General features: G+C 37.8%; 1 protein-coding gene across 1 annotated transcript; it reads left to right on the top strand.

Annotated features, from left to right (window-relative positions):
• Positions 634-54,612, top strand: PPP4R2 (protein phosphatase 4 regulatory subunit 2). The gene is made up of 9 exons (XM_018038265.1): positions 634-912; positions 1,869-1,950; positions 38,416-38,586; positions 47,969-48,062; positions 49,527-49,564; positions 50,434-50,508; positions 50,748-50,885; positions 51,556-51,845; positions 52,101-54,612. The coding sequence occupies exons 1-9, from the start codon at positions 879-881 to the stop codon at positions 52,415-52,417; spliced, it is 1,239 nt and encodes a 412-aa protein (XP_017893754.1). The 5' UTR covers positions 634-878; the 3' UTR covers positions 52,418-54,612.

The following is a 60,948-nucleotide window of genomic DNA, read 5'->3' as shown; positions in this document are numbered from 1 at the left end:
ACATGCGCTCAATGCTTTATTGTCGCAGTTTCACGAACTTCCATTTTGTGGATGAGAAAACAGAAGCCATGTGAGTTTAAGCAACTAGGTCACACACGTAGTAGTAATAAATAGTTGCGTTGGACTTTAAATTCAGCTGGTTCCATTGCTTAAACTTCTGATGCTTTTGCTGCGCTCACTCCTTCTTTTCAAGCCTGGGCCATTGAGGTGCTTTGGGTTCAGGCAGGGAGTTAATTTTGTCAAGATTACTAGTGATACTGAGTTTTTTTTTTAAATGCGTGTTCTGTGTGTATACAGTCTCACTTAATTTTCACAGCAACCGTAAAGAGTGGTTCATACTACTCCCACTATTGTACAGATGGGGAAAGGGAGGCTCAGAGGGACTGATTAAATTGCTCAAGGTCACACAGCTAGCAAACAGCAGGGATCCACAGTCAAACTGTTTGCGCCCACCCCGCCGCCTAGACCGCTCCGCCTCGAGCTTGGTGCAGGGAGCTCCGGCCAACCCAAGGGATAGGCGGGGCGGCCCTGCCGGGTCTGGGGGCCGGCCGCGGCCGCACGCCTCCGCCGCGCACGCGCTCTCGGGCTCCAGGTCCGGACGCGCCGCGGGCGCGAGGACGGCGGCGAGGAGCGTGCGCGCGGTGACGTGCCGGGCGCCATGTTGGAGGGCTGGTGGTAGCGGCTCGGGGAGGTGCTCGCTCTCTCGGTCTCGCTCTCTCGCTCGCTTCCCCCAGCTCCCTTCGGTGCCCCCCCCGAATCGCCTGCGTGCCGGAGTGTGTGCGAGGGAGGGGGAGGGCGTCGGGGGGGTGGGGGGAGGCCTTCCGGTCCCCGGGAGACCCGCGGAAGGAGGCGGAGGCTGCGAGGGACTCCGGGAAGCCATGGACGTCGAGAGGCTGCAGGAGGCGCTGAAAGGTGGGGGTAGCTGCCCCCTCTCCCTTCCTCCTTACCCTCCGTGGCCGCCTCTCCGCTCCCTTCTGGGCGAGTGACTCCGCGGGGCCAGGCTGGGGGAGGGCGCGCTTTCCCGGCTCCCATCCCCCCTCCCGCTTTCCCGGGGGCGGGGAGCCCCGTGGGCAGCTCCCTCCCGCCCCGCTCTGGGCTTTGTGTCGGCCGCCGGCGTCTGGGCTGGGGGAGGGGAGTCGGGAAGCTCTCGAGGGGGCCCCGGCCCCTCTCCCACTCCCCGTGAACGTTTCGGGGGCCCGCAGCCCCCTCGCAGGCAGGCTTCGTTCTCTATCATCCCCCTGCACACCGGACATCGCGGGGAGAGGGAAAGTGAAAGGTTTCGGGGCGGGGGTAAGGGGGCGGCAGAGCAACTTTCAAGTGTCTCTGGAGGCCCTTTTTTCAGAGCTTCTGGAGTCAGGAGTCATCTTCCACGCGCCCCAATTCTGAAGTGGTCGCCTTCCCAGTTCCGAATTGCTCGCCATCCGAGCAACAGGCTTGAGAACTTAGAATACCGTGATTGCAGCGTTTTGAGAATTAGACTTTGATACCAAGGATCATTGGTTGATGACTGCAAGAGGGAGCTGGTGTTTCATATAACGCAGATTTATGAACCTCACGTAAACAGTTTGGGGGGAGTTGGGATCTGGGGTTTGTATTTTAACAGATCTTTGAGATGAATCCCCCGGACTGCATTAAGGGTGGTTGGTGGAGAAGTGCCCCCTTTAGGAACGGTCTCGTTATCTGTGAAGAGTGACATTTGAAGTTGGAGAGTCAGGTGGAATTTATTTGAGACGCTTTTTAAATTAAAAATAAAATTAGTTTCTTAATATGAGGAATGACTGGAGAGGAAAGTTTGTTTTTAAAGGGCATTGGAAATGGTTGGTGGACTTTGAAAAATACTAATAACTTTTGTTTCTTTCCTTATCTAGATTTTGAGAAGAGGGGGAAAAAGGAAGTTTGTCCGGTCCTGGATCAGTTTCTTTGTCATGTAGCCAAGACTGGAGAAACAATGTGAGTTGAAAACATAATCGTATTCATAAACCTGTGTGTCCTTAAGAATCGCTTAGGAAAGGGACAGAAGTGTATTTCAGAAGCATTGAATAATCCATCTGTCTAAATTGTACAAGCCCCATATTTAAAGCATTTACTCAGTGTATATGCTTCATTCACTTCACACCATGCTCTGTAATGAATTTTTAAATTGTATTAAAATTTTTCTTTATGCTTTTGCACATTTAGAATGTATTCCTCTAGAACAGCCAGAGAAAGGAAGAATGCATGTTCCATTGTGACTCTTTTTGGCCATTAACAAGCGGGCTTATTTCCAGAATTCTGTGGCTTTGATTCTATTTCAGCTTCTTTTTTCTTTTTTTAGTGGTGGTATTTTCTCATATTGTCCTGTATCCAGCCTTTTGTTGTCATTTATATATGTGGGTGCTGGAAGTATCACTTCTGCTTATTCTCTTGGGCACTCAGGGTGATTATCTGACAAATTCCAGATGCTAGTCTTGACTGTCCTGTAAACTTTCTAGGATAGCTAACTTGTTAGCGTATGCTCAGCATTTTATTAGGCTTGATTCCAAATGTTGTGAATCTGAAACTTACACTGTGACGTTAAGACTGTTTTCAAAGGAACATTTATGAATCTAAAACTTACACTGTGAAGTTAAGACTGTTTTCAAAGGAACATTGTTTCATAGTGTCCAGTGTGTTTTGCAGGAGTTGTTTTCATTCTTGTACTGTTCATTTGTAGAGAGCAGTGCAGATTTGGTGACTGATTTGTAGTGGTGTGTTTGTGTAGGGGTAGGGAGCAGGAAGGGGAGAGGTTTTGGAAGGTGTAGTGTTAAAAAGAGGGGTTTTTTAAAATTCTTTTTGAGGCCTAATAAAAAAAGTGTAAGCTTCAGCAATTATGTACATTACATAATTATGTATCCTTTGTTTGGCTTTATTAGCAAATGTTCATTTCTTACAAGATTTGCTTATGGTTGCAGCATAGTCTCCTGATAACTAGCCTGCTTTTAAAAGGGGCAGGGAGAACCTCTTTAGTGGTCATACCAACAAACTGAAACTCCTTGGTGCTTATTAAAATTACCAGTCACCTTAGGAATTTGACTGATGCATTCAATCTTAGTTTATACTTACTGCCTTAAAAAAGTGGAACCCTTCAGAATTAAAAAAAAGTAATTTTTGCTTCTGAGTTATAGTCTCTTAGAACATCTTGATTTTTAAAAAATTGATGCTGAATAACTAATTTGTATTAATTCTTAGTTGGTCCTAACTTATACCTCTACAATATCAGGAGGAGAAGCATTTTACTTCAGAGTTTTAATAAACAAGATTGTTTGGAGTTAAATACTTAAAACCTCTTTCTAGGTCTGTGCAGATTGCCTTCCCTTCTTGATATAGTGCATTGGCCGTAAATGTATAAATAGTTGAAAGTTTCTTCAAGGAAGCTTTTTAATATCCTGTTTGACTGGATCACCAAGTGGCTTGGAAAATTTAACCTGATTTTTCTGAACAATTATTTATCTAATAGAGGACTTCAGAAGATCATCAGTCTTCCCATCCTTGTCCACACTCCTCCTCCCTCCCTGCTAATCTCTAGGTCTTACTATTTTTGTATTAAAATGACTGATGGTGTTAGATTCTTTATGGATTTTGGAAGATATTTTTAAATTTATGATTCAGTGTTTTTACATTTAGTTTTATTTAGCCTTTGGTTTTTTAATCAATTTGAGCGTGCCTTAACTTTTGATATGGAAATTTGCAGTTTCTGTCATCATTTATGGTTAAACTGAGCTTTGTCCAACTTCTAAGATTGTAAATAGGAGAATGAAAATCTAAAGGATAGCAGTTCAGATCTTTCTGATGTTTTAGTATAGGTGGGTTTCTTAAGAATTCCTGGGTTTCTTCCCCTCATTTCTGATTTAAATAAGTTTATTCAGTAATGCCTTTTTTTTTTTTAAACCCTTCATTTATTGAACTATAATTTTGGTAAATTTTGACATCTGCACTCGTGAAACTATCACTGCACTCCAGATGGAGACTATATAAACATTACTCCCTCTTGCCCTTTGTTACTTGTCTTCCATGTGTGTGCTCTCATCCCATCAGGTAGATTAGTTAGCATGTTCTGAAATTGTATGTAAATAGAATCATACAGTGTATTCTTTGTCTTTTAACAATTTTTTTTTTAATTGGAGGATAATTGCTTTATATCTGCCTTTTTTTACTCAGGGTGACTTAAGATGACTCCATGTCCAGAAATCAATAATTCATTCCTTTTTATTTTTGAGTAGTATTCTTTACATGGATATCCTACAGATTTTGGTTCACTCACTTGTTGATGGACATTCGCATTATTTCCAGGTTTAAAAAAAAAACCAAACTATGAACATTTGGGTATGCGTCTTTGTATGCATTCTTTTCTCTTGGATAGCAATCCATCCAAGAGTGGAATGGTTGGGTCATATGGTATGTGGATGTTTAACTTTAGAAACTGCCAAACTGTTTCCTAGAGTGATTGTACCAGTTACTTTTCCACTGGTAGTATGGGAGTTCAGATCAGTTTCTCCACATCCTTTCCAACACTTACTATGATCAGTCTTTCTCATGTCAGGTATTCTGATAGGTGCCTATTGTATAGTGATTGTAATTTGTATTTGCTTAATTACTGATGATGTTGAGCATCTTTTCAAGTGTTTATTTGCTGTTTGTGTCTCTTTAGTAAGTTGATGCTTCACATGTTTGCCCATTTCAAAATGGAGTTCTTTGATTTCTTACTAGATTTTGAGAGTTCTTTATATATATGGATACAAATTCTTCATCTAATGTGGTTTGCAAATACTCAACTGTGTGGCTTGTCTTTATTCTCTTAACAGTGTATTTCAAAGTGAAATTTTAATTCCATTTTGATTTTTAAAAATTTCCTCTCTTGAAGGATTCTTACTGCATTATTTGTTGTGATCATTTGTTCTTCTCTGCTTTCTAGTTTAGTCATTGTTTCCTGAAGTGGTTTTTTTCTGTTCTTGGTCTCTGCTGTATTCTATTGCTTCATTTTCTGAGTTTCTCTGACTGACTTGCATCATTTTTCTCATGTTTTTAGCTCCTTTTGAAATAGTATAAGGTTTTGATCAAGTCTTTCTAGCTCTGCTTCACTGTCTTAAGGGATGTTATTCTGCTCCTTATTCTCCTTTTCTCTTAACCACAGTTTCATATCTGATTTGACCTTGATATTTTTCTGTCTTGCATTTTTATATAAAAGTAGTTTTCCTGACCTTTGAGTAGGAGTCATGGTTCAGAGTAGCTGTTGTAACTTCACAGAGCTCTCTCATTGTTTTTGTGAAGTGTTGGAGTGTGGAGCTTGCTTTCTGAAATTTCTAGGTTTTGTTTTGCTTTCATTTGAAGCTTCTGTTTGCTTTATCTTGTCTCTTTCTCTTGTGTGTGGGGTCTCCTCTGGATGGGAGCTCTGGTGGTTCACTTTCAAGAGCTCATGGGAACAAGACTTTGTTCTTTTCAGCTCTTGTTGGAGATTTTTCTCTTTACTGGAGTAATACGTATCTCAGTTTCAGCTGTTCTCAGATTGACGTGCCATGATTTCTTGTGAACAACTGTTGGCTGTTTTGTGTTTCTCCTATTTGTAGTCCTTTCAGATACACTGACTTCTGTTTCCTCTTGTACAGATTCTTATAATGTACAGGTCTTCTGACTATGAGTGTTTCCTCATTAACTTATTTTTGGGGGGTTGTGAGATAACCTTGTTCAGGTAGATTCGTTGTAAATGTTTTTGCTTATTGGTTTTGGGTTTTGCTGTCTACTTAACGTCTGACATAGGGGGTTTTGGAGAGATGAAAAATTCTAGCACCTCTGCCATCCTTTTAGAATTAGTGCTATTTAGGAGAACTTTGTAAGTCAGTCCCTGTTAAGTTAGTTTCTTCATCTGTAAGATGGGGATAATAATAGTACCGCATAGCATGAGTACATCATATATGGAAAACTTGGAAAACCAAACACTACATGGTAAAGTGTTAACATTATTTGTTTACTCAATAAATAGTAGTTGTTAATTGTGTTGATACTCCTTATATTGAGTCTGCTTTTTTCCCCTCCTTGCAGTTTCAAGCTCTTTATATTTATTAATTTTGACATATCACTAAGAAAATCACAGTTAAGTTACTTTAAAGTAGTAGTAATCAACAACTGAGATGTGCGTTATTATAAATAAAATCTCCTTAAGTCCATGAAGCTGCTAAATCCTTCTCTGGCTTTCTTTAGGAGGGAATTTTGTCTAGCATAGTGTTGGACACTTGGAATGTTATTTCTAAAATGTCACTTTCACATATACCTTTGGCATTTTTGCCACATCCTAGCATCTGTATAATTTATTTTTAGGTTAGGTTACTTTTTTCTTCAGATTTTTTAAAGATGGAAAAATGACAGATAGAGGTTAAGCCCTCATTTTGCCCCTCCCCAGAAGTATAATCAATATGTTAATTTCTTCCTATTAATCTAGTGAGAAATAAAGTCTGAAACTAGTGGTTTGTTGAATTAGTTACATCTTTCTGCATCTTTTTAAAATCTAAACAATAAAGTGTTGATTAGTCTTGATTACCCGTGTGCCATCTAAATGCCTGTCATGTATGTGCCATTATCACAGTGGTACACAGAGGAAGCGCAGTAGATTTTCAGTAAATAAAGTTAAGTGGATGCCCTTTTGCATTTAAATATTTTAGTAACTGCAGTGATTAAGATGGGAACATGAAGAAAATTATAGTTTTCCTTTGTTTCATCAGATCCAACCTGCAGACCCACTGCACAGTGGCTACTGCGCGAAACCCTGGAAGCTAGATGTGCCAGCTTTGTTTTCTGACTGGAATTAACTTCAACTCTTGAATCGTTTGGGTGTACAAATGAGTTCATATTTTCCATGTTTAGTCCAAATTTTTACTAGTGGTTGGCTAGTCCCCTAATTTCATGAGAGTTAGCATGTGGTAATGTCATTCTTGGAAGGAGGATGGCTTGATTCTGAATTGAGGTTAGCAGCGTGTCTGTGTGAATTAGGACTGATATTTGTGAACCTGTTTCCGCAGTTGAAAAATGGGGTTTATACCATGTAGTTGCCTCAGATATTGTGAGGATGTGAATAAATGAAAATATGTACCTATAGGTAGTGAAATTGGGAAAAGAATAAAAATTACAGTTGTCTATGTGTTGAGTTTAAATAAGAGAGCATTTGGTTCATGAAACAAGTCTGAGGTACTTAATCTTGTGGCAAGAGCTCTGGTTTTTGAGAATCAGGAGAGCAACAGAGAGGCCTGGGTTTGAATTCCCTGCTCTATCACTTAGTCTGTCACCAAGGCTGGCCGAATGACTACTCGATGCCTTATTTTCCTTACAGTAAATACAGGTAATGAAGTAAATCTACCTCAAGGGATGTTGTGGTGATTCACTGGGTGTATGCTTTATAGTGTTTAACATGGCCCCTAGTGCACCGTGACGACCCTCTCCTCCCTCCCACTACTGTTCAGTTCCCAACAAGTTAAATACAGTGAGCCACATTTCCTTCAGACATTGAACAAGGAGCTTAGAAGAGGTGATTTCCAAATTTCCTTCCATTTCAGAAGCCTTGTAGGAGTTTATATCATGGCAGTAATTACCGGAGTGGTATTGCAGTAACAGTGGTTAAGGGTGGGGCATAGTCTTAGTGGTTGCTGTTAAATGTCTGCCAGTGCTGAAGGTGTTAACTGTTGGGGGTATGTTGCATAGATCAGTAGTTTGGAGACAATTAAAAAAAAATGAGGATCACTTGTCTGTACTTGGATAAGAGACACCAGTCAGTGTTCTCACTAGCTCATGAGAGACACAGAGCGGTTCCCATAATGTCTTAGTGGCACTTACAAGTTGCCTTTTATCTGCATCCAGAGATCTTCTTTGTGCCTGCTAATGAACGTGAATTCATAATGCTTATGGATTGTTGGGAAGCCTGTCACCAACTTCACGTGGTTTCAAAACATCATCTTATTAAGGAGATAAGGAATTTATGGTCCAGTAAGAAGATAAGGAATTTATGATTCACAGCCTACAGTAATTTCCCTCTGTTTTGTGGACTATTGGTCTTTTACCTTTTTGATATGGGAGTTTATTGGGGTGAAAGAGTGAGTGAGTGTTCATGTTTGTGTCTGCCTCCCTAAATCAGTTTTCAGTATCAAGAGCAGAAAAATTTTTAAGTCACTTACCAAAACAGTATAGACAGTTGAAGAGGAGACTGTCAGCTGTTATTTAATTTAGTACTTACGCCTGTGAAAGCTTTATATTTTAAAATACTTGGTGAATGTGAGAATGTTAGATCTTCATTTTTGCTAGGCCTTCAGATGTGTTCAGTTGCTCATTTTTGTTTTCTTTGGTTTCACCCATTTTATAAACGCTATTTTTATAAAAAGCAGTCCTTTTTATATATCAGGCTGTCTGGGTTTGACAGTCCTTATAACTACCCTCCTAACTCTGTTCCTACCAAAATAGATTGAATATGATTGAGAATATACGTCATTGATTGTAAAGTGTATAAGAGCTAATTTGTCTCAATTAGTAACAAAAAATATATATATATAAATAATAGTAATATGTGCCATATAGTAAATAACATGTCATATATGTGGTAGTTCAGGTAGGGCTTTTTTTGTTACAGCGTACCAGTTTGACTTTGTGGCGAGGTGAGGGAGTGGATAGCTTTATTGAGACATCTACTGTAGAGTAAAAGACACACTTGGAGCTGTTTATGTCAAGGTATCTTTGTTGTCTCTGTGCTTAAATCTCCTTGACTCTAGGTTAGCAGGCTGTTCTGGTTTCGTTATAAGCTGTTTCAATGACTGTGATGAAGTAAATTAGTCACCTAAGCCCTCTTTTGCTCTGTTCCCCAGCTGAAAATATAATTAATTAAACACTTATGTCACAGTTTTTATGAAATACCAGGCATTCAGCAACCACCAGGTCCAGTACCAAAATAAGGAACAATTGGGGCTTCCCTTGTAACTCAGTTGGTAAAGAATCTACCTACAATGCAGGAGACCCAGGTTCGATTCCTGGGTTGGGACGATCCTCTGGAGAAAGAAATGGCAACCCACTCCAGGATTCTTGTCCGGAGAATCCCATGGACTGTGGCCTGCCAGGCTCCTCTGTCCATGGGGTCACAAGAGTTGGACACGACTTAGCGACTAAACCAGGCATTCTACAAATCATAGATTGTTTATATACTGTGATATAAAAAATAGAAATGAGTAGTAAAAATGACCCTTAATACCAATTTTGATACCTACAAGTTTTTGAAGCTTACTGAAATGAAATCCTAGGAATGAAAACATACTGACTAGTAATATGATCTCAGTTCTCTAATCTCATCAAGCTTCTTTATACTTGCGACTGAGCTAACTGTTTTGTTTGTCAGAATTTGGCTTCAGCTATTTCTTCCTTCCTATAGCCAAGTCTGACTTAGACTCTCTCAGATGTGCATACCTTTTCTTGTACTGTCTCCTTATTTGTCTGAGCTACCTGCAGGAGGTGAGGCCTTTTTAGTATTTTGACTCTTTTAAGTCTGATTCTGCTAATGTTATTTTTTTGTTGTATGTGGTGCTGGTTAGTACTCCTACCTAGTTACGAGTCTTTGATTGATTTTGAGGTGGTGAGTCAGAAATCTTGGGACTAGAAGTTTCACATAAGAACTTCTATTTCAGGTTTGGGTTTTTTGGTTTTTTGCTTCCTAAAAGGTATACCTTTAATGAACATTTATTTTGTGCCAGACACTATCAGATGTTTAAAGTGCTTGCCCTAATTTAATCTTCACTATTACTATCTGAAGTAGGTATCTCCTTTTTAAAATAAGGATACCAAGGGTCGCAGAAGTTAAATAGTTTTAGGATGGTGCAGCTGGTAAGTGACAGAATTGGGATTTAAACTCAGGCATTCTGATTTCAGACGGTCAAGAATTTGCCTGCAACACGTGAAAACTGGGTTTGATCCCTGGGTTGGGAAGATCCCCTGGAGGAGAGCATGGCAACCCACTCCAGTAGTCTTGCCTGGAGAATCCCCATGGACAGAGGAGCCTGGTGGCCTGCAGTCCATGGGGTCTCAAAGAGTCAGACACAACTGAGGGGCTAAGCACAGCACAGCAGATTCTGACTTCAGATTCTCCCGTAACCTGTACTTTATACCACTTGGCACTTGTTCAGCAGTCTTCTCACATCTGAGAATCCTTACAAAACTACTTGGAATTTGAAGCTGCACATTTGGGAGGAATCTATTATCACTGTTATTTTTGTAATTTCTGAGGCTTTTATGCTGTTTACCCAAGCCAGACCCCACAAACCCATCTAGCCGCCCTTCCTTGTGCTGTCTTGTGATATGATCACCTAAGGCGCTGACACTAAAGATAGTTTCCTGGGGAAGGGGGTTGTGGCATGTATGGGGAAGGTGGTGGTGGAGGTTTGCTCATAAGTTGTGTCCAACTCTTAGAACCTCAGGGACTAGAGACTCCTCTGTCCGTGGGATTTCTAAGGCAAGAATACTGGAGTGGGTTGCCATTTCCTTTTGCAAGAAAAACTATTAGGGGATATTGATTGAAAGAGTTGGTAAGGTAGGTGACTTGATGTACCCTAACATTGGTAATTTTGATCCTTTTCCAGTGACGTCAAATGCTGAAACTTTTCAGTAATTATAATTTTGCAGAGGTATAAATTTGAAGCATACAGGTAGTGAGACTGATGTACTTTTAGCTGGAATGTATATGCCTCTTTAATGTATGCATCTTGAATTTGTTATTCTCAATCACCCCAAAATCTTACCTTTGTAATATTGGGAGGTAGATGATACTATTTACAGGTGATAAAATGAGAAAATACTTACTATACAAGGATTTGAAGTTAGATTTAAGAGGTTTTATGCTTCCTTGGTAGCTCAGATGGTAAAGAATCCACCTGCAATGCAAGAGACCCTGGATTGATTCCTAGGTTGGGAAGATCCTCTGGAAAAGGGATAGGCTACCCACTCCAGTATTCTTGAGCTTCCCTGGTGGCTCAGCTGGTAAAGAATCTGCCTGGGAGACTTGAGTTTTACCCCTGGGTTGGGAAGATACCCTGGAGAAGGGACTGGCTACAGACTCCAGTATTCTGGCCTGGGAAATTCCATGGACTGTATAGTCCGTGGGGTCACAAAGTGTTTGATACAACGGAGCAATTTTCACTTTCACTTTTTTCAAGAGGTTTTACAAGTGTATCTGTAATTTTTGCATTATTGTGTATTGTTGGGAAGGAGGGTGAGATAGCTTTTTGTTAACAACAAAATATTTCACTCAGAATTGTTAGTATTAAAGTGAACTTAATATTTCTGGAGATGGTTTTATTCTGGTCTTATTTCAAGGGTACTGTCCATGAGGATTCCAAGGTAGCTTTTGAGATTTTGGTCTTTTTTCCTCCAAGTGGTTCTTTAACTAGAGACTGGTGCACCTTTTCTAGGGCCTTTGCACATTAGAATATTTCTGCGTAGAGTAATCTTGAAGTGGGTAGAGTATGGCCTGGCTTTCTGTTATCACCTGTGAAGACTGTTGGTGAACGCTGGGTTTTTCTGTTAATAGGCTGTTGTAAGACAGTTTTGTCCTAACTGTTCATTGTAGAGGGTTCACGAGTGTACCTTGTTAACCTTGTCATCCACTTTTCTGATAAATGTTGTCTCTGGCATCTGGTTTTGCTGTCTTAGTTGCTCTAGCATTTGGCAGAAGTGAATGCCACAACTAGAATTTGGCCACTTTATTAACCTTTTTTCTTGTTTGGATTGGGCCACTTTAAAAAAATTCCAAAATGTTAGGTGAGTATATGGGCCAGTGGTATATATTAATACTTGTAGAACTTTCATTGTTTCTAAAAGTATCTTAAATCTGAGGAATATAACATATATGCTTTTCAATTTTATATCTACATATTGGTTAACAAGTTTAGTTAGAATAACTGCATTCTGAGTTTAATGGGTCATTAATTATTGTATCTATAATAAGTTAGATTAAAAAATTCATGTGCCAAGATTATGGAAATTAATACTCCTTTGGAGAAGCCTGTCTAGTTTTAAAAGCTTTTTATTTTAAAAATGCTCACAGGAATAAAGAAAAATCAAACTATACTGTTAACGTATTTTGTCTATATTCTTAATAAATTTTTTTTAACGCATGTATGTATATATGTTCTTTAAAAATGTGATACCAAATTCTGCAGTTTGGTTTTTGTTACTTGCTGTATTTATATATCTTTTATCAAAACACATCACTGATTTTTTTTGGGTCGCATAGTAGTCCATTCTTTGAGTCGATTTAGGTCCTTTTTGATGGTCTTAAAGAATTGTTTACAGTTAAAACAATTCAAATGATGCTTAAGTGAGCATAATGATTGGCACATACGCAAGAATGGGGTTTATGGGTTGGAGTTCATGTGCATTATTGTCTTGATAGATAATGCCAGCTGGCCTTCAAAAAAATTTTTTTTTCATTCAAATCCCAAAGAAAGGCAGTGCCAAAGAATGCTCAAACTACCACATAATTGCACTCATTTCACATGCTAGTAAAGTAATGCTCAAAATTCTCCAAGCCAGGTTTCCATAGTACGTGAACTGTGAACTTCCAGATGTTCAAGCTGAATTTAGAAAAGGCAGAGTAACCAGAGATCAAATTGCCAACATCTGTTGGATCATAGAAAAAGCAAGAGAATACCAGAAAAACATCTATTTCTGCTTTATTGATTACACCAAAGTCTTTAGCAAACTATGGAAAATTCTTTAAAAGATGGGAATACCAAACCACCTGACCTGCCCCCTGAGAAATCTGTATGCAAGTCAAGAAGCAACAGTTAGAACTGGACATGGAACAACAGACTGGTTCCAAATCGGGAAAGGCTGTATATTGTCACCCTGCTTATGTAACTTACATGCAGAGTACATCATGAGAAATGCTGGGTTGGATGACGCACAAGCTGGATACAAGATTGCTGGAAGAAATGTCAGTAACTTCACATAGGCAGATGACACCAACCTTGTGGCAGAAAGCAAAGAAGAACTAAAGAGCCTCTTGATGAAAGGGAAAGAGAAGAGTGAAAAAGTTGGCTTAAAGCTCAACATTAACAAAGATCGTGGCATCCGGTCCCATCACTTCATGGCAAATAGATGGGAAAACAATGGAAACAGTGTCAGACTTTATTTTTGGGGGCTCCAAAATCACTGCAAATGGTGACTGCAGCCATGAAATTAAAAGATGCTTGTTGCTTGGAAGAAAAGCTGTGACCAACCTAGACAGCATTTTAAAAAGCAGAGACATTACTTTGCCAACAAAGTTCCATCTAGTCAAAGCTGTGGTTTTTCCAGTAGTCATGTATGGATGTGAGAGTTAGACTAAAGAAAGCTGAGTGCCGAAGAATTGATGCTTTTGAACTGTGGTGTTGGAGAAGACTATTGAGAGACCCTTGGACTGTAAGGAGATCCAGCCAGTCCAACCTAGAGGAAATCGGTCCTGACTGTCTATTGGAAGGACTGATGTTGAAGCTGAAACTCCAATACTTTGGCCACCTGATGCAAAGAAGTGACTCATTGGGAAAGACCCTGATGCTGGGAAAGATTGAAGGAAGGAGGAGAAGGTGACAACAGAGGATGAGGTTGGATGGCATCACCAGCTCTGTGGACATGAGTTTGGGTAAACTCCGGGAGTTGGTGACGGACAGGGAGGCCTGGCATACTGTAGTCTGTGGGGTCGCAAAGAGTCGGACACGACTGAGTGACTGCACTGTATACAAACAGTATATTAAAGTTACCTGTCCAGTGTCAGTACTGAGCATTATTAGACTTTCAAGTCTGAAAATCTGATAGATGAAAAATGTTTCCTCATTTTAATGTGCTTTCTTTTCTTTTATTCCAGGATCTTTCCCTTTGTTATTGCTTTTTGTTGTTTTCTGTTTTCCTCATTTATTAAACTATGATTTGTCCCTTTGTTTTCAGTTTTTTTGCTAGATTTTTATTTTTAAAATAATAGAGTAACTTGATAAAGTTGCTTTTAAATAAGGTATGCTTCTGTTAGGAATAATTTTAGTTTAAAACAGTCTCATGATGGTCTAACCTTTATAGGAAAAGGTGGTCTTTGTTTTAATGGGTAGATGGAATTGTTATTTCTGGCATGTATCTGTCTTTTTTTTCTCCCATTCCTGAGACAGGTAGTCATATTTATTTATCAGTAAAAGAAACCAGATACAAATGTATGAACAATGTCTTTGATTTTTATGACTGTATTTGAAATTTTGTTATGGTAAATCCAGCCTCTCCCCGCCTCTACCCACCATGTGGCCCTTGTTTACTTCTTTGTAAATAATTCTAAACAACCAGTTAGAAAAAGCTACATTCTGCCCTTAGGTTGACTGAATACTGACAGCATGCTGGGACCCTCAAAATGTCATGAAGTCCTAGTCAAGCAGAAGAAGTGAAAATACTCCCCACCCCAAAATGGGCATATCTTAAAGATTGTTTCCTACTATCTTAAAATTAGTTTTGAATAAATACATGCTTTTATTTAAATGTAAGTAAAATGCTTACAGTGTTTAAGTGAAAATAGTTGAAGATGTGTGAGATTTTTGAGATGTGGGATTTATCTCCAAGTTTGCATTTAATGATGTAATTTAGTTCACTTTTCTTTTCAGTACTTCATAACTGTTCTCTGCCAGGGGTAACAACATCTGGAGACATTGTTGGTTATTGTAAATGGAGGGTACAGCAGGCATCAGGATATAGTGAGTGCTGAGTGCTCCAGTGCACGGGATAACACCCACAGCAAAGCGTTATCAAACCCAAAATATCAGTGCTGAGGGTGAAAGATTTTGCTTCATTGGAAAAAGCATACATTAAGCTTTAAAAAGTCTCTGATAGTTTTGTTCTGTGACCTGTGAAATAAAAATACTGATGTGTATGATAAGACCATCAATGTCTTCAACCAAGCCTTCTTAGTTTTATCTTTTAGGATTCTTTTGATACTTGAGAAACTTAGAAAAGTCTAATTTTGAGAGAGAAATACACTTATCCAAGATTTGATAGTTTAATTATAAAGTGGTCTCTTTCCTGATTTTCAGTTAAGAAGGAAGTCCAAAATGCTTTGCCTTTTATCTAATCAAATATTGTCTAGAACTCTTTCTCCTTGCTGGTTATACTCAACAGTCTTGACATCAGATTTGTTAGGGAGGTTTTCCCACCAAGCAGTTCTGAGTCTCCTACAGTTCTCTTGTTACATGTTGTCCTCAGAGTTAGCGTCAGATCTCTCATGTTAAGGGCTTAGCCACACAGTCCACCCCCACCACCTGCAGACCAATCACAACTCCAGGTTGTTACGCCTGTGTTTCTGAACAACAGGCTAAAAATCAGAGGTTTCTATAACCCCTTCCTCAGATTCTGTTAATTAGCTAGAGTGGCTCACAGACCTCAGGAAAATGGTTTACTGTCTAGGTTACTGGTTTGTTAATATTACACAGGATATTAAAGGTTATGAATGAATAGCCAGATGAAGAGATACATGCAGTGAGGTCCAGAAAAGTTCTGAGCAGAAGATGAGATGCCTGTGGAGTTTGGGGTGCACCAACCTCCCAGCATGTGGATACATTCTTGTTCACCAGTCCAGAAAAGATTCACCAGTTCAGCTTTCTGAACCCCATAGATTATAGATGTTTATTGAGGTTTTATCAGCTGGGCATGATTGGTGATTAATTCCTCTTTTAGCTCCTCTCCAGAGAATGACAGTGGGGAGTGGGACTGAAAGCTTCAAGCTTCTAGTCATGACTCGGTGTTTCTGGTGACCAGTGCCCATCTCAGAACCTACCAAGAGTCAGAGTCACCTCATGAGAATAAAAGACTTTTTTATCACCCAGGAAATTCCAAGGAATTTAGTAGCTCTGTGTGAGGAACTGGGACCAGAGGCTAAAGAATAGAACAAAAGATTCTCCTTAGAACCTTTATTTTCAAGGGTTTTAGGAGCTCTTAGGACCTAGGAGCAGAGACCAGTATGCATATTTCTTATTACTTCACAAATACATCCATTAACTAGCTTCATTGGACCATTCTTATATGTGTAGAGAAGAGAAAGAGCCTTTATTTTCTCACTTTGTGGATGGAGTAACAGCTTGGTATCTTAATTAATTGCTCTGTATGTACCTAATCTGTATCAACCCATGAACTGCTGACTGGTAGTGTGGCTGTTGTGTGGCTCTCACAGAGTCACGGGCCACTACACAACCGGCTGGTACACCATTGGGGCATGAGTGATGACAGTGTTGACCACTTCTCTCCCTCCAAAGGAGTTAGCTGCCCTAGCCACCCTTGCTTACTGTCTTTGAAACGGAAGGATTAAATTGAACCTGAGACAGGTGAGAGAGAGAGATTGGCTGCTTCTGTCATTTTTCAGATTTAGCTGCATGTTTTAAGTGGAAGCATTCTTCATTACACATGGGTTTCACAAACAGTCTGACAAGGTCATAGAAATGGGAAGTACAAATTAGAGAGGTCTTGACTCAGACGGTAAAGTGTCTGTCTACAATGTGGAAGACTCGGTTTCGATCCCTGGGTCGGGAAGATCCCCTGGAGAAGGAAATGGCAATCCACTCCAGTACTATTGCCTGGAAAATCCCATGGACAGAGGAACCTGGTAGGCAACAGTTCATGGGATCGCAAAGAGTCGGACACGAATGAGCAACTTCACTTTCACTTTCACCAAAACTGTGCATGTTAATGTAATTATTAATAATAATACTTCATTAAATTTGATACACATGGTAAGCTGGGCAGAACACCAGGTGTACAGATGGAAGCCAGGACTGTTCTAACTAGGATATATGGTCACTCTCTTCTGTTGTGTTTGAAGCCTCCCTTGTATAGTATTACTAGTTTGTTTTATTCTTTCTTAAACTTTTATCCTGTTAGTTCGACCGATACTGTTTTTGTCTTTAAAATTGTTTTCTTGATCTGAGTTCTATTTACCTTCCCAATTTTGTCTCTTGCCACTGTATGTAACTTTGCCAAGTGATTTGCAGTTCACTGAGTATGCAGTGCTCTGATTGCTAGCATTACATTCTAACATCTTTCTGTCATCATCTTTGCCTCTGACATTTTCCTTCATGGGATAACTTCAACTTGTCCTTTAAGACTGTTCAGCCAGCTCCATTCAAGTGCATACGAATCTACTCTACTGAAAAGCTGTCTTGGATCTCCTTTTCTCCATAGGAACTACCATATTTCTGACATGCATTGATCATATTTTCTATTAGTTTGTTTCTGTTTGTGGTTCTGTAGGCTTTGCTGGGGCTGAAATTGCCTTGCTCAAAATGTGGTGCAGTGTAGGAGCTGGATTAAATATGTGAATAGAAAAATTAAAACTTGTTTTCATCTATTAAATAATTTTAAAATATTTAGAAAACATTACTGGTATCAGCATTTTGAGTGTTGTGTGTGTGAAAATTCTGAGACTGCTTGCTTGCTTTCTTCCCTTTCAGTTTTTCTGTGTCCAGATTCTGTTTATCCTTTGTCAGTTTTGTTTGTTTCTAAGCTCCCCTAGTTGTTTTGTTTTTGTTTTAGCTGGAGGATAATTGCTTTACAATGTTATGGTGATCTCTGCCATACATCAACGTGAATCAGTCATAATTTTATATATATATCCTCTATCTTGAGCCTCCCTCCCTTCCCCCATCCCGCGTCTCCCTAAATGTTAAACAAGATAGTAATCTTGCTTTTCTAAAGTCTCCATTGTACCATTTTCTACTCTGTATGGGAATTTTAATATATTATTTCTTCTACCAAGCTAGGCCCTTTGAGGCCATATTTGTTTTTTGATCATTACATCCTTCAGTATCATCTTCCCTTCGAAATAGTAGCTTTGCTGTTTTAGCTTGGGCTACTGTAAGAGTAGAGAGAGAGCTGGACTGTGAAGAAGGCTGAGCGCCAAAGAATTGATGCTTTTGAACTGTGGTGTTGGAGAAGACTCTTGAGAGTCCCTTGGACTGCAAGGAGATCCAACCAGTCCATTCCGAAGGAGATCAGCCCTGGGATTTCTTTGGAAGGAATGATGCTAAAGCTGAAGCACCAGTACTTTGGACACCTCATGCGAAGAATTGACTCATTTGAAAAGAGTCTGATGCTGGGAGAGATTGGGGGCAGGAGGAGAAGGGGACGACCGAGGATGAGATGGTTGGATGGCATCACAGACTCAATGCACGTGAGTCTGAGTGAACTCCGGGAGATGGTGATGGACAGGGAGGCCTGGCTGCGATGCATAGGGTCGCAGAGTCGGACACAACTGAGCAACTGAACTGAACTGAACTGTAAGAAAATACCATAGACTGGGTGACATTAAGAACAGAAATTGTTTTCTTACAGTTACGGAGACTGGAAGTTTGAGATCACAGTGCCAGCATGGTTGGGTTCTGGTGAGAACCTCTCTTCCTGTCTTGCCCAAGCCAGCTTCTTGCTGAGTCCTCACAGAGATGGGATGGGACCCTGGGGAGGGTGACTCTCCTGCCTGCTCTCCATAACCGCCCCCCCTCATTTCTTCTAATAAAAGCAGTAGTCTCATTAGGAAGGTCTGACTCTCAGGACCTCATTTATACTTAATTGTCTCCCAAAGGTCTCATCCTCAAATACCATCACATTGTGGGCTAGAGGCTTCAATATAAGAAATTTGGGTGGACACAAACACAGTCCATAAGATTTGTCAATGCTTTGCATGTCTGTCTTTTTATATTTACTGATTACATTCAGGTATGGATTGTTTTATGCAGTTGTATTCTTAAAATTTTGATGTTAATTGAGTTTTTTGAAGTAAATATTTTAGGTATGCACTGCTAACAAGGAAGTGGGAAGAAAAAGGGGCTGGGATTTATTGAATGCGTACTATGTGAGAGTAAATGCATGTTATGTGACATTTTATGTAAAAAATGCTGGTATGAAGTTTTCTGAATGCAGAGGTTGCCTTGCTATGTGCTTTTCTCCAAGTTAGGGTTTGTGTAATTTCTGTGTATCGGGTTTGCTTAAGTTCCTTCACATCTTTACTGAGATGTCAGCAAATAATTATTGAGCATATACCTGAGCTGGGTACCTTAGAATGCACTGGTGAGTACACAAACCATAGTCCCTTGTAATATTTATTATCTTGGTATTATATTCGTTTAATATTTTTTAAAAACATTTAGTTTGGTTGTGCTGGGTCTTAGTTGTGGCATGCGGGATCGAGTTCCCTGACTAGGGGACGAACCTGGGCCCTCTGCATTGGAAGCACAGAGTCCCCGCCACTGGACCACAGGGAAATCCCTCATGTAATGTTTTGCTCACTACGGTTATCTGTAGTCGCCAGTATCAACTACGTTAAGTTCATCTTTAAAGTTAGGACTAGGGGAAGCTTATAAATGTAGTTCCTTAAGAGAGTAATTTTTTTCAGTTGACCCTTAAGTCAGCATATGCTATAAGCATATGCTATAAGCTCAAGACAGAAGAGTTCGACCAAAAATAATTATTATGTTTGATACACATTTCTATTTTTAAATTTTGGAGAGGTGAAAACTTTGGGGTCAAATAATACTAGCTTCATAGTGTATGAAGTGCTGAAGAGCTTGATTAGATTAGGTGGGAATAAAATTGAAATTGCTTCAAGTTCTTGCTTTTTTAATTTTGTCTGCTATGTATCAACATATAAATTCCAGATAGTCCTCAAAATTTTGACATAATTATATAAATTTTAAAAAATAAAGGTTTAATCCTAGAATCTCTTTGCTACCTAGAAAGACATCTTAAAATTAAACTTCTGTAAATATTTCTCATCAACATGTTTTTTCCCACATTTTAAATATCTCAGAAATTGATTCTTTCAAACATCAGTAGTATCCTAGATTTCTTAAAATAATAGAGTCTTACAGTTGCTCCTGATTTATATCCGAATAATACAGTGTTGTTAGCTCTTCGAAGGTTTAGAAAAAGCATATATTTAAGTGTTTTGGACCAGTGGTACAGACAGTTTGGAAGAATTATTTTGAAAGAAAGGCTTCTAAGTTTACGTGTTAGTAGATTGATTTAAGTGTTGGCATTTTTCAAGTAAGAAAAGGTTCTAAACATTTTAAGAGTAAATTGCTATTTTATTTGGTTGGTAATCTTTAAAGTTCAGGTTGCTATGAGGATTTGTAGATAAAATTATTTGTAATTGTTTTTAAAACATTTATAATTGAACTGTATAAAACCCTTCAAATTATAGAAACACATAAATGGAATGAAGTTTTCCAAATGTGCTAATTTTTAAAATTATTTGGTGTTAGTGTGAGGCATGGTTTTGAGAAATGTGGCCGAATATTTAGAATATGGTGGTGTTTTTTTTTTAATTACAAAAGTAGGGAAGTGTACCTTATTTAAAACAATTTGAACATTGTAGTCTTTGATAAAAGAAGTGAAAAGTCACCCTCATTCTATGCCCCTAAAGATGCTTACTATGTATATGCTCTCAGTAAAACAAAAAAGAAAGAATTTAATAAGTAGTTTCCAAAAAAAGAAAAAGTCATCAGAAAAAACTAAAGTATACTTGAGCAGACCTTTGTATTCTGAGGAATTCAAATCAAAATTTTCAGGTATAACTTGAAAAAGAAATCCCAGTAGCCCTTTACAAATATAATTGGATCAACATTGCTTTTTAGTTTTCAGTTTGAATGTTTTTATTTCTAAATTCCCAGAATGAGTTTCACCATTTATCATTTAATTTTTCTTAATTTGAAAACGACTGTAAACGATTTACAGTCACTGACTGTAAACGATTATACTTTTTATATTTTTAAAAGGTGAAAAGTTCACATTGAAAAAAGGCTTTCTAGATACGTTTGGCTGACATGTATGATCTTTGATCTTTCAAATTCATACATTTATAAATTCAGATCTGATTTCTTACGTAGGAGAATCAAGCTTCAGAGCATTTATGTATTTTGAAGTCCTACAATATTTATACTGGAAAAAGAGAAAATTCACCAAACTGTAGTCAGTGTTGAAGTTCTAATAAAGAAGAAAATAGCTATAAAATGATGTGTCATAAGGAGAGTATCAGTGTGTATAAGACATACCAGATCTTTGACATTCTGGAGTTAAACACACAAATTTAAAACCCAAATTCTCTGAATCCTATGGGTATTCTGCTAGACTGAATGCTCAAATGGCTCATTTGGGAAAGCACAAGCAGGCTTAAATTAATTTACTAGCGTCACACCATTTAAATAATAAAATGTTAAATAAACTTGTAATTTGAAAATTTGGGAGAGGCTTTTTTTCCACATCTTAGATTTCTGCTTAAAACTGGAGTATTAAAGATTTAATTTTGAAGGAATCTTTAGCATTTTGAAAGCATCAGATTTATTTTAAACGTTTTGCTTGGCAGCAAGACAGAGTGATTTTGTTTTATGTAAGCCCAAAAGGAAATGAGAAGAGAAGGAAAGATTTATTGGAAGAATATTGAGGTAGCGCTTGGAATCAAAGCTTAAGCTATATTTCCAAGCCAGTGTGATAGATAGGGTGCTTCAGGGTATCAGCACTAGAAGTTGCTGGACACTTTTTTTTTTAGTTTCCAGCCAAAGCAGTGATTTAGTTCTAATAAATTCCTGTTCCTTACTTTCCTGGGCTAGAACATCCAGTTGGCCTACCCCAGGATAAATTCTCTTTTAGAAAGGGATCAGGTGGTGTGGTCAGGGAAACAGCTGGAAGTCCATCCTTGTATTTGTATCTTGGTATATGCTGTATATGTACCCATTGGTATATGCTGTAACCAGTATATACCTATCTGCAGTACCCCCGAATTCATCATACAGGTGAAGTGTATGACTAATATTATCTCACTGTTGTGAGGTTATAACTGACTTGTCAGCAGGAAATTCTTGACTTTTAAGGATTTAGGTAGAGTTTGCACTAACCCGTATTCTGTTATTGAGAAATTCAACATTCTTAACAACCTATCTGAATTGCTGGATTGCATAATTATGCTTTAAAGCCGTAGCTTTTGCTAAGCTAAGTTCGCGTCAAAGTGTTTTTATCATAAAGACAGTTCCCTCCTGAAAGAGAAATTGTGTTACATGTTTCTTAGCTTCCTAGGATTCCTAACCTGATCTTGTAAGGACATAAAACTAAAGATCATGGTCTGAGGCAAAATATAATAGTTATTTTAAGGGAGCAATAAATGTTTTGGGAGCAGTAGAATCAGAGGTTGACTTCTGACAAGGAGAATTAGGAATGGCTTCATGGTGTGAGACAGGAGTCCAGCTCGAAGGAACAGTGAACGAAGGAGTAGTCAGGAAAAGTGCAGGGCTGTGAAGGTAGATTTGGGATAGAGCAGAGAAGGTGAAAGTCACTCACTTCCAAGTCATGTCTCTTTCTGACAGTATGGACTATTCAGTCCATGGAATTCTCTAGGCCAGAATACTGGAGTGGGTAGCCTTTCCCTTCTCCAGGGGCTGTTCCAATGCAAGAATCGAACCCAGGTCTCCCACATTGCAGGTGGATTCTTTACCAGCCTAGACACAAGGGAAGCCCAAGAATACTGAAGTGGGTAGCCTGTCCCTTCTCCAGCAGATCGTCCTAACCCAGGAATCGAACCAAGGTCTCCTGTGTTGCAGGCGGATTCTTTACCAACTGAGCTATCACGGAAGCCCATAGATCAGAGAGTGTCTTGCTATTACTCAGAATTTTGCATTTAGAAAGAGTTCACAAGTTACTGATGATTTGGGGGCAAGGGAGAGAGAGCTTTGCCTTGTGGAGCTGAAGTCTTAATTCAGAGAAGTTAGGGCAGTCACTTAGGAGGCTATTACAGGCATTTAAGCTAGAGGAAATGAGAACTTGAAATACACTTTCACTTTTCACTTTCATGCATTGGAGAAGGAAATGGCAACCTACTCCAGTGTTCTTGCCTGGAGAATCCCAGGGACGGGGGAGCCTGGTGAGCTGCTGTCTGTGGGGTCGCAGAGTCAGACACGACTGAAGTGACTTAGCAGCAGCAGCAGTCTGTCTAATCTATGCTGTTAGCAGTGATTGTCTTATGGTGTAAATATCTTCTTCCCATAATTAAAATCTTCATGCCTCTCCCCTTTCATTAGTGTTAGTCGCTCAGTCATGTCCAACTCTTTGCAACCCCGTGGCCTGTAGCCTGCCAGGCTCTTCTGTCTTTGGGATTTTCCAGGCAAGAATACTGGTATGGGTTGCTATTTCCTCCTCCAGGGGATCTTCCCAACCCAGGGATTCAACCCAGGTCTCCTGCATTACAGGCAGATCCCTTATTGTCTGAGCCACCAGGGAAGCCCAAGATAACTATAATGATATTTAAAATGTATGTGATTATGTCTTTTCTTGTCCCCCAGTTTGCCCCCCCCCCCCCGCCCCCTTAACTCCTCAGTTCTGTGGTAGATTACACTTTCTCACCTTAGTGCCTCTGCCCCTGTTGTTTCCTCTCCCTGGAATAAAGACCTTTCTCTTCCTTTTTGCTCATCTTTTAAGGGGTTGGAAAATTTTCCTTGACCCTGGGTTAGGTGTGTCTTCGTCCATTACGGTACTTGATGATTGCTTCTATTGTTGTGTATTTGGTCATTTTACTATTTTTTGTTTATATTGTGAAGTCCCTGAAGGAAAGTGCACTTTTTTTTTTAATCTTTCCCCGCTACGGTGTAGCTTAGAGATGCATATTTGCATAGGTTTTTGTGTGTGTGTGTTTTGGTTTTGCTTATACTTTTTCTATTACTAGGTGTATTGACTTCTTAACAAGAGTATGGATTCTGAAGCCTAAATGCCTGTGTTGAAATTTTGACTCTACTGCTTAACTAGCTATACAACAATGCGCAGGTTGTTTAACCACTTTATTTCTTAGTTGCTTTATTGATAATAAAATGGGTGAAATAATACTGCCTAACTCATGGGGTTGTTGTGAGGATTGAGTAGTACAAAGTGCTTAGAACAGTGTCTGAATTAGTTGTTATGTGTTTGCTGCTATTATTATCATTACGCATTGACGTTCAGATATAATTCTCTGCTCCTATTGCTAAAACAGTTGTACATGTAGTACTTCTCAGATCTGCTTGGGAAGTGGTGTTTTTCTTCCTGATTTCTTTTTTTCCACTGTAGGTAGTTGTGAGTGTTATTTCAGAGTAGACTTCAGGATGTTTTTACCAAGTAATTATCGAGCAATTACTTTTTGCTTTATGTATTATTGGTACTTGTGATATGTGCACTGGTGAACAAATATGTGAGATATAATAACTATGTATTACGTTATTGGATTGTAAGGGCAGTAGACGAATAAGAAAAATGGCAAGGGAAATTAGAGTTTAAGGGTAGAGAGGCAGTTGTAATTTTAAATAAAGTGGTCAGAGTCAGCCTCATTTTGAAGGTGATATTTGAGCAAGACAGGAAGTTGGTCATGCATATACTTAGTAGAAGAGCATTCCATGCTGAGGACTTCAGTGTAAAGGCCCTCAAGGAGGAGTGTGTTCTGCCTTTTCACAGACTAACAAAGGAGGCCACTGACTGGAGTAGACTGATCAAGAAGAGGGGGGTCAGAGGGGACTGGGGTCAAATCATTTAAGGCAGTGTGAACCATGGGAAGGAGTTTTTATCCTTTACTCTGAGTGAAATCAGGAGCCAGTGTGGAGTTTTTTGAGTTGAGAAGTGACATTGTCAGACTTAAGCATTAAGAGAATTTCATGAACGACAGTGCTGAAAATAGGTTTTAGGTAAAACCTAGGTGTCTCAGTGATAAAGAATCTGTCTGCTAATGCAAGAGACACGGGTTCGATGACTGGGTCTGGAAGATCCCCTGAAGAAGGAAATGGCAGCCCACTCCCGTATTCTTGCCTGGAAAATTCCATAGACAGAGGAGCCTGACTGGCCACTGTCCATGTGGTCACAAAGAGTCAGACACAGCTGAGCGCTCTCTGGCTACAAAGTAAGCTAGAAGTAGGGATTACTGAAGATAATAATATTTTTGAAGAGCTGGATTAAGTCATAGCAGGAGGTCGTGAGAATTAGTCACACTTTTAATACATTTTGAAGGTAAAACTGGGAGGATTTCCTGAAGATATGGTGTGGTGTGTGAGGGAAAGAATGGAATAAAAAATGACTCCAGTTTGCCTTAGCAGCTGAGAGGGTGAAATTTCCTCACACCTGAAATGGGAAAGGCTTTGGGAGGAGCAATTTGTGGGAAAGACCAGAGTTCAGTTTTGGACTTGCTCAGTTCTGTTTTGTCGTATAGCAGGTGGTTGGATGTGTGAATGCACTGACAGACAGTATTTAAAATCTTCAGACAGGAGAAGATCACCGAGTGTAGACAGAAGTGATAAGCTGAGCTTTGAATCATTCCAGCATGGAGCAGTTTGTAAAACTAGAAAGGACCAGTGAGTAGGAAAGATCAGCAAGTTAAAAGATAATGGAGTGAAGTGAAGTGAAAGTCACTCAGTTGTGTCCGACTCTTTGCGACCCAATGGATTATAGAGTTCACGGAATACTCCAGGCCAGAATACTGGAGTGGGTAGCTTTTCCCTTCTCCAGGAGATCTTCCCAACTCAGGGATTGAACCCAGGTCTCGTGCATTGCAGGCGGATTCTTTACCAGCTGGGCCATAGGATAAGTCCTAAAAGACAGTATCGGAAAGTAAGGAAGAATCGTCAACTGTTTGAAATACTCTGGATAGGCCAGTTAGGATGAGCTGTGAGAATCGATCATTGGCTTTAGCAGTATGGAGGTAGTTGATGACCTTGATAAGCACAGATTAGTTTTAGTGTTGTAGCCTGTCTGAAGTGCGTTTGAGGGATTATGGAAGGGAGACAACCCTTCCAAGGAGTTTTCCTTCAAAGGAGAGCAAATAAATGATGGAGGAGCTCGGAGGGTAAGTAGAGGAAGAAAAAAATTCTGAAGTGGGAGAAATGTTAATTTATTTGTATGGTAGTGGAAATGATCCATCAGAGATTAAAAAGTTGTTGTGGTTGATTAAAAGGAGGATTACATAGGCGATGCTCTTGAGTAGGTGTACAAGTGGAGAGTCTGGCATGTGAATAGATGACAGCGTGGACACTTTTGTTATAACAGGTGGGAATTCCAGGTGTGGGTAGACCTTCTGGAAGTAGGTGGATGAATGTGGTGGACTCAGGAAATTCAAGGCGGTTAAGTGTGAGAGTGAGAGAGAACTCAGTGGGGGTTTGAGGAGAGAAAAGAAAGTGAAAGTGTAGTCGCCCAGTGCTGTCTGACTCTTCGCAATCCCATGGACTGTAGCCCGCCAGGCTCCTCTGTCCTTGGAATTCTCCAGACAAGAATTCTGGACTGGATTGCCATTCTCTTCTCCAGGGGATCTTGCTAACACAGGGATCAAACCCTGGTCTCTCTCATTGCAGGCGCATTCTTTCCCATCTGACCCACTAGAGGAGATATGAAATAGTTCCCTGGAAGTGTCTGGGAGTGAATAAACTAGGAAAATAAAATACTAATTTGATAGCATTAATATTGTACTTGAAATAAGCTAGTATGGTGATGGCATTTTCCTTTCCTTTTGTGTTAGTGCCCATGTGTGCTGCTGCATAGGCATGGATTTGGTGGGGTTTGCATTTTTTAAAGTTGATTTTGTGAGTACAGTGAAGCCAGAGAGGGGCTAGAGAATCAGCTGTCTGCTGGGGGGCAGGTGGCTAATGCTTAATGATTAATTATTATTTAATCTGATAAAGTGGTGAGGCACAGTAAAAAGGTGGTTAGATCAATGAATTGGAGGTCTTGTAGCGTCAGAATTTCTACAGTAAGTGCAATATATTTAAGTATCTTCTAGTTCATCCAGAACTATTAAAAATGAAGCTGGGTGATGTGTAATTTTTTTTTCCTGCATTTATTTATTTTCTAAAAGGAAATAATTTTGTGAATGGGTAAAGAAGGAATATTGGGTAAATTTTCTCCTTTCTGTAATAGAAGGAAATGGTTAAAGAGCCTCTAGAAGTGCTCTTGGGCTGGAGAGATTGCCTCTATTAAATATCTGTTGTGTGAGAGTACATAAGATAATCCCAACTATCTTAGGATCTAACAGAAGCCTTTCTTGTTGCCTCAATCCTGTCTTATACCTGGAAAGCCCTCTCCATATTTCTGCAGTATTGCTCAGATGTTCTCCACATCCAGAGTTTCTTGAGGATGAATAGCCGTTGAGTGCTTAGTAGGAGTCAACCACTTTGCTAAAATAAGCACTCTCCTTACACTAATGCAATGCTTACAGCAGTTCTGTGAAGTGAATAACTTACCTTGTTTCAGATATAGGAAACAAAAGGAGGCTAGAGTTACCGCTCCTGTGTCATACAAATGAAAAAGTAGCTGAACTAAAATTTGAACCCAGCTAAGCTTACTTTGCTAACTAAGGTCCGTCTGGTCAAGGCTATGGTTTTTCCTGTGGTCATGTATGGATGTGAGAGTTGGACTGTGAAGAAGGCTGAGCGCTGAAGAATTGATGCTTTTGAACTGTGGTGTTGGAGAAGACTCTTGAGAGTCCCTTGGACTGCAGGGAGATCCAACCAGTCCATTCTGAAGGAGATCAACCCTGGGATTTCTTTGGAAGGAATGATGCTAAAGCTGAAACTCCAGTACTTTGGCCACCTCATGCAACAAGTTGACTCACTGGAAAAGACTCTGATGCTGGGAGGGATTGGGGGCAGCAGGAGAAGGGGATGACAGAGGATGAGATGGCTGGATGGCATCACTGACTCGATGGACGTGAGTCTGAGTGAACTCTGGGAGTTGGTGATGGACAGGGAGGCCTGGCGTGATGCGATTCATGGGGTCGCAAAGAATCAGACACGACTGAGTGGCTGAACTGAACTGAAGCTTTCAGACTCCAGCACCAGCACTTTTAAATTGTTTTTTTCCCCCCTGTTGTTTTTACTTTCAGCAAAGTTTTACATGCCTAAGATTTAGGGAGTTTATTTAGTACAACAAAGGGAACAAAAAAATCTTCTATGAGCTTTTCCTTTATTTCCTGTTTCATAGAGGTAAAGGAGAAGGCATTGGCACCCCATTCCAGTACTCTTGCCTGGAAAATCCGGTGGATGGAGGAGCCTGGTGGGCTGCAGTCCATGGGGTTACTAAGAGTTGGACATAAGTGAGCAACTTCCCTTTCACTTTTCACTTTCATGCATTGGAGAAGGAAATGGCAACCCACTCCAGTGTTCTTGCCTGGAGAATCCCAGGGATGGTGGAGCCTGGTGGGCTGCTGTCTGTGGGATCGCACAGAGTCGGACACGACTGAAGCGACTTAGCAGCTTTTCCTTTATTTCCTATTCCATAGAGGTAACCACTTTAAAACCATTGCTTTTTTAGGAGGAGGAGTGATGACCTACCTGTTTCTAAGTTACAGTTTTAGATGGTTGCTTTTTTCTTTAAATTTTTAGAGTAATTACTGATTTCATAATAATAACAGGATTTAGTTTCTTGTATCTGCTCCCTCTTACTCTGTTTATACCTACTTCTGACTTCCATTGCTCAATTTCTTTAGTATAAGTGTACTGAAATTTGGTTAGCCCGAAGTTTGTTACATACATTGTATTAGTGAATGCTATGTTTTTCCTTTACTTTTCTGTATGCTTATGGCTAATTCCATCTGTAAACAGAATAGCACAAGAAAGACACATACCACACTAAAAAGCCAGTGTTGCAAACACTGTTAGGACACTTTGAGCTTCACTTTCAAATTCTAAAAGGATTCTCGAAGGTGAAACGTGTGTACTCAAGTGTACAGTAGTCTGCCACCACTGCCATGCCAGCTTATTTTATTTTTCAGTGACAAATTATAAAGGCATTTATGTATGTTCGTTTCAGTCTCCTTAAAAAAGCTGAGTATTTCTTCCTTTGCTTTGCACTGCATCAGTTGCTCTCTGGTTCGAGGTGGAAGAGCTTTTTCCTGTTGTTTTTTTCCCTCAGCTTTCTCAATGAACTTGAGGAAAAATATTCTAGGTCACATCTCCATAGCACATTTTCCTGTATGATTAGAAGTGATTCATGAGATAGATACTAATGCTAATGAGTTCTTTTTAATGAATCGTGTATATTTTAGAATTTCTCCTCTGTCTCTTGAAATGTTTGGACACATGTTCATGCCATTTTATTCTTTAGATTTTTTGAGAAATTTGAGTTGCACCTCTGATTTTCTTGACCTTACTGTTTTTTAGGAGGAACCAGTATAACTCTCAACAGAAGGGATTGTGTATTGCAGTGGATTTCAGCTGGGGCCAAGCCTCCCGTCTTCCCTACCCCCCCCCCCCCCAGGGTTCATTTGGCAATTTCTAGAGACGTGTTTGGTTGTCACCATTTGTGCTGAGGATTACTGGCATCAAGGTGTATGGGTTGCAAATGTTGCCGAACATCCTACAATGGGCAGGACAGCCTACCACAGTGCAGAACTCTCAAGCCTAAAATTTCAGTGGTGCTGAGACTGAAACATTCATTTGTCAATACTGAGTTCCTTCTGTCTTTAAGTCCTAAACTTTTCCACTTCCTTTGTCCATACTTTACTCATGGTTTCAGGGTTCACCTTAAAGCCCCACTTTGTCCTGAAGTCTTTTCTTGATGGCTCTAAACCTATATTTCAGCTCCTTTTTGTTGGTTCTTTTATACCGTCATTAAACTCTTTGCATCTGATAGTTTATGCTGTCTTATTTCTATTTGTTTATTATCTGTAAATCTTGTTTTTCGTACTGTTTTAAGGATCATTGTCTTTCATTGTTTCTACTGCTTTTGAGCTTGATGTTACATTGTCAGTTGGTAAAATAAAAGAAGGGCTCAGGGCCTGCCTAGGCTCTGGGAAATGTGGTGAAAGGATGGACTCCTCTCTTGATGGTACATTGGCTTTGACATCAGTGGATTGTGGAGGAAGTGGTGAATGTTGCGAGTAGTGTGACTGTCTAGTAGCAAGAAGGAGAATAGATCCACCAGCCATTAAACTAGCGCAGCTTTTTTAAAAACCTAGTACCCTCTGAGTTGCAAATTGGCAGTCTTTAGCTTGAATGATCCTGTTAGAGGAGATCTGTCTTTGGTTCATATTTGTTTAGTTCAGCTGTCTATGTGGAAGGGACGGTCCATGTTGATATATTAATAAATTTGAGAAATTTTTTCAAAAAAGAATCAAGGGTTAGCTAAGAGTTAAGCATAAATCAAGCTAACCAAGATAGACTATTTCTTGAACTTTTTGTTTTAATTGATAGGGAGAAATGGGTGAGTGGAGGAAAGTAACTTGAATCTTTAGACATGGTGGAATTGTTAACGAATATACAAGTGGCCGAAGAAGAAACCCAAGTCTGTGCTGAGGTATTATCCAAACGTTAGTGTTAGCTGTTGAAGCTTTCTTTTCCATCTGATTGTGTCCTTTGTATGTACAGTTGCCATTCGGTATTTTAACACTCTTAATTTGAAAACTTCACTTTTGGTGGCAAGTAACTTTACCTTCAGAATTTGTGTCATAATGTTATTTGACATGGTACTTTGGAGCAGGTACCATTCCATCTGCAGATACGAGTTTCTGAGCAAGGAAATGTATAGCATTTCAAAGGTAATTTTAAAATAGAAAACATAAATATTTTAGAGTCGCTTTAACATTTATATGAAAACAGCAAGTTTTATATTTGAAGTATTTGGTAAAAAATGAAATACAAAAGTTGTGTTACTTTTATACTTCTGTAGTTTTTTTATACTTGTGTTATTGTAGATAGTAGTTTTACTTTTTCTATTAATACCATGAGAATAAGAAAAAGGCAATTTTAAAGGGGTGGAGTAGGTAGTGATTTTTAACTGGGGATACTTTTTGTCTCCCAGGAAGCACTTGGCAGTGTTTATAGATATTTATTGCTGTCACAATTTGGGGGTCATTTTAAGGTTGGGTGCTCCTGACTTCTTGTGGGTAGAGATCAAGGATGCTGTTCACCATTCTACAGTTCACAGGACATCCCCCTTTGACAAAGAATTACCAGGCTTACAGTGTCAGTGGCACCAAGACTGAGGAACTACAGGATAAGGATTGGAAAGGACCTATTCAAACCCAAAAGAAAGGTCTTGTGGCCAGTAAACATACTGCTTCACTGGTAGTGAATGAAAGGCAAATTATAGTGTGTTTCTACTATTAAATATATGAGTTCTGAAAGTGTGTACTGGAATGAAATAAGTGTTTCTATACTGGTATCACTGTAAAGTGGTACAACATTTCTGAGGGGCCTTTGAAAATATCAGAGTTCTTTATATTTCATACTTTTGATTCATTGATTCCACTTACAGAAATCTATCCTAAGGTAATAAACAGATGCCATACAAAGTTTATTATTGGGATATTAAAACACAATTACTTTTAATTGTAATGAGCTGGAAGCAGACCTAAATTTTTTTCTTTAAAGTGGTTATTAAATAATGGTACTGTCAAATATGGTACATATTAAAAATCTTACTTTCAGAGACAGCTTGTGTGGTGACTATACCACTATGAATGAGGTGGGGGATCAAGGGAATACTAATTTAGGATGCCCAACTTAGATTTAAAAAAATATATTAGAAAAAATATATTTTCTACTAAAATATGTATACTACTAAAAATGTACTGTATTAATGATTACTGGGCACATTATGGCAAATTTTCATTTTGTTTTGTAAATTTTTCCCTATGACTATTCTGTGTCTATATGGGGCTTCCCATGTGGCTCGGTGGTATCCACCTGCCAATGCAGGAGACATGGGTTCAATCCCTGGGTCGGGAAGATACCCTGGAGGAGGAAATGGCCTCCCACTTCAGTATTCCTGTGTAGCAGGAATCCCATGGACAGAGGGGTCTGGTGGGCTACAGTCCATGGGGTCGCAAAGCATCAAGACGTGGCTGAAGATGTACATGCACGTATTCTGTATATATAATCAGAAGGGGGTGGGACAGACATCTTTTTAATTTTTAATCTCTGGTACAGTTTTGTAGTAGGTCTGTCATTTCTCAGACTGTTAACTGAAAAATCTGTCCTTTGCCATATGCTAAGTTTCCATTTATGTTTGGGTCTATTTCTGGGCTCTCCGTTCCACTGACATTTTTAATGTTTGCTCAATTAATTGATAAATATATTATAAAAGTATAATTATACAAAAGGAATGTTCTCTTGATTGGGGTTCCATGTAGAGATTTCTGACTTGGTAATTTATATTTTAAAGTTCTTAAAAATGTCAGGATTTTGTGTAAGCAATTACGTTATCTTTGCCCATCTTCCACTCATGTAATTCAGTATTTGGATTAAATTTACTTGTATTTGTCAGATAGTTATGATTAAATTCTTATCACACTTTGTCTGCTGATGAAATTCAGATTCAATTGACTTGTCTTTGCTCCAGTCAGATTGTTACAGCTGAATTCTTACGACACTTTTAAGTCTCCCGATTCAAAGCCCCGTCATCTTGGGTCAGTGATAAGTCTCATTGATTTGTTTGTTTTCGTTCATCCATTTTTTCCATATTTCCCTTTGTTTACAAATTGTACAGCATCTGCTTTCCCTTGGAGATGGTGTCGGGCTCTCCTGTGCTCTGTTGTGTTAGCTTCCCACACAGATTTTGCATGGAAAGCAGTGAGCTGAGTAATGTTAATAGAATTTGGAACTGTAAGAGGCAACAAATTAAGATGTAGCTACTGGCCACTAAAATGTTCCAGAATTAGCTGGGAAAGAGATGGATTTTCTACCCTTGGGCTCTGAAAAATAGCATTAACCTGAAAACTGTGAGGGAAACATATTTGTTCTAGTACTTACAAGTTCCTATAGAGGAAAAAGATCAGTGCAGTGTTTGGCAGGAGAATGCATGTTTTAGTGGTATGAGGTATTTTCCTTCATAGAGGAGCAGCTGCATAAAGGGAAAAATGAAGGGGAATGAGAGCAAAGGAAGCAGAGGGAGGTGAAGTGACTTAATGGGTAATGTATTTCAGTAGATTCTTGAGTTAATTTGAGCATAGTAGATTAAAATTCTGAGTATGTATTTTTGGAGGAAATTTTTATGTGGAGGAGTTGATTTCTAAAGTTGAAAACGTGTTTGTGTTTCATGAGCCATCTGTTTAGAATAATTTTATTTTCATTTGAAAACTAAAGATTTTTTGTTTTGTTTTTCTTTTCTAGTTTCTCGTTCTATGAGTACATTCATAAGAAAATTATTTTTGTTGCCAAATTTTTAGTTGACTTACTCATGGCTTGTTTTTGTGCTCAAATTACATAATTTTCAGGGAAGCATTTTCTGCTTTTGTTTTTATCGGTTGTGTTGCATCTAAAAAGTTACCGTTCACATTTTATAGAAGCTTTTTTTTTCCAATTATATATGGATAATTTGAGTTTTATCAGTTGGAGATGATATATAGAGTAACTCTGCTTGTTACATGTGAAACTTAAAATACAAATTCAGTAATTCGTTTCATTTTATGGAACTTAACTGTCTACTCTAGTGACCTAGAGTCATTGAAGCTCCCCATAGTTTGCTTTACCTGGTCTCCCATCGTTTTTTGTCTTGCTCTTTCCATTAATGTGTTGTTGTTTAGGTGTCATAGGTGGACTTTAAAGCAATTAATGGAAAGATGCGTTTTTTTTTTCAAATGTACATGGAAATTCTAATTCATGAAACCGGTTATGACTTAGGGAATGATTATTAAAATTGTTAAAAGAATTCTTAAGAAATGAAAGTATATGACTCTTATTTCAGTAACCTCCCCTAGTATGTTTAAGTTTTAGTTAAATGACTATAGGGAATCTAGTGAAATTTAAAGATAAATTTTAGTAACCATTGGCAGTTGGATAGTACTCAGAAGTTAATATTAGTCATGTCAGAAATTAAAATGTGCTGCATCTGCCTGTTAAACCTCAAATTCCCCTTCCAAAAAAAATCTAGGGAAAGGAGGGAAAACTTAATCATGCATATAGCTTTAAATAATCACCCTGATCAAATTTTAAAACTGTTCAGTTCAGTCACTCAGTCATGTCCAACTGTTTGAGACCCCATGAACTGCAGCACGCCAGGCCTCCCTGTCCATCAACAACTCCCGGAGTTTACCCAAAGTCATGTCCATTGAGTCAGTGATGCTATCCAACCATCTCACCCTCTGTTGTCCCCTTCTCCCAGCTTCAGTCTTTCCGAGCATCAGGGTCTTTATTAGTGAGTCAGTTCTTCACATCAGGCGGCCAAAGTATTGGAGTTCCAGCTTCAGCATCAGTCCTTCCAGTGAATATTCAGGACTGATTTCCCTTAGGATGGACTGGTTGGATCTCCTTGTAGTCCAAGAGACTCTGAAGGGTCTTCTCCAACACCAAAGTTCAAAAGCATCAATTCTTTGGCTCTCAGCTTGCTTTATAGTCCAACTCTCACATCCATACATGACCACTGGAAAAACCTTAGCTTTGACTAGATGGACCTTTGCTAACAAAGTAATGTCTCTGCTATTTAATATGCTGTCTAGGTTGGTCATAACTTTCCTGCCAAGGAGTAAATGTCTTAATTTCATAGCTGCAGTCACCATCTGCAGTGATTTTGGAGCCCCCCAAAATAAAGCCTGCCACTGTTTCCACTGTTCCCCCATCTATTTGCCATGAAGTGATGGGACCTGATGCCATGATCTTAATTTTTTGAATGTTGAGTTTTAAGCCAACTTTTTCACTTTCCTCTTTCAATTTCATCGAGAGGCTCTTTAGTTCTTCTTCACTTTCTGCCATAAGGGTGGTGTCATTTGCATATCTGAGGTTATTGATGTTTCTCCCGGCAATCTTGATTCCAGCTTGTGCTTCCTCCAGCCCAGCGTTTCTCATCATGTACTCTGCATATAAGTTAAATAAGCAGGGTGACGATATACAGCCTTGATGTACTCCTTTTCCTATTTGGAACCACTCTGTTGTTCCATTTCCAGTTCTAACTGTTGCTTCTTGACCTGCATACAGATTTCTCAAGAGGCAGGTCAGTTGGTCTGATATTCCCATCTCTTCCAGAATTTTCCAGTTTATTGTGATCCACACAGTCAAAGACCTTGGCATAGTCAGTAAAGCAGAAATAGATGTTTTTCTGGAACTCTCTTGCTTTTTCCATGATGCAGCAGATGTTGGCAGTTTGGTCTCTGGTTCCTCTACCTTTTCTGAAACCAGCTTGAACATCTGGAATTTCACGGTTCATGTATTGCTGAAGCCTGGCTTGGAGAATTTTGAGCATTACTTTGCTAGCGTGTGAGATGAGTGCAGTTGTGCAGTGGTTTGAGCATTCTTTGGCATTGCCTAGTAAAAACACTAGTAGTGAATAAAATTTCCCTACCATATAATCCACCCATTTAACAGGAAGTTGTGAAGTCACACGTCAGCTCTTTTTTAACTTTCTGAGTAGCTGCCAAGCCAAGCTATTTTCCAAAATGGCTGTATACCATTTTACATTCCCATCAGCAATGTGTAGGTTTCCACCTGTCCTGCATCCTCCCCAACACTTGTTACTGAATACATCTTTTTTAATATAATAATTTCAGTGGGTGCGGAATGGTATCTTGTGGTTTTGATGTGCATTTCCTTAATGCACATCTTTTCATGCCCTTATTGGCAGTATATCTCCTGAAACTACCCCTTAAACAATAACATCCCTTCTGCAAGGCCCTGACATATGGCTTTCTGCAGTCTCTTTGATTATTCTAGATACCTCATAAAAGTGAAATTAGAGCACTTCTTTTATGTCTGGCTTATTTTGCTTAGTGTGATGTGTTCAGGATTAATCATTGTTTTCGTATGTGAAAGTTCCTCTTCTTTAAGGCTGTATCCCAGTGTATGTGTGTATGTGTGTGTACACTGTGTTTATCTCTTCATCTGTTGAGACACATTTGAGTAGTTTCCAACATTGTGTGTGAGTGAGTTTCATCTGACTTTCTGTTTTCGGATCTTTTGCATCTCTTTACATCTTTTGAAAATGGATTTGCTGGGTCATATAGTAACTGTTTGGTTCTTTTGAAGGGTCTTTGGCACAGTGACTCCACTGTTCTGCATTCCCACAGGCAGTATCGCATAGTTTTCAGTTTCCCTACATACTGGCCAGGCAGCATTTCTCTCTGCTGTGTGTGTTGGGGGGGAGTGTTGGTTTGTTTTGTTTTGGTTTTTGTTGGATAGCCATATAATGGATGTGGAGTTCTGTTTTATTGTGATGTCCTGTATATTAACACCTTATCAGAAAGATGATTTGCGTATAGTTTCTCCCATTCTGTGGGTTGACTCTTCACTCTTTGCTGATAGTGTCCTTTGATACACAAGTTTTTTTTATTTTAATGCAGTTCAGTTTATTTCTTTTGTTGCCTGTACTTATGTGGGAGGGTGTTACAATATCTTTCACATCAACAGTGGTAAGTTTTGAAATGTCTTGGGAATGGATCAGGAACCTCTTAAGCCCACAGTGAAGCTCACATTTTCTAGACTTTAAATTTTTTATTTTGAAGTTGAAATTTTATCAATGGTCACGAATATTTCAGTTGATTTTCTTGATTTTTTTTGAGAACATGTCTCCTGGTTTCTTTTGGTCTTGAATAAGCATTATTTGTTTGACATTCCTTTCAAGTAAAAAAGGCTTTCTCTGTAAAACAGCTCACTTGCCTGACACCAGTATTTAACTTTTTGCTACTTGAGACATCTACAGTATTCTGCTGCTGCTGCTGCTCAGCCGCTTCAGTCGTGCCTGACTCTGCGACCCCATAGATGGCAGCCCACCAGGCTCCCCTGTCCCTGGGATTGTCCAGGCAAGAGCACTGGAGTGGGTTGCCATTGCCTTCTCCAGTGCATGAAAGTGAAAAGTGAAAGTGAACTCGCTCAGTTGTGTGACCCCATGGACTGCAGCCTACCAGGCTCCTTTGTCCATGGGATTCTTTGGGCAAGAATACAGCAGTGGGTTGCCATGCCCTCCAGGGAAACTTGCCGACCGAGGGATCAAACCTGCATCTCTGTGTCTCTTGCACTGTCAGGCGGGTTCTAGTGCCACCGGAATGTTAAAAAGACGTATGTGTGCTCAAAGATTGAGATTGAGATTTAAATAAGTTAGTAAATTTGCTTTGTTGAGCTTTGCAGTAAAATAGTTTATTATTTTTCTTAATCGTGATTTTGTGTTGAGAAAGAAGGTAACAACTACTACTAGTAGAGCTTGGTACTGCTGCTTTAATTTGTGCTGAAGTGTCAGCCGTTTTACCCCCTGCTGCTTTTGCACCTACTGTCATTGCAAATGTCAACTCAGTGAGAAAGTCAACTCTACTCTTACGAAAATAGCTTTGACCTCTTGGGGCCAGACTTTGAGAGCTGCTGGCTTAGTTTGTAGGGTTGCTGAGCTGGGTGGAAGAGTGATTGCAAACTAGCAGTCTTAGCTTGCTTAAGTAGTCTCCTGTATATGAGATCTATCTGCTGCCATTAATGGTTACAGTGTTTAGAGGAATGGTTGGCATTCTTGACCCTTGTAATTTAGGTTATTCAGACAGATTTCGTCACTAAATTTCCTTGCATTAGTGGTAAAATGTGAGGGGACAGGAATAAAAGGATGTTGATATTTGCATGAACAGATGTGAAAGTTATATACAGATACTAATGAACTTTTTACTTTGCAAGATATGTCTTGTATAGAATGTGCGGTATATGCCTTTTAAATGATAAAATACTAAAAATTTTAGTTGAAACCAAAAGAACTAGGAGAAATTGAAGTTTATTTTACTATTTTACAGATAACAAGATAAGAAAATTTACTAGTCTATATAAGCATTATAGGGGGCTTTCCAGGTAACTCAGTGAAATGTGGGTTCAATCCCTGAGTCGGAAAGATCCCTGGGAGGAAGAACTGGCAACCCACACCAGTATTCTTGTCTGGATAATCCTATGGATGGAAGATCCTGACAGGCTGCAGTCCATGGGGTCACAGAGCTGGACACAACTGAGCAACAAGCACACACACATAAGCATTATTTATACCTTGGATGTTAAGAGCTTAGGGTATGGGAGTCATTCTGATTTGTCCACTTAAAATTGTAAATGTAAGGTTGGGCCAGTTTCTAATAATTTATTTCAAGTGGGGACAGTAACACCTCCCTGGTTTGTTGTAAGAGATGGAGGCAGAGTAATGTTTTTAAAATGTGTAAAGTGGGACTTAGACAATAAGCTTTCAACTAGAAATACCAGTAGTTAATTTTCAAGATTTTAATCTGGTTTAGGTTTTGTTTGGGTCAGGAGTTTGGGAGAATTGGATGGAAGCATGTAGGAGCTTGTGAGTTAGGTTGATCAGGTGTGGTGCAGGCTGCTGAACAAAGTCATTCTCACAACTACTTTTCCTGATCTTAGTTTTGTTAGTGTTGTGATGTATTCTGTATTTGTACTTTTGTTCAAGAATTGTGACTCTACACGGTGTTATATATATATATTTTTAATTTTTTACTTATAGGATACAGTGGTCCCAATTTAAAGGCTATTTTATTTTTAAACTGGAGAAAGTGATGGATGATTTCAGAACTTCAGCTCCTGAACCAAGAGGTCCTCCCAACCCTAATGTTGAATATATTCCCTTTGATGAAATGAAGGAAAGAATACTGAAAATTGTCACTGGATTTAATGGGTATGCATTTAATTCTACTTTAAAGGTTTAATTTTTAGCAGATCATTAAAGCTTTTTCCTCAAAGTTTTGAAGTGTCTAGTTGTTTGATAACTGATATTCATTTGAATAAGCTCTATGTCTCATGATATATATAGGTAGGTAGATGTTATTCAGTTCCATTTTACAAGTATTTGAAATTTTGACTGCTTTTTTTTTTTTTAACTTGAATTACCTTTATATAGTTCACTGGCATTTAGACTTGAAAGTGTGACAGTAGAAACATCAAATATTTAAAATTTTTTCTATTCATTTTATATTTGATATTATAAATCTTTATACTTTGGAACCTGTCTGTTATTGAGGTAAGTAACATTTCTTTTAAAATGAAAAACAATTTATGAAAGGATTCTACTTAGATTCTACTTTTTAATTAGAAATAGTTTTGTAAGAGTCCTTGTTTTCCCTCCAGGAAGGAACCGTTTTAGCCTCTTAGAAAACATTGCACTGAAAAGTTACTTTCCACTAAAAATGAAGCTGACTTTTAAATTGTGTGTCATATTCTGTTATTTTAAATACTTTCTTTTCAGGACTTTGTATTTTTAGGGCTCCCTTTATTGAAGGCAAGAAGTATTTTTGAAGTTGAATTGTTCAGTGTTTAAATTGGCATAATTTGGAGTGTGGAATGACAATACCCAGTTTAGTGAATTGTGGATATGTTAACCATGAATTTATATTTAGGGACAGTTTTTGATGAGATTTCATTTGTATTTTTAGGTAGCATGAATGGTCTCAATTTTGCAACAAGATAGTGTAATTCAGTTAACCCTTTATTTTATGTCATGTTTCCCTGCTTAGCAGTTTGACTTAAGGTATCAAATTCTTAAACTTTGGTTTTGGGTATGTTGCTGAAATATTGTGGGAGAAATTAAAGCTGCTCTTAGGGGTTTGGGATTGGAGGGAGACTTGTTTTCCCTGTGTACCCTGTTGTATTAGTGAAAATTATTTAACTGTATGCATATATTTACTTACTAATTTTTTTAAAGCATATACCAAGATGAAGCCACATGCAGTGTATTGGAAGTATGTTACATAACGCTTACTATTGAATATGGTTAAGAATACTTCTTGGGGATGTTTATAAATAGTGCAGAGGTTGATAGTACTTAGACATTATGGTAACTTATCTTTTATTTGAGTAAGTTATGGCTCATTTAAAATTAAGAGTTATGGTCAAACAGGTCAGATTATACCACTGCTTTGTGAATTTGAAGCTACTTGTGATTCTAAACTAGTAATACCATTTTCAATTCTTACACATTAAATTGGATGAAACACAGCTGTGTAGGTATTAAATATTTCTCATTGCTTTATTTGGAGAAGGAAGGTGCCTTTCTTTCTCCAAGATATTTTACACACACACACACACACACACGCCTTTCTCCAAGATATTTTACACACACACACACACACACAGACACGCCTTTCTTTCTCCAAGATATTTTACACACACACACACACACAATTTGTTACATAGGTAATTGACCTACCTCTGAAAATGACTTGAACAATCCTTAAATGCCTAAGCATACGTAAATATAATTTCTTTAAAAATACTTTTTATCTTGAACTATAATTTATATTTTTACTTTGATATTTCAGAATGGCAGTTTACAAAGTATTTTTCTTAATCAGAACCCGTCTTAATTTTCATTTTTAATTTATCCATTTTTATCTATATCATAATATATCGATATGTGGTACATTGAAACATCTTTGTAATATTTTTCAGTTTTATTTCTGTGTTTGAATATACATCGATTAGTTGTTGCTCTAAACGTTTTTTTCCTCAAAGTGGTGAGTGAAAGTAGCATCTTTCTCACCTCGGAGAAGGGAGGGTTTGTCTTTGCCAGTATACCTCTTCTGCTCTTTGTAATAGATCATCTTTTAAATTAAAACAGTTACAATAGTGTGTTCATAATTTTAAAAATATCCTCAATTGTCCTAGGAGTATATGAAGAAAAGAAAGGAGGATCATGTTGCATGCTAGTTGTATTTTGCTTTTAGAAGAGCGTTGAAATCCTTATATCAGTACGGTTAAGTCTGTGTGTTCTGTTTGTCCTTATTTGAAATGGCTGCATTATTTTCTATTAACAGATTGTGCAGTTCATTTTTTCTGCTCCCACGGTGGGCATTTATTTTTTTAGCCATTACAAGTGCTTATAGTGCGCCTCCTTGAACATACATTTTTGTGTATGATGAATGGCGTATGTTGAATTTATATATAGATTTATTATTCCTTTTTTAATTTTGTAGAAACAGTTACTAGGTTATCATGTATGCACACTTAAAATTTTTATTATTCTTGCCAGATTGACCTCACAAAGTATTTTCATTTATGCTTCTGTGTTATATGTAAATGCCGTTTATTTTTTCAGTATTTTTGTGGGTCTGTCCGTGGATTTGTGCCTCTTTGATTGCAAGTGAAATGGAGCGTGCATGTCCTTAATGACTCTTTAATGAATTGTTTTCTTTCATATCTTTTTTGACTTTTCTTGTCTTTCAGTGATTTTCTTATTGGTAAGTTCATTTTGCTGTTTTTGTTTTTAATTAGTGAAAGCTCTAATAAATGCTTCAAATTATTTTGGCATGAAAAGATTATTTTCTAAAATGAGTATTGTCAGTATATAAATTTTTCCTCTTTTAAGTGGAAATTATCCATTTACTTGTTGGCCAGATTTTCTGAACTGTAAGATTCTGGACACCAAGGGTGGCTATCTTTTCCATACAAGGCCTAGAAGAGTGAGTACCTGAATATAGTAGGTTATCAGACAGACAGATAATGAATGAATGAAAGGAATAAAAGCGTGTTTCTGTATCTATACTTTGTTTAATGGGGCATGGTAGAATTACATGGTTGAATGCTCAAGGTTACTTTTTTAAAATTTTTAGTCATATTTTCTTGTCCTTTTAAAATTACTTTTGAACTTAAACATTTTATAGAAGATGGACTATAGCTACTCTACAGAACTGAAGTTACAGTTTCTTAGGTGAGAAACACCAAAAATTAAAAATTAATGGAATTAGGAACTTCAGTGGATGGTCAATTAAAAGACATATGTTACCATTTTATGCCCTAAGTGTGGGATTATAATGAACAAGAGTATCTGGGATTGCTCAAAGCAGGCCATTTATGAATATCTGCTTCCTACCATAGATAACTGTGAATATAATTTAGAAACTGATTGTAGCCAATAGTTCTTTCCTATAATGAATGGTACACAAGAGAGATTTTGAGAGGGCAAGAGAATATAACTTACATTTCTTGTAGCTTTTAAAAGATCATTTTATATCCTTCTAACTACTAAAGTGGAAGAATAATGAATGTAAATTAATTACTTAAGTCTTCCTCTGCTTTTCACAATCCATTAGACCTAAGACCTCTCGAAAATTAGCAGTAAGCTTCCCTTGCTGTGAGTAGTTGACTAAAAGGGCATGGCTGTGTATTTATAAGGGCATCTAGCAATGGCACCCCACTCCAGTGCTCTTGCCTGGAAAATCCCATGGACAGAGGAGTCTGGTGGGCTGCAGTCCATGGGGTCGCTAAGAGTCGGGCACGACTGAGTGACTTCACTTTCACTTTTCACTTTCATGCATTGAAGAAGGAAATGGCAACCCACTCCAGTGTTCTTGCCTGGAGAATCCCAGGGACAGGAGAGCCTGGTGGGCTGCCGTCTCTGGGGTCGCACAGAGTCGGACACGACTGAAGCAACTTAGCAGCAGCAGCAGGCAAAGTGCACAACCATTTGATGCCTAAAAATCTTTGTTATATCACTGCTAAGGTGTCAGTTGTAACTGAGGAGTGCTTATCTTTTGGCATGATGGCCTGACTATAAAATTTCTTCTCTGGAGTTATTTTTTTTAAGTTATTTTAATGTACATAATCAGAGTTCGCTTAGTCCTGAAAACTTTCAAATGATTTTTTTTTCTTTTTTGAAATTTATTTTTTAAATTGGAGGATGGTTACTTTACCATGATCTGTTGGTTTCTGCTGTACATCAGCGTGAATCAGCCACAGGCATACGTGTCTCCCCTCCCTCTGCACCTAGATGACTTGTTTGTATGCTTACGTGTACCAGTGCAGAGACCTTGTAAGTTTCTGCACCCAGGGTTTTTGCCTCTTCATATTTTTTTAAAGGTTTATATATAAGACTTTGAATACTTTAAAATCTGGATTGTAGATATAAAGCATTTACTCCTTTTTTGATTTTATATTGTTTGCTTTATAGTTAGCTTAAGATTATTCAAGGAGAGAATGGGTTCTAGCCTTTTGTTGCTTAGTTCTTTTACTCTTTTTACCTATTATTGTCTGCTGGTGTACCTACCTCTTGGGAAAAATATAGTTACTGCATTTTATGTTCATTATTTGTGTCAGTATTTGTTGAGCATGTTGAAGCTATTAGAAGAAATTTATTTATTTTTTCTTTATTACCTTTTTTAGCATAACTTGTTGAGACTCAGGGTTGCCTAGTAGCCTTCCCTCCTTACTCGCCTTAACTGCCTTGCCTTGTGTGGTGGTAACAGTTTGATGTGATGCTGTCTTTAATAAAATTTTATAATTGAAAGAGAGGAAATAACAGAAACCTAATTAATTTTTCTTAACATTTTTATTTGAAGCAAGAAAAGTAATTCAGGCACTGTAGAAGGTGATAACTGGTTAAAAGTGTTGTCAGTTGCTGCAGATTTCTTTCAGGGTGGGGAATGACGTAGATACTAGTTTACGGCTATGTACCATTATTGAAAGGGCCAAATTCTTATTTTTCTTAACTTACAATGCTGTTTTCAATAAATCCCAATTTCTAACATTTGTTTTGAGGTATAAAATATATGCATATGAATATTTATGACATGTATATATTTATACAGATGTTAAAGCCTGATCCAGAAAGAACATATTGATTTAAGTAAGATTGTATCAGGAGATTCCACTGGTGATTTCTAACTTCTGTAGGACCTTAGAGTAAACAAAACTCAGTACATTTAATCTTTGATATCTAAGAGATACTTAATTTCCACTTAAGTAGTAATTCTGTTAACTAAGACAGTATAAATATGGACATTAATAGAAAATAAAGATGTAGTAAAAATCATACCTTTATGCATAAAAGTTATTGGCTGTTTTAGCATTTTTAAATCAGGTGTCTGATTTTATGGTTAGCTCTTCAGCCTTTTACTTTAATGGTCTCTGTGTTTTAATTTCCTTTATCTTTTTTATGAGGAACATTGCTTATATAACAATGTGAAAGTTGCTCAGTTGTGTCTGACTCTTTGTGAGCCCACGGACCATACAGCCCATGAAATTCTCTAGGCCAGAATACTGGAGTGGGTAGCCTTTCCCTTTTCTAGAGGATCTTCCCAATCCAGGGATCGAACCCAGGTCTCCCACATTGCAGGCGGATTCTTGACCAGCTAAGCCACCAGGGAAATCTCAATTTATAACTACATAAGTGAAAGTGAAGTCGCTCAGTCATGCCCGACTCTTTGCGACCCCATGGACAGTAGCCTGCACCAAGGTCCTCTGTCCATGGGATTTTCCAGGCAAGAGTACTGGAGTGGGTTGTCATTTCCTTCTCCAGGGAATCTTCCTGATGCGTATAATTAATTATATAATGTAGAAGTAAGATAAAGAATTTTTTTTTTTTGATGGATGCTTTCTTTCCAGCTGAATATCTTGGTATATATCCAGAATATTGGCACATCTTGATGATCAAACATTTAAACAGATAAATTAAAAAATATTAATTTTAGTCACTTAGAATCTCTCTGAGGTTAAAATACAAGATAGGAAATTCTAACTTTAGAGCCTGGTGTTTCCAGTTTCTAATTTATGCTTAGATGTCTTTCTCTGTTCAGCATCATTCTTGATATTTGAATTCCCATAGTTTTTAGGTACGTAAGATGTGAATTTTTTTTTTTAAGTCAATAGATGGGGACAGATTTCCAGCAAATTAAGGTATATACGTAATGTAAAATGTGTGATCCTGTTTCATCAGATTTAGTTACTTTTTGGAATTAAAAGGAATATTTTTAAAAACATTTTTTGTTTGGTTTCACCATAGTTGGTCCCTGGAGGGTTTGTGCCTTCTTAAAATCTACAGTAAATAGCAGATGAAATTGGGATAATGATAGGAACTAAGACTTATTCATAAAGTATTTCAGGCCCTGAGTGATTTATGGGCTTCCCTGGTAGCTCAGCTGGTAGACTGCCTGCAATGCAGGATACCCCAGTTTGATTCCTGGGTCAGAAAGATCTGCTGGAGAAGGGATAGGCTACCGACTCCAGTATTCTTGAGCTTCCCTGATGGCTCAGCTGGTAAAGAATCGTCCTGCAATGTGGGAGACCTGGGTTAGACCCCTGGGTTGGGGAGGTCCCCTGGAGACGGGACTGGCTGCCCACTCCAGTATTCTGGCCTGGAGAATTCCATGGACTGTATATATAGTCCATGGGATCGCAAGGAGTTGGACACAACTGAGCGACTGTCACATTCAGGTGGTTTATATGCATTATGTATCAGCGCTCATGGTAATTACTTAAGAAATGTGTTTTCAGAATCCCTGTTCGCCAGAAGAGGCGGTGAAGATTTTAAAGAGGTAAATTCAACCTGGGCATGGTGTCCCAGAGGGTTAGCCAGTATATATATATACATATTTTAAAGCCATACTACCTTATATGTAACTAGTGTTTTATTAGATGTTGTAGACATACTTTTTTGGGATTTGGCTTAACAAAATGCATGCTAATCATATCCTTATTAAGTTTTTTTCTTCCAGTTCCTTATGTAATCTTAATTTTCATCTTTTGATGTAGACAAGTAATATATAGGTAATGCAGAGTAAACTGAATGCATTTTAAATAACTCAAAATATTTTTCTACTTAATTGTTTTACAGTGCACCTTTACGAATAAATATCTTCCCTGTTCTCCCAATTTCAGGATTCTGGTTCATATTTTTCATTGAGAGTTAGTCGCGTTCATTTTTGCTCTTTTTTTCTTCTTAGCACATGCCTTAATTTAGCTAGTGATAATTTTTTATTAGAAAAATTGTTAATGTTTTCAGAAAACTGTCTTGTGTGCTTCTCTGTAGTGGAAGAGAAAAGAAAGCAGACCTTTCATAGAGTTGTACCGATACCGAGCCTTCATTTTGGATTTACCTGGTTTATTTTTATACCTTCTTTTAAAGACCCACCTCAAATTAAGCGTTCCCATGTTTCTGCTCGATTCCCTGGCATACAACTTATTCTTTCTCTGTAGCACCATGTATACAATTTTATTAGCATTTGTCGTCATAATTGTTTACCTTAAGTGTCTTTCAAGTCTGCTATTGAGTAAACTATCTTTATAGTCGGCTCTCTTGTTTACATAAAAGATTAAAAGTACTTTATGAAGAGATCTTCAATGCAGTTGTCAAAATTATAATAATTATTTCCCGTGGGTACTTTGATTTACGGGAAGTGTTTGTATTTTAAAACTGTTCACTTGAGTGAGAGTTGTATAACATCTTAGTGCCATCTATTGGACACTTGGTAAAATGACTTAAAAAGCTTGAAAATGTCTTAATTGTAAACTTATTTTGTCCTAGGCTGGCATGTTATGTAAACATAATACATTTTTCTTTCTAAAGCAATATTGACATTTACCCACAAATACAGTGTTAATAATTGACTACCATTTTACCTACTTTTCTAGAGAAAATTAGCCAAAAGATTTTAGTCTAAAACCATGATTAAGCAAGAAGTTAGAAGATTCTCATCTTTTATGGTTAATTTTAATTTAAGAGAAAACACTGCTGTCAGTGTGTAAAGGAAATTTAGTTGAAGGAATAGATATAAATAGACAGTATCTGTTTAAATATTTGGTAAATAGTATTTGAGTGTCCTTAATACTGGATCCTACTTTGCTTATTTTGTAAAATGTATAAAAACTTTTGATTACAGTATCACTCTGAGATCTTCAGTGAGGGAATAGGGTTGGGGGGGAAGTATGTGGGTGTTTAGGATTTGGAAAGCAATGAGCTCAACGAGGGGCAACATAGTGGTATGCCACTAACATTCTGAAGTCCATGATGGTTATATATATATATATATAATATATTGAATGTCATGTATATGAAGAGATCCTGCCCTTAAGAAGCTTTCAGTCAAATATGAAAAAAAGACACACTTTGGAAAAACAAGATACTTTATTTTGACAGTGTATTTTACTCTGATTTTGAAATATATAAAAAAATATGACTCAGAAACTCACAGAACTTTGCTAAAAGAATAGTATTGATGCTAAGAATATAAGAACTAAATATTGTTAGTCCAGCTAGAAAATGTACATTTATAATTTAATGTGTGTGTGATATATAGTGGAAGAGAGAACATGGAATTTTGAAGTTTGAGAACCGGAGTTTGAGTTCTGCCCTATTAATCACTAAATTGCCTTCCATTGTGGGAAAGAGAGAATTTTGAGTTGAACTGCCTGTTAACAGTAAACGACTTTGTAAATAACTATTAATTTGAGGCTTTGTAATTTTCTTTATAAGGAGAATAAGTAGATTTCATGTGACAAATACTGAAGTCTGAAGTTTACATACACGTTTTAGCTGCGTTTATCATTATCTCGTGAGATTTTGCTATTCATATTGTAATTCTGAGGAATGCTAATAGTGTGTGAGATAAAATCTCACTGATTGATAAAATCAGTTTAGGTCCAGTTTATGTCTCAGATTTGTATTTTCTATGATCAAGTGAAAATTTGATTGTGGTTGTAAGTATTTGGTAAAGTTGTCAGTTAAAGGTACTTATCAAATATATATATAGTGTGTGTGTTTGTATGTATTTTAAGTTTGATGAAACATGTAGGTTGTATATAAAATGTTGTTATGGAGCAGAACTGTATAATACTTTTTCATTGGAATCACTTTTCATATTCTGATAACAAAACATTTGTAGTTTATTTGAACACTGTAAAAAAACTTGGTGTGCAAAAGTATGCTTGAGAAAGTTTATGTATTAAATAGACTCACTTGTTTGTGTTGCCTCTCTTATAAACTTAGAATTGAATCATCAGAAATAAGAATGTTAAAATTTTTTCTCAGTTTTGAAGCTTTCTGTTCATTTTGGATGTTCTTTTTTATTGCTTTTTAAGGGATGGGAGGGGGAAATTGGTGTTTCTTTTTTTAAAGAGAACAGGTGTGCTTATTGTTTTGCCTAATTTTAGGTGATTCATCCATTCATTTGTAGCATTTTCTTTTGTAGCTTAACATGGGTGACTAGATAAAGCTTGAAATGGCGAGAGTAATGTTTCTAATTTTCTTGAAAATTAATAACCTTAAACTATAAAATTATATTCTTTTGTAGTATACCTTTTACTATTCAGCGACTATGTGAATTACTAACAGATCCAAGGAGAAACTATACGGGAACAGACAAATTTCTCAGAGGAGTAGAAAAGGTATGTATTGTATTGTGGAATTATATTAAACTGTAGCATAATAGATTTTCTTTGAATACACTCTATTTCAGGCATCTTGTCTTGAAACAGGTTTTTCAGCCTACCTGAAGTTTTTCCCAAATTGTGTTCTAAGTTTCAGAGAAAGATTTAATAAGAGGGAGGCAGAAGAATGCTTGGGAAAAGCAGTTTATTATTGTCTCTTGGAAATTCTTAATATATCTTAACATATTAACAGCTCTGAGAAGTTCTGTAATTGATATCTTAAAAATAGTGGGTTTTGCAAACTTATCTATAGAATTCTTTAGTTCTAGAATTCGGAGGTACACAACTTGGAAAATCACTAATACAAAGCATTTAAGTTAGGTATTGAGAAGGATTATGTCACATTTAAGAATACGAGAAGAATTAGGTTTTTTGTGGGTGAGGAGATGTTAGAGAGCGGAGCATTCTGAACAAAGGAAATAATCTGAGAGAGAACTACATTCACAGTGAGGGAATGAAGAGCCTGTCACTGGCTTGTGTGGAGCGAAGAATGAATGGCGGAGCTGCATGTGAACTGCGATTGTGGACCATTGCTCTGCTAATCCCCATAGCGATTGATCCTAAAATATAGTCTAGGATACATTTTAAGGTTCTTTTCAAATCTGTTCATTTTACCCTTGGAGCAGGAATCCAAAATCATTACCTAGTGATTTAAAATAAATCTTAGGGTCTGATTGGATTAATGTGTTTGTTGAACTCTGAGGGCAGGGAACCGAGATGGTTCTGCAGTACTTAGCAGTTGAAAGACTTCAGTACTTAAATTTTGGCTCTCTTTGGATGCAGAGGCGGTGTCACAGTAGTCATCGTTGTGTGACTGCGGGCCAGTTACACATCCAAGTCTCGGTTTCCTCATCTGTAAAACGTGGGCCATAATAGGTCTGTGAGGAGGATTAAATATAAAGGACGTACTTTGGCTCAGCAAGCTTTCAATGAATATTAAACTATTGATAAAGTTATGATTATCAGGAAGGTTATAAAAAGGTTTGCGTCTCTTTCCCTGAAGTGTATCATGCTACACATCAAGCTTTTGAGTGGATACTGCTTTACAGGGAAATTTATTATTATAAGGCCTAAATACTTCAACCTCTAAATATCTCGGTGTGATTCTATCTAAAATAGGAGAACATGGGTTGTGTTCTATTATATATAGTACATAAAATACATAATGTCAGGGCTCCAAAGCAACTAAGAAAAAAATGAGACTGACAAAACAGATCCCTTAGTAAGTTATTAGATTTTCATCTGTTGCTACTGTTTTAGTTTTAGTTTTTTTATTGAAGGTTTTTGTTTTTAGCGATTGCTTTTATTAGTAAAAATGTAATACATGGAAACTTGATACCAGGGTGATTTTGGGAAATTAAAAACAGGTAAACTTTATGTTGTACATTTCCTCATATTAATCAGTAAATTTTGTTATTGCAGAATGTGATGGTTGTTAGCTGTGTTTATCCTTCCTCAGAGTAAGTATAGCTACTTTGCTTTTTCCCTAGTATATTGTATTTTTTCATTTTTAATATGTCTTAAAAATCCATTGCAATTATTTTATATATAATTAAGCATGGTAACATTTGTAAATACTTAGGAAACTACCAACCAGTTCCCAGAGTAGAATATTTCCAGTAAACATTACCTGTGGGGTCGCACAGAGTGGGACACGACTGAAGCGACTTAGCAGCAGCAGCAGCAGCAGCATGTATTTTTCCAGTGAAAAGATTTGTATTAGAGTCATGACTTACTGCAGTCTTAACATTGTTGGATTTATGTACCATCCTGATGACATTGCTCTTCATGATGGACTGTTAATTCTGATTGGAATTAACAAGTTATATAGTAAATTATATAGTAAGTTATATAGTAAATTTAGGTAGCCATGTAGGGCACATTCCTTGGTACCACTGGTATTTTACTGGGAGTGGATGTCCTGGGATTACAAAAGGTTTAGCTCAGTGTCCATGGATTCCACTGAATGTCAGTAATGTCCCCCCTACTTCCACCAAAAAATGTATTTATTCATTGCTGAATGTGTTCCCTAGGATATGGAGTGAAGGAAGAGGGATTGTAGGAAAATATTGCCCCCTGTTGAGAAGCATTGGATTAATGATTAAGATACCTGATTTCATAGAACGATTATGGTGAATTTGTTTCAGAACTCTTGAAGAATATATTTGTATATTGTTAAATGAGATACTAGGATAATTTCATGGTTATTTCTCTGAGAAGTCTTTTGTTTGATTTTGTGACATTGAAGTCTTACAAAAGATCTTTTAGACTCTTGACTCTTATCAAAGTTAACTGAACTATCCATAAAAAAAATTTTTCCCTCTCATAGGAAGAACAATTCCAATAGTTTAAATCGAATGAATGGTGTTATGTTTCCTGGAAATTCACCAAGTTACACTGAGAGGTGAGATTATTAATTTTTTATTATTCAAAGAGCTGCAGTTTCTTAATTTTGAATAGGAAACTCAATGTACTTTTTAAAAATTGGGCATTTTATAGCAAGTATAGGAGGATATACCAAAAAGAATTAATTTGATGACCCTTGGTTCTGAAAGTATTTTTGTGATGTGTGCATATAAACCTTGGGAGGGATGACTTTTTTTACAAAAAATGGGAAAATGATGTTCGTTTCTCTTACCATAGGTCTAATATAAATGGGCCTGGGACACCCAGGCCGCTTAATCGACCAAAAGTTCCTTTGTCAGTTCCCATGACAACAAACGGCTTGCCTGAGAGCACAGACAGCAAAGAGTCAAAGCAGAATGAGGACAAAAATCACAGGTGTGTATGTGATTTATTTTTGAAAACAAATGTTTTCCCGAAAAAGTTGCATTTATGGATGGTTTTTCAGCACTCCTTATTTATTATTTACAGTTTACTGTTGTTTTAAGGAGAAGAAAATATTTTAATGCACTTAAAAAGGGCATTAGCATTTGCTGACAATGGGCAGAGAAAAGACTTAATTGCTTGTTTGGGAAGATTCTATAATAGGGTGTTAAGAAAATGATCATGATACATTTTTTTCTTTTAGAAAATTACTTGGAGAAGATACTTGTAAATGAGTTCAAATTCTGTGGATCATTTCTCTTCATAGATCATAAAAGGAAATCTTTTTATTGATATCCCATCTCAGAATTTCTTACCACATTAAGGGAAAGAAGTGAGTTGAGAGGAATTAAGAGTATGTCTCAGTGGGGAATTTGTAGTTTTATTGTAAGAGGACATTTAACTCACTGAAGAATTGAACACAAAGGTCATGTAATTTATTGAGTAGTCCTAGTGGGAAATGTTTAACAGTTGAGGTGTCCTTGGAATTATTCTCTTGTTTTCCTTTGCCGAGATGTTACAATTTAACTTGCACAGTGAAAGTTACATATTATTAGATCTCAAAAATAGAATGTAAAGGATGAAGAAACAGTTTTATTAATGACACTTTTAAAAATATTTACAGTGACTCTTCAACATCTGAATCAGAAGGTTCCTCGGTGAGCCCTATAAAAAATAAACATCCAGATGAAGATACTGTGGAGGCAGAAGGGCATGAGGTAAAAAGACTCAGGTTCGACAAAGAAAGTGAAGTCAGAGAGATGGCCAGTCAAACCTCTTCCAGTGAAATTTCTTCAGTTATGGTAGAAGAAACAGAATCTCCATCTTCATCTCAGAATAAAGACAAAGAAAGTAGTTGTACCAGGCAGCACTGTACAGAAGAGGATGAGGAAGAGGATGAAGAGGAAGAAGAAGGTATTTAGAGACCATCTGTAAAAGGGTGGAGTAAGGAGATCCTCAAATTCTTGTACTTCATTTTTGCGTGAAAGAATTTAACATAATGGAGCTCCTTATAATGCTGATGTTGGGTTTTTTCTCCCACCTGTATGTAGTTGCTGCTGAGTTTCAGGGGATATGATTTGAACTGTAGAATATCAGAATTCATGAAACTTAACTGTGGAGGTATTTTGAAAATCAAATTTAACTACAACAACATTTGCTTATTTTTAGAGTCTTTTATGACATCAAGAGAAATGATCGCAGAAAGAAAAAATCAAGAGAAAGAATCTGATGATGCCTTAACTGTGAATGAAGAGACTTCTGAGGAAAATAATCAAATGGAAGAATCTGATCTGACTCAAGTTGAGAGAGGTTTACATTCTGAAGGTAGTGAAAATACAGGCCCTGTAAGTAGTGGTTCTGATTGCCATGAAACAGAAGAATTAGTAGGATCCAATTCCAGTAAAACTGGAGAGATTCTTTCAGAATCATCCATGGAAAATGACGAAGCCACGGAAGTCACAGATGAACCAATGGAACAAGACTAACTATTTAGAGATACTTAGATGCAGTATTTTACATACAGTTCTGGTTTTACACTGTATAAAACGTTTATGTAATAAAGTGGACCTTTAGTTTTACAAGAGAAGCAGGTTGTAAAATAAAATACTTTATGGGATAAATCCTGAAAGAGAGATTCATGTGAGAACTGTGAATATCAGCTCCTCTGGGTCCTGCTTACCGCTGACTTTTTTTTGGTCTGGTCAAATCAGTGGTTTGTGTATAGAATTTTTTTTTTTAGGGTTAAAAATTTTAAACTGGAAAATAATTATAATTTTGAAAACTTTTTTGGAGATGATCACATTTAGTTTATTACATATGCAAGGAAGCTTTTGTCTTGTCTCTTTCTGACAGCTCTAGTGGTTTTCATATTTTGGTCATAGTTTCAGCATTTTAACATGTGAACTATAGGGTTTCATGCTGGTTTCCAGATTTTATTGTTTGACTGTGTACAATGGAACTTTAAGTCATATATACATATATATATTATTCTAAGGGGGAAATGTTATATTTTTCTGTTTCTATAAGAGATGAATACAGTGGATACTTTTTCTATTGGTAATGATTGAGTTCACCTCTTTCAGAAGACAGTTTCTTTCTCTTCTGAGTAATTCAGATAAAATCTGGCCCCTGTGAAACCCTGGAAATCTTAAGTCTGTTGAAATACCAGGTTAAACACATTCCAAGAGATCTGTTCAAACTAAATTCTTTTGTATACTTCTGTGGTGCCTGAGAAAAAGACTTCATTATTTATGAGCAAATGTGCTTTATCTTGGAAATTGTGTTCGAACATTAGCTTACTATTTTGTAGAATGAATGCTTATAAAGCTGACATGAGACCATCTCAGAAGAACCAGGCTGGTTCCTTTACTTTTTACTTGCTTTTCTGAACATTGTGAATATTACACATTTCTTTCTAAATTATTCTAGAGTATACAGATGTCAATGGTATGAAACACCACTGTACTGGAAAAATTAATATATTACTTTAGTAATGTACCGGAGCTAAATGACTGAAGCTTTAGGGGTGCATAGAAGCCACCATAATTTGTATGACATTTTGAAGTGAATTAAATATTTTTGAACATGCTTCTTCGACAGCCAGTGTTATATTTTTCAGATCAACACAAAGCACAATGGTTACTCTTAAACTCAATATTTTCAAATTCACATATTTAAAAGTCATGTGCAAGCTGCAACTTACCCTGTCTAAATTACTGGCTGCCAAATTTATACCTGTTTCTTCAGCTGTACCTTTTGATATTTAGAATTTTTAAATTTCTGTAAAGTAGATTTTGTAGAATGTAATGTGTTCACTGCCTTTGTGAAGCGGTATATAATTGTATAATTTCTGTGTGTAAACTGAATGCTTGGGCTTTCAATACAGTATTCATATAAAGCAATAAATATTAATGTTATGAAATACTCGAGTACATTTTTATCAAAATATACAAGAATCCCTTTTTTAATTTCAGATACCTGAAGTACACAGATGAACTTAAAAACTGATGCAAACATTTTCTCACACTGTATCATATGCTCTGGGGTGACTTGGGCAGCCACCACAAGTTTTGCATTTTGACTACTTCAATTGCTATGACTAAAAATACCAAAATGAGTTGGCTCCGTTTATGTCTGTCGGGTATTATACTACTGACTGACTTGATTGTCAGGTTCACAGCAGCTAGATGATCTATTTGTGAAATATGTCTCATAGTTGAAATAAAAACTGAGTATTGATTTATTTACTGTATCCAAGAGAAGAAAAATCACACATTGTAAATTTTTTTAAGAACTTTGCAAAAATGTTAAAGCAAATTTTAAATGTGACATTCATTTGTAGCGACCTATTCTTTATTTTGTTAAGGGATATTTTGCCAATGAAAATAGATTTTAAACATTTTAAGTTTAGAAATTTTGAAATTTTCTTTAGAATATTTATGAAATCATTGTCAATAAACCTATTCTTTAAGATCCTGTGACCTTTTGATATTTTTTATTTTAATTGTGCCATGGACCACTTGTAAACTGAATTACTTTTGTTTGATTAAGTTGAAGACAGCATCATGACTTTGAGGTCTGTGGTTTTATTTGTATACTTGCAGTTGCTATTTTTGCAAGGGCAAATGTATTTCTTTATTAAATAAAGTACAATAATGGTGAATGTACCAAAATGCCATCACTCAACTCTATGAGAGATCTGCATTTTAATCTATAGTGTAATAGTTTTAATATTTATTAGATATTCTTATGTTGATCATAGATCAAACTTGTTGCTGTTTATACAGATAATTGTAGAATGCTCATGGAATATTTTCTTTAGGTTAGATGGGATACTTCCTGTAGTTAAACTGGGAAACCTTGTTCAGCTGGTTACTGATGTCTGGTGGGAAGTAAACTTCCTCATGTTTGCATAGATGCACTTACATAGACTTTGCTTCATGAAAGTGTCAGTTCTGATAGTAACTGATTCAGATGTGTACTTTTAAAAGGCTAATTTTAGGAACATTTTCTTAACACACATCAGCAAAGTCAAAAGATCTAAATGAAGAAATAAGACCTCTGATTAAAAATATTATTTTCTGTTTGTCTTGAGCAGATTGTTTACCTGTTAGACTCTATAGACTCTGAACCCAGCATGTGAAAGAATTTGAAATGCTGATGAGAGTGAGAATATATATGTAATATGTTTTTAGCACTTTTCCTTTTAAAAACGTAAAAGCATCCTAGAACATTTTTTAAAATAAATCTTTGGTTCTGAAAATATTGGCGAACAGAAATGAGCAGTGGGAGGTGTCCTATTTGAAGTGTTGATTATTAGATAAATTTAATCCACTTAGGGTTTATTGTAACTAGGCCTTTGAAAAGTGTGGATGGAGGGTTAGAATTGCCTATCAGAGCTATAGAAACCCTCTGGCTTGGAAAGGCATCCCAGAAATTCTGGGTAAGAAGGTGTGGCCTATTAAAACATGGAGGTTCAGAGTATTTTGTTTTGCTGGTGTAGATAGGCATGTACTTATGCATTTTTGCATTTGTAAAATCAGCAATTTTTCAGATAATGTAATATACTAGTTTACTTATAAAGGTACTTGGGGCAGAATCTAAAGCTATGATGTTTGATTTTGAGAAATGTAATTTGTGGTAAGGACAAAAATGCAACTTGTAGAACCAAAGGAAATAAAAAATTCTGGATAGTGTTTCAGAATGTCTTCTGAACAGGAGTTTCGTAAATACATTGGTTTTGATCAAATGAAGCTCAGCTCTCTCTTGAGATTTGTGCTAATCATAAAATGGTTGAATGCAAAAACACCTTGTAATTTCATATGGACTTATTACAATTAGGCTTATTGGGTTATTGGCCTATAAGAATGCTAGTATGTATTGGTTAGAATATGTCTAATATTTCACATTTTAAAAATAATTAGTACACTTTCTTCAGAATTTTCTTTTATTTCAACTTGGAGCCTAGATTACTTTGCCAAATAAATGTATTATTTTCATAATGCAATAAAATATAAATTAGAAGAATTAATCTATGTGTGGAGTTACTTTATTTGCCATAATTGTGTGAAATTAATAAAAATACATTTTCAGTTCTGAAAATACTGATGAACAGAAATGAGCAGTGGGAAAGGCCTGTTTTGAATGTTGATTATTAGATTTAATCTATGGTTTATTAAATGCCTTTGAAAAGTGTGAGTGGAGCATTAGAATTGCCTATCGGAGCTATAAAACCCTCTGGCGGCTTGGAAAGGCATCCCAGAAATTCTGGGTAAGGAGTGGCCTGTTGGAGCATGGAGGTTCAGAGTATTTCGTTCTGCTGGTGTAGGTTTGTTTTGCTTCTCCTCTCAGCCCCCTGTCTTCTCTTAGGTGGTTTTGAAGTTCCACAAGCATTTCTTAAACCATAGGGAGAAGAGCTTAATGCATGACTTCATTCTAGCTCTTGTTGCTTAAGTGATAACGGTATTTCTGCAGAGATGGTTCATCTGAGCAACTCAAACCTGATACCTAAAAAAAAACCCAGATTTAACATGCAGAAATTTATCTTGGTGTAATTTGGTGCTAGGTGGCATGTGCAGATGTACGTTTTTATTAGCATAATTTTAGAAGTGTCAGTTTTAGGCATCTACTTAGGAGTGTAGAGTCACCCTAAGGGGAAAAGACAGATTCCATTTTCAGTTCTGAGTTCTCATTTCTTCATACTTGGTACTGCACAGTAGGTGATAGGAAATAATGACATATGTGGCTCTGAATTCAGAACAGTACAAATCTGCATGTTTCTGAGTTTAGATATTGAATTGCAGTTTATCCATATTTAATCTCTCACTTCTGCCAACATAATTATTTGGGCTTCCCTGGTAGCTCAGCTGGTAAAGAGACCACGGTTCAATTCCTGGGTCGAGAAGATCTGCTGGAGAAGGAATAGGCTACTCACTCCAGTATTAAACATAGGTGGTACAGAGTTTTGGGGTTACTGATAGGAAAACGTTACTATTCTGACTGGGAATAAGGTGCATGGTCTCTGGCCCACCTGCCCATTTAGAACGAGTAGTGCACTACTGTCATATTTTGACAGAGCCCCAGACCTATAGAAAGTCACCACACCACACCACACCCTCACCTGGTAGGGGACAGGTGCTTATTCAAGTGGCAAGTTGGGTCATTAGCGAAGTCCTGCTTTCATCTAGGATGGGGCTTGACATTTGGTCACAAATGCGTTGCTTCAAGAAGTCTTTACTGTTGAGTAGTTTTGCAAGTCTTCACAGTGCCTGTGTTTGCTGAGACTTTGAGGGATAAATACATGGTCATTATTTGGCTGTCTTCATTTTGAGTCATTGTTTTTCTCTCCGTTGCTTGTGATGCTATAGAATGGGAAGGCATGCTTAATTGATGGTGACTAAGAGAATTCCCATATGCGTTCAAGGATGTATACAATCTCCCACTTTGAATCTAGGCATCTAAAATTTTTAGGTAACAACTTGTATGAATTGCTGTGTATTGGGAGAGCTAAAAGAATAGACTGAGTCCATTCAGTTGTGTTTGGAGAACAATAACTGCCAGTTTTTAAAAGGGCAGCTTGTGACCTGAGATGCACAGGACAGATGTACGTGAGTGCAGTTGTGGTGGTCTGGGAAGTCCTCTCAGTTCAGGTGGGGTTTGGTTTGGCCTTGAGGGGTGAGCAGGACAACCAAGGAGGCAGCATGGTATAAATGGTCAGAGTACAGAGGTGTGGATTAAGTCACAGCTTTGCGTCCCTTCCTGAGGTTCCTTGGGTAAATTAATACTTTATAAAGTGGGGAAAATAACTCTCTTCCTGGTAGGGTTATTGGGAGCATTCAAGGTAATTATGGTTTTAAAGCTAGACCTAGTTCAGGACCTGAAGTTTCTTTTAAAGAGGAGAATCATGTGTGGGGAGACAGGCATTGTCCCTGGGGAATACAACTTTGCTGGAATCGAAGTTTCAATTCTGTTCAATACCTGGTAATAATAGTAAGCTCCAACTGAGCACTGACTTTATGGTCTGTGTGTCCTTAGCTGTGTCATGCATTGCCTCATTTAACCTTCCCAACAACCCTAGGAGATGCTTAGTATCCCCATTTTACAGATGAGATATTTGAGTTAAAGGCAACTGGCCCTGGAGCCCTTTGAAGATGGATGGTAAGTCCAAAGCCCAATGATTGTTATCAATTACGCTTAGGCGATGCCTAGTCTTGGGAGACCTGTAGACTTAGGGTGAGGGGAACAGAGGATGCCATTCCAGATATCTGAAGATTGGCAGAGACACCCAGATTTGCCCACGTACCTGAACAGACCCAAGGCTTCATTAGTCACAAACCCAAGCTCTTGGTTTCACACTGCATGAACTTCACCATCTAACTTCATGTGTTTGTGTTTTTTTTTTTTTTCTATTGTCACCCATGTTTTTTCAGCTAGACATTCTGAGTACATGATCGGTGGTGGTTTTTTAATGCGTTTGAAAAGTTAGCGCACACACACCTGGCAAAAATTCAAATAGAACAGTATATACCAGACAGTTACTGTCCTACTTCCGTTGCTTCCAGATCCCTCCGTTTTGTTCTCCACCTGAACCGGAAGGGAGATGCCCAGTACCATGCAGTTTAGGACTGGAGAGCAAAGATCTGGGGTCAGTTCCCTGGATTCCAGTCCCAGCTCTGCTTCTGCAGGCTGTGTGACTGGAAGATGAGGTCCCAGCCTCACAAGGCTGTGATGAGGATTAACCATTAGAAAAGAGCTTGACATGGAGCAATAAGCACTGCATGTATATTCCCTGGTGCCTATGAGTTCAAAAACAGCATTGTAAAGACATTATCTTTCCAAACGTAACCTGATTCCACTGCAAGCACAACGTTGGTCCCTTCCTATTCCCCGGCTTCCTTTTCCATAGTGGCTCTGTGTTACACACATGGGATATCCTTGGCCTTTTTTTTCTCTTCCTGTAATACGTTTGTGTGATACGTTAATACATTGTGTGATCAGTGCCTGGAAAGCCACCCCAGTCATTTTAACAGAGACATAGTATTTCAGTGGTAGATGAACCACCGTTTATTTAACCAGATGACCTCATATGACCTTTGTCTTGTGGCCAGTTTGCTCAGTGTGAGCAGTTTGGGATATTAAAATCAGTCCCTCCAACCCCCTTCTCTGGCAAACAACAAAAAGTAACCAAGCTATTTGGGTCTCATTAATCCTTAAAGAATTATTACATGTAAAACAGACATCCTTGCCCCTGGTGATGTGGTGGAAGGAAGAATGGGGAATTATCTGTCAGGTAAACCATGTTTCAAGCCATTTAAATTGTGTTGAAAGAAAATAAGCCACCCGTGGAAGCATGGGACAAGCTTAGTGATATTCTTGCGCAGAGCTTGCATCAGTCACAACAGCCTCCTGGCGAATTTTGCTGGTGGTTTGCCCTGCGGGGGCTTGTGATAGTTCTGCAATGAAACAAAACACGGCTTCACTTCTTTGTGACTACATAATATTTTCTTAGACTCTGCAAAGTCTTGGTTGTTTGGCAAGAAAATACAGAATTTTATTTTTTCAGTTGGGGGACCACAGCAAAAGCCTGTTAAAGACATTTTCAGTAGCGATTAATTTCCACACACATTGCACACAAGCGATGCACATTGCTCGATTGGAGTATGAAGAGGGACAGCCACTTTGCACATGCTCTCACTGTGGCCGCTGCTATAGCGTTCCTCATTGGCCCACAGCATTTGAGATGCATCCAGACTTGGGAGAATTTAAAAGCAGCATGCTGGAATCCAGTATCTCTAAAAGGGCCAGCAGTCAATCCAGGCACTGACTTGCTCCTTTGTTCATCCAAACGTATTTATTAAAAGGGTACTTATGCACCTGCAGTTCAGGAGACCCCAGTTCAATTCCTGAGTCGGGAAGATCCACTGAAGAAGGGATACCCACTCCAGTATTCCTGGCCTTCCCTTGTGGCTCAGCTGGTAAAGAATCCACCTGCAATGCAGGAAACCTGGGTTCTATCCCTGAGTTGGGAAGATTCCCTGGAGAAGGAAAAGGCTACCCACTCCAGTGTTCTGGCCTGGAGAATTTCATGGATTGTATAGTCCATGGGGTCGGAAAGAGTTGGACACAGCTGAGCGATTTTCACTTTATGAACGGAGGCCTGGGGAACAGCAATTAATGAAGATAAGCAAGATAAGTAGAAATATATGTAAGACAGTGATCAGCGCTAAGGACTTAGGTAAAGCAGGGGAGGAGTATCGGGTGATGGGGGTGGGCGACAGTAATTCTATCTTATATTGAGGTGTCTCTGAAATGACATTTTGTGTTGAGTGTGGCGGTCATGCCACACAGAGGGGCACTGCTCACTAAAGGGCAGCCACTGTCCATCTCTGAGAATTCAGTGAGATCTCTTGGATTCTTTGTTCTTTCTCATACTCTTGCCCTTACAATTAATAACCAGGTTTGTCTTCTCAATACTGGGACTTAATTGTTTTCCATTTGCATCAAAGAAGCTATTCAGAGATTCCTTTTAGAATCTGTGAAAATAGATAAAATATGACCATGCATCACGTTCTTCACTTACCTCCCCACCCCTCACCCTCACTCACATATTAATATGGGCCTGGGGCATTGCCCAACGTTTTTAAAAATTAGCAAGTGCGGAGTACCCTGGTAGTCCAGTGGTTAGAACTTGGTGCTTTCACAGCTTTGGCCTGGATTCAATCCCTGGTTGGTGAACTAGATCGTGCGAGTTGCAAAGCATTGCCAAAATAAAAAAAATTATAAACAAGTGGAAATGTTTTTTAAATTAAATTTTTTAAATAGTTAAAATGTCAAGATGACATAAAACTCCCTTCCACCCTTGTCTCCCTCTCTCTTTCCCCTAACTCTGTAAGTAACCATTCTTTATCCATATTTTGTTTCTTTTCTGTGTTGCCTGATGTAAATAAAAGCATGTATGTACTCAATTGCTCAGTCGTGTCCTACTCTTTGCGGCCCCATAGACTGTAGCCTGCCAGGC

This window comes from Capra hircus, chromosome 22, assembly GCF_001704415.2.
Source record: "Capra hircus breed San Clemente chromosome 22, ASM170441v1, whole genome shotgun sequence".
NCBI lineage: Eukaryota > Metazoa > Chordata > Mammalia > Artiodactyla > Bovidae > Capra > Capra hircus.
This window is presented reverse-complemented; position numbering and strand designations above follow the sequence as displayed.

Bases quoted from the DNA above. Each gene is read 5' to 3' on its own strand.
- PPP4R2 (XM_018038265.1), top strand. From the start codon at position 879: ATGGACGTCGAGAGGCTGCAGGAGGCGCTGAAAG. The intron at 913-1,868 runs GTGGGGGTAGCT...TTCCTTATCTAG, and splicing joins GCTGCAGGAGGCGCTGAAAG to ATTTTGAGAAGAGGGGGAAA. The intron at 38,587-47,968 runs GTATGCATTTAA...ATTCTTTTGTAG, and splicing joins ATTGTCACTGGATTTAATGG to TATACCTTTTACTATTCAGC.